The following is a 64,211-nucleotide window of genomic DNA, read 5'->3' on the forward strand; positions in this document are numbered from 1 at the left end:
CACTTAAGGACTTTTCAAAATCACCAGCCCCAAGTGCATTTAGCTAAATGTAGCATTTATGCATTGATGCAATGAACGTGACACAGCACAACCGGATCTGATCGCTTCACACACAAGCTCAAGTACTTTCTAACAGCAAAGGACCCTTCAAACGCACCATTCAGAAGTGTACTATAAAGCACACTGTGGCCAGTTCAGAAGCACACTGTTTAACTCTACAGATACACTTACTGCAAGTTTGTTACTCATTTGAACAGCAAGCACAACTGATCATAAACAGGAAGGAAAAAAAACCTCAGTGATTCATGCAAGATGCCAGATGAACCTTGTCAACCATAAAGGCAATATAGACATTTCAATTAAAAACAGAAATCATGTGTCTTTGTAAAACTTGTTTGAGAATTGCAGAGACACATTTTAAAAAGCTTCAAACAAAAAAGGTCAGGCAGACACAACATAACAGACTCATTTGAATAATTGCTTATGACAAACTAGTTTTGTGCCGCTTAAAATGCCAATTACTTTTAGCTGAAAGAAGAGTACTGCTTCAATTTATGTTAGGGTCTAACTTTCCATTCAATTACATTGACAGACAAAATAATAGGGCCTGGAGTAGAAAAAACTAAATTGACGGAATCAAGTTTGATAAATGTATGGCGCAAGTAATTATAATGATCCAAACACAAGTAGACACGCACACAAAAACAGAGACAGATAGAGAGACAGAGAGACAGACAGAGAGACAGACAGAGAGACAGAAAGACAGACAGACAGACAGACAGACAGCTAGAGTGGCAGACAGACAGACAGACAGACAGACAGACAGACAGACAGACAGACAGACAGACAGACAGACAGACAGACAGCTAGAGAGACAGACAGACAGACACAGTGAGGGCATGCAGTATGTGATGGAGAGAACCTGACATGCGGGAGATTACTGAGGGAGAGGGGAGTACCTTAAAGAAGGCCGTTTCTGGGCCGTACTTGTCATATATTTTCCTGGTTATGCCAACGGCCATAATAACACCCTGCATACCCGGGGTCATCAACGCCTGTCCAGGAATGGAAGCACATCGCTGCAGTCACTGCATCACTGGCTAGCCAACACACACTGCTGTCTATGTGGTCATATGTTCATCTTTTGGTGAGAATTGTCCATTTCTTAGCAGGCATCAACACACCCACACAGGACACACAGCTGCCGCTCATTCCTCTGACAACAAACTTGCACGCAGACATACACATCCAATCCAGTGCATCAGTTCACAAGTCATTCACAAAGCTGGTGCTTCATAGAACACTGAACCCAACCCAGGATTCTGTTTAGGAATCCTTCACAAACCTGGTGTGTAGAACACTGAACCCAACCCCAGGATTCTGTTAAGAAATCATTCACATGCTGGCACTTCATAGCAGTGAAGTGAACTAGGGGTAAGTGGTTGCACACACGTGCATCATGTTACTGATCGAGTGCTTGTACCCTGAAAAACCTCAAGTGCCCGGAAGGATGGGGGTGGACTTCATGCGGGAGGTGTCTTGCTTCAATTAAGAGACTATGCCACTATGGTGGGGTTAGGGTTTGTGTTTAGGGCAAAGCATAAAATGAATGCTGTGTTATGACACTTGGTCTTACCTTACGCAATGGTGAAATATAGATGATACTGACAATATGTAAATGCTATATTTTACCAACATTCTGCAGTAACTTTTACATGTGACAGGCTGTTTGTTTTTTGTAAATTCTGTGAAACCTGGTCATCACTAGTAAGCACAGCCGAGATTAGTCATATCTGTTTGCATCCTATTTTTAACAACATTAATTTGTTTAGCCGAATCAGTGTAGTTAGCCTAGTCTATTATAAGACGGACTCCATGTTAAAGCCATTCTTGGGAAATCGGTCAACAAACTCACAATGGTTGCACATTTATTTGATCACAATGACATTTGTGAAATAATATTTACATTTTCTGATTTTATCAAATTACTTTCAACCAATTGATGGACCCTTTTCTGCTGTGGGCATCCTTCCTCCTGTTAACCAAGGGCTCTAACTTGACGTGGGTTTGCGTGAGATCCAGCGCCATGTGATTAACAAGTACTCAATGTTAATGTAGAACCTCGAGAGTTGATGTTACTGCTTGAGCACTCTGTGCAACCCCTGGACTGAACAGGATTCTGGGTAATGACCCCAAGATGGAGCAGGGTCAGGCTGGGTCCTTCCTGTTACTTTGTGATGTGTGGTAGGTTGAGGCGAAAGAACATGTTTACACACTCAGACGATGCAGAGCTATGCAGCCACACTACAGACTCTACACACCAACTTCCTGCCTACGCAGACATTCAGGCTTATACTCCCACTTCTGCTGACCAACAAGACAAAAAGCTCAAAGCAATCTTAAGGACAGTCAAAAACAAATCATTTCACTTGGCAAAAACCTGCACACCAACAGCAACATCAATAACAACAACAACAACAACAACAACAACAAGCTAAACAAGATCAAGAACAAAGTACTCCTTCAGTCCGATCTGCCCATGCTCTGCCCCAGTCACTTGACCACACCTTCCTCATACAGTTTAGCTTTGATGCACATCCCATTCACGTCTAGTACAGAAGCACAAGAAGCTCACGTCTGTGGATCAGCTGAAAGATCCCAGACTCCCCGGGTGCAAGCAAAAGGGCAAAGGTCACAGGCCACCTTAGAGGCATCATCCGACAGGCAAAGGTAGGGAAAACCATAGATATATATACAGCCCAGTATATATGTATGTCTATGGGGGAAAACAAGAGAGCGGTGGGGGTGGTGGGGGTGCTACCTCGTCATCGTACCCCCCCTCCTCTGTCTCAATGTCGAAGGATCCTACTTGAGGGATAGCTATCTCTGCTACCTGGGTGGTGGAGGGGGGATCTGCACCTTCCTGTTCAGAAAGAGGGGAGGCCTGAGGGCAAGAGGCAGGTGGGGGCACCTGAACAGGACCTTGGGAGGGGGGGGTCGGGGAAGCAGGGATGGAACTGGACTGTGGAAAGAGAGAAAGAGAGGGAGAGAAATGTCTGGAGTGAAGGAGACAGGGTTATGTATGAAGAACAATAGGGAACAGATGTGTAAACTCGGATCGAGAGAGATGGAGAGAGAGAGAGGGAGAGAGAAAGAGATAGAAGAGAGAGAGAGAGAGAGAGAGAGAGAGAGAGAGAGAGAGAGAGAGCGAGCGAGCAAGCAAGGGAGAGCGAGAGAGAGCACGCGAGCGAGGGAGAGCGAGAGAGAGAGAGAGCGAGAGAGAGAGAAGAGGGAGCAGATGAGAGGGTGAGTGTGGAGTCATTGGAGGGCCATGCTGACAAACACAAATCCAGGTCAGTGGCCTAATATTCAGCAGCTAATCATCAAGACTGGAAAATGGGATTGGGATCGGAGCACAACCCAAAAGGCTGCTTTTCCAAAACGTGTCAGAGGAACACTAAATCCTCAGAGTATGAAAAGCAATTTCTACAGGATCTACCAATTAAAGAGAGACTTGTACCCTAAGAATAACTATATGATCATTTCTTTATATGTCTCAGATCATAATTTAATTTCAATAAATAGGAAATTGTAGACAGTAGTACAGTGAATTTAATTATTTGGGCTTTTCGGTTCAGCTACTTAAGTTATTCATGTAATAGTTAAGCTCTTTTTGATTTAAAGAACAGCACAATTGATGCAATGCAACTCTCAAAACAACCAATGATCGCTAAACATCATTTCTATGTTGCGTGCACGATTTAACCACCCTTTACTACAGTGTGCAACAGAAGCTGACTGTGAAATCACTAAAGTAGGGACAAAAAGAGACCAAATAGTTGGCAACAATCAAGTCTCCTCAAGCCCAATGAAGCTGTGTAGGACGGAATAAGGAGGAGATTACGTGAAATGACATGACAGCTCAGTGTGACCACAGACAGATGCTTGACAGCCTTTCAATCCACGGGGCGAGGCATGTGCGCAGTAACCATGGGCCCTGAGTGGTTTCCCCCTTAGAGGTGTGTGTCTGTGTGTGTGTGTGTGTGTGTGTGTGTGTGTGTGTGTGTGTGTCCTAGTAAGGCCAAGAGAGTGGCGTCATGGAGTCATGCTTGGCGGCAGCTTTGAAGATGGCCCTCTGTGTGTGTGTGTGTGTGTGTGTGTGTGTGTGTGTGTGTGTGTGTGTTTGTGCGTGTGCGTGTGTGTGACAGAGAGAGAGAGAGAGATGGAGAGTGTATGTGTTTGGCATGGTCCTACTTCACAGAGCAGGACTTCAGGGCCCTTGGCGTTATGCTCACTGTCTGCTTTGCAGATGGACCTCTTGGTCCCTCCCTCAGAGGTGTGTGTGTGTGTGTGTGTGTGTGTGTGTGTGTGTGTGTGTGTGTGTGTGTGTGTGTGTGTGTGTGTGTTCCTACCGCGTTGAGCAGGACTTCAGGGCCCTTGGGGTCGTGCTCTGCGGCTGCTTGAGCGATGGCCCTCTCGGTCTCCTCCCTCAAGTGCCGAGAGTCGTCTATGGGAGACTGCTGCTCCATATACTCAGGGTCCAGCTGCTGGGCTGCAGGACAGAAAGAGGAACATGATGAGCGGAGGAAGAGAGGAAGAGGAGGATGAGGAAGATAAGGGGGAGGGAAAGGAGGATGAGGAAGATGATGAGGCGGAGGAAAAGAGGAAGAGGAGGGTGAGGAAGATGATGAATGGGAGGGAAATGAGGAAGATGATGATGAGGGAGAGGAGGAAGAAAGGGAAGAAAATATCCCCCGAACTATCAACGGCCTATAAGCACAACACTGGACCCTCTCATAATAGCCCTGAAGTAAAGGTCCTGGTAAAGTCCGGTGTCATGCGGTCACTGTGTGACTGACCAGTGCAGTTGGAGAGTGCATCACAGGTCATTTAACACACGGTCACTGTGGTGACAGAAGATGTGATTGAGTATGTGACTGACGGCCCCACCATGTCGACATCTCTGAGCAACACATCCATGTTATTATCAGAGGGGATTCATCTCAGGGACTCATCACTAAAACCCAATGAACAACTAATGAACAGGGAACAGGAAACAGGAGTGTTTTTATTGGGACTGGGGGTCACTGTTAACCTGCATTGGAGCAGAGTTCTTGTTTGCTCTTCCTCAGTGGAATGTGTGTGATTACAAACAAGTATTTGCCTTCCTTTGAGCACTGCTATTGCCCCATTCCTCTCCTCCTTTCCATCACCCACTCCTCTCCTCTCCTCTGTCTCCCACTTCTCTCCTCCTCTGCATGTCCTCTGCCCCACTCCATCTCGTCTAGTCTGCTTCTGTCCTCTCCTCTTTCCCACTCCTTTTATCCTGTCCTCCTCTTCAGCCTGTGTGTAAAGTGCTAACTTACTCACCTGTATTGTCTGTTTGTGTTGCTGCTCCCGCTCCTGATTCTGTGCCCGTGCCAGCTGGCTGTGCGGCGGTGGTGGCGATGGTGGTGGTGGAGGCGGAGGCGGAGGCCAGAGCCTGCTTCTCCTGATGGGCCTTACGGGCCTGCAGCATGTCCCAGACCTTTAGCTCGCGCTCAAACTGCAGGTTGTCCTCCTTCACGTAGTTCTGCAGGTCTCCCGGGAGCTTGGCCAGCCCAGTCACCATCAGGCCCGTCTCCACGTCAAACTCCTCTGTGGGGGTGGGGGTGGGGAGACAGAAGGACAGTGAGCAGATAGAAGCCATATAGGAACGGAGTTATGCGTTACGCAACTGTGTTATATAAGTCCGGAATGCGCCTGTGCAGCGTGACATAACACAACAAAGCATGTTTTTCTTCTACACTGCCATTCAGCAGATGCTTTTATCCTACATGACTTGCGGCACAGATACGCATGTAATCATGTCGTATGCTCCAGTTACTACAAGGAGGCTACGAGTCTCATCATATCATTACTGGGGATTATTCACAGCCATGTGCCTCAATAAGAACATCTTCATCATCATCCTCCTCCTCCTGATAATCGTCCTACTTCCTCCCCCCGGCTTACCCTCTATTAGGAAGCGCTTCTTGTCGTTGATGTACATGAGGCAGTACGCGCTGGCGTTGCGGTAGCCTCCGAAGGAGTCCCTCATGAGCTCCTCCCAGGAGGACTTGGTGACGGAGATGTCGTTGTACTTCATCCAGCCGTTCTGGCGCGGGTCGAAGATGTAGGCCCAGTAGTGGCCCGCAATGGCCTGGCCCTCATGAACCAGCACCGCATGGAGCCGGTACGGCACCTGGGTCAAACACCAAACAAGTTCTTACAATCCTGACTTTAAGCATTTTTAAGTGTAAAAAACAAATGTGTTTATTGAAAGCAATGTCAATTCAATATTTCTTAATATCTCTGTGCATTCTCTATGTGTTTTTTGTTTCAGTTTCAAGCCCTTTATTGCATCTTTTTGCATTTTTCTGTCCGTGTGCAGTTCAAAATAATAACAAAATGTAGAAGATTGCATCATAAATGGGAGGTCTAGAAACACACAAATTTACAAAGAAAACCTTTTATAATAACCCTATTGGGCTCCAAAGACCTTGCAAGTTAGAAAATAAGTAGATTATCTGAATCATAGCTAGACACAACAAAGATGGCAGCAGAAGTGGGACAAAGTCCATATTTTGGCATGTACAAGTAAGTCTGAATAAGTCCTACTGACGAAGTCCGGACTGAAGTACCAAGTCAACACAGAGAGGTTCCAAGCAAGTCTCAAATGAAAGATTACCAGGTCCAAGTGTTTAACCTTATGTTTCAAGTCCAAATGTTTCAGCTTATGTTTCAAGTCGAAGTGGTTAACCTTATGTTTCGAATCCAAGTGTTTAACCTTATGTTTCGAATCCAAGTGTTTAACCTTATGTTTCGAGTCCAAGTGTTTAAGCTTATGTTTTGAGTCATAATCAAGTAACTGTGCATTCTTCGACTGATTTCATGCTCTTGCCATAGTGAATTTGAATGCCTTTTACAATGTTCAAATGAACTTAGAAAGTTAACTTTAACCGCATATTTTCAATTTTACACATCAGATGTTCAAACTTTCCACACTGAATGGGTCAACAATAAGGAACCCGAAGCTAACAAAGTTCTCTAATACTAATAAGGGAGTGAATACTGAACAGGTTTTGGCTTCTAAGCAGAGTGCTACTGAATACTGCATCATACAAATAAAGCAACTTGACGTGAGTTGGTAAGTAAGGTGCGTGAGGAAGTGGGGTGTGTGTGTGTGTGTGTGTGTGTGTGAAAGAATGATTGAGTGAGGTGAGTGAGTTGCCTTTACAGTATAGAATTCAAGGGTAACCATACGGCTTGCATCACATCTACAGCGATCAAATTGGACAAAAGCCTGTTAGTCATTTGTGCACAATGAAGATGTAGAATGGTGCTGCCGTGACTGAAAACACACTCCACAGGAGCACTGCTAAAACCCTGATGGCCAATGGCCATTTAGACATGGCACCTTGAGGCAGGCATGCTGCTTAGGCATGACAGTGTTAATAGTTTTGTGTTGAGGAGGAGTTGTTTTGTAAAACTGCACTTCTTGTATATCAGAAAAATAGAAAATTGAAAGTTGTCGTAGATCTCAAAATAATAAACAATTGCACCTTAAAGAAAAAGTAGAACATTGTTACGGTAACTTCTAAGCCGGTACCGAAGAAATCAGTTTTGAAGTATGCTGACCAGAGGATGCTTTTGTGTTCTTTTTTCTATGAGGCTGACGTTATCCATCACTTTTTTCATTACATAAATAAATAATTGATTTTTACCTATGAAATATGTCAAGTCATCCTGAGTAAAGTTATTTATTTAAGTCAGAACTGAGCTGCAAGTCATTTTTATGGCTGATGCCATCAAAATCATGACTTGATCCTAACTCCGGTACAAGTCATGTGACTAGAGTCCACACCTCTGGTTTGCAGTGTGTGAAATACACATTCTTCAGCCAAGTTAAGTTCTTGTTTTAAAAGCTCATTGGAAAGGCTAGGGAGGTAAATATGATGTCATACCTGCATCATGCTTTTGTCTGAGTACATGAGCTCAATGGTCCTGTGGATCCGGGATATACTGCTCTGAAGATCTGTAAAGAAATAACAAACACGCCACTCTTCAGTACCCAAACCATATCAAACACGTGTGTGGTTGTGTGTGTGTGTGTGTGTGTGTGTGCGTGCGTGTGTGTGTGTGTGCATGTGTATACGTGTGGGTGCATGTGTCTGTAACTGTACCCCAAACTGCGTGTGTGTGTGTGTGTGTGTGTGTGTGTGTGTCCTGTAACCTCACCTCGTGTGTCATTCTCCACCTCACTCCTCCAGCGGTGCAGGCACCCCTCCAGGACCCTGAGCTCGTCTTCTGAGATGTGGCGGGGGGCGGGGTGCATGGGCAGGTTGGGGGGCAGGCAGGACTGGGTAAAGGGCTTGAAGGGGGGGGTCTTCTGCTGGGAAGGGGGGGCGGCACCCTCCACAGACCCTGACGCACCCTGCTCCGCTGGGCTGCAACACAAGAAAGGACTCGCTGAAAGAAGGAACAGCTCAGCGGTTCCGCTATGGTTCTCTCTTCCCGGCCCAAACACGTTTGAAACTTACCAACGCATGTTTAAGTAACAATCTACGTGACAAAAGTTTATTCCAATCTGATGCAATCAAAAGCTGTCAAACTGTCCTTAATAACACCCATAGACGTGAAACTAAAGAAGTAGAAAACTGTTAAACGTTAAACTGAAGAAAGGAACTTAAGTTCAGCTTTTGAACGCACACTTATCCTAGCATTCCAAGACGAAAATGACCACAGATGTGCATGTCGTATCAGGTCATGATGCTATTAGAATCAGTTTGAGAACCAGTTGAAAGGTTCAGTTGATTTTCTGCGATTGTTAAGAAAGACAATAGACTAAAGAAATAAAAACAGTTATTGTGCTGTGTATACGTAACATGAAATACAGACACGCTGGTTACACTTGGAGGAAAAGACAGCAGAGGGCTAATGCCTCTTTAGCTTAACAAAACATCTTCAAATCAGCCGTTACAGTGATATGTGCTGAGGTACAGTGAGTAAGTGAAGCAAGTGAATACCTTGTGTGTGGGGGAGGCTGTTTTGCCGTTGCTCCACTAGGGGACGTTGCCGAGTCGATGTCCTCTACCGGGGATGTGCAGACGGGCTTACTGGAGGAAAACTCCAGGGCGTACTGCAGGACATCTGCCAACGGGAACCTCTTGGGGCCTGACCCGTAACTCAGATACCTACGGAGCAAACAGATAAAACACACTGACCCTGAAAACCAGCCTGACGCCACACACAGGCGCAAGCGCAGAGACCGTAGCCAGCACGGCCAGCTATGACTGAAAAGCTTTTATTGTATTTGCAAACAACGAAATTTGGAGCGCTGCTTCTGTTGGTGCCACGAGGGACAACATATTAGGACAGAAAATTAAGACTACAGTAGTACCTGCGGTACAATGCAAATAAATAACAGAAACAATCACCCATGGGGGCCTCTTAGTCTTAAGTCTTAAGCTATTACAGAGGCTTGACCCCATTATGATCTGAACTTTCGGCCTCCTCGCTTGAGAAAATAATGAGAGCAGAGCCAGAGTGCTGCCCCCCTGCTGCGGCCTGGTACTGGCCCGGATCTGGGCCAGGTCCGGCTGACATGCAGGCAGAGACCCGTACCTCTCCAGGCGCTGCTGCAGAACAGTCAGGTGCTCCTTCAGCCTCCGGATCTCCTCACGCTTGATCCGCGTGATGTCCCGGTTCTTGTCCATGTACCTGCAGTATGGAACACGGTATGGTCAGGTGATCAGCGCAGATGGTAAACAACCTATGGTGAACTCTACTTTAGTTGCACCATACTATTGTACTATAATGTTTACTAATTATCAACCCATTTCAATAATTTCACCTTCTGATGAGAGTGAAATGGTACATGAGACTAAAGTAATACTTATTTGTGTTTCTTAAAAATACATAATCCACCAAAACAAACTAAGTCAACAAACAAACAAACATATCAATCAAAAAACAAAACAAACTAAGTCAACACACGAACAACAAACATATTGTTAATGCAGTGTGTTTGCTCTGCGGACCTGTCCATGTAAAGCATGGGTGGGAAGTCCAGTTTGTTGTGGATCTTCTCTGGTCGCCCCAGGGCCTGGTTGAACTCAAACCTGGACAGCTCAAACGTCAGCACGGGTGGCAGCTCAGTGAACCAGTGCTGATGGGAAACACACAGAAGAGATTATATACACTTTCCCCCACAGTCATTCATCCACATTTTACATGCGACACAAATCATCTGAAACACCCATCTCATACACTTAGACCATTTTTACCCTTAAATCTCCTAAATTGAATCTCTTGAAAACCATCTGCCTTTGGAACAATACTGGTGGCACAAAAATAAAAGCGGCAAAAAATGTTTTGATTATTTTCCCCATAAAGTAATAAAAGGGAAAGTTCTGCATCTTAAGTATTATGTTCTCATACACTCTGTACTCTTCAATCTCCTGCATCACATTCTCCTAACTCAAATGTCATAACTGCATGTTCTGAGCCAAGAAAAGCAGAGCAGCTGCAAAGCTGCCTTAAGCCAAAGGTCTCATTATAATATTCATCGTTTCATCGGGTTTGTGTGCGCTTGGACAAACGCTCGGTGTCCATCAGCGGGACCACTCTCCTCTCCTCCGAATTGGGTGTGATCCATTGGCTGTGCCCTACATCCATATGTGCCTGGCAGTGCAAACACAAGCTTTGGCGTCGCCCGCAGCGGGTCAGCCGCAGTCCGCAGAGCCAGAGCAGAGGCTCTAGGAATGGGTACAGATCGTACCGGACTCTGGAACAGAACCAGCCTCGTTGTGGTGTGGCTACACACCAGATCAGAACAGGGGGTCAGGGAGCAGACCCAGGCAGCTGTGGACACTAGAACACGGTGTCTACCTCTCTACTGCGCTAAAACCATGGTTCCGCTTTAGCCAGAACACAGTCTACCACTCTACTGCGCTAGAACTATGGTTCCGCTATAGCTAGAACAGAGTCTACCTCTCTACTGCCCTAGAACCATGGTTCCGCTTTAGCCAAAACACAGAGTCTACCACTCTACTGCGCTAGAGCCATGGTCAGCTTTAGCTGCTGGGAGCCACGGGAGAACGGTCCCAGGCTGCAGTTGATTCTAGACCCATCCTGCCTGATTCTGGCGATGGTCTGTACAGGGTCAGGACTGGTTCTGTTTGGGAGTTGGCTGCCTCAGGCGAGAGCTAGCGGGAGGGGCCAGACAGATGGCATCATACTGCAGTCATGCCCCTAAGAATACCACTCCCGAGGAGAGGGCTGGCATCCTGCATGGCTGCCTTCACTAGCTGTGGGTGGGTGAGGGGCGGAGGGAGGGAGGCTGTGTGTGTGCGTATGTGTGTGAGAGAGGGAGGAAGTGTGTGTGTGTGTCTGTGTGTGTGTGTGAGAGACAGGGAGGGAGAGATTGTATGTGTGTATATTTGTGTGTGTGAGTGAGGGAAAGTATGTGTGTGTGTTTGTGAGTGAGAGAGCGAGGGAGGGTGCGTGTGAATGTATGGAATCTGTTGTACTCAGAGGAGTACCCTTGCACTGTGTACATTTATTTTATTCATCTGACCTTCATTTACCCAGGGAAGATTTACAGCTCTCTGGTCTATCTGGAACACCCTGCCATACACAAGCTTACGCACACACGCAGGCAGGCGGGCGGGCAGGCACGCGCACACGCATGCACGCACACGCATGCACGCACACTGCTCCACACTCACAAACCTGCTATTTAAACAGGCCTTTGCCGTTCAGGCTTCAGTTTTCATACAAACCAAAACATCGCAGCTAAGTTCACTTAATCTGTCTAAGGTCTCAGATCTCAAAATGAAACACATAAAATCAAATGAAACTTTTGGGGGGCCCCAGCTAGGCTAGATACGCCCCTGGTAACTATGCAGTTTAACCACCATCATTACAATGAAATTACCTAGTCCTTAAGAAGTGAACGTGAAAGTGAAAGTCCTCTCTATGGCAGAGGTGGTGTATACACACACTCTGAAATTCACCTCTGCATTTAACCCATCCAGGGCAGTGACACACACACACACACAGTGAAGTGAGGTTACACACTAACCCGGAGCAGTGAGCTGCCATTGGCGGCGCCCGGGGAGCAGTGATCGGGGTTAGGTGCCTTGCTCAAGGGCACTTCAGCCGTGGATGTGGGCATGGGAGACCAGTGCTCTACCACTTCCCCCGCCCACATTTTGCCTACTGGTCGGGGATCGAACCGGCCACCCTACGGTTTCCGGACTGAAACCCTAACCAGTAGGCCACGGCTGCCCTATGTTAACAGCTTATGGCCAACGCCATATGACTTAAGTCATAAGATCTATATCCAATAACTCTTTTATCATGTGGCCATTAGTCAATAGACTGGATGCGAGACTATGTGATATACTTACAAGCAGTTATCAATAAGTCACATGACACTGGTAAATCAGGACAGGCTCTGCGTCCTGACAGGGCTATATCAGTTTTATGACTGAGGGTTCCAATAAAGGATCACCATAATTCGCTCTAATTTCACACTTGGTGATGTTGGGTTGATGTCTTCTAGTAAAACTCTGCCCGCCCGCCGCCCGCCTGCCCGCCCACACCCACACACACACACACTCATACCCACACTCTCCCTCTCACCTCCTGCCCAGAGCGGGCCGAGTTTTCGGCCGAGTGAAGGGATTCAATCTCGCCCTCCACCATAGCGGCCTCCAGACACTCGTGCAGGTCCCTGAAGCCGTTTACCTGCAGAGGGTACTGGCCAAACATCTCTGTGTTCTCAAACTTCTTACCTGGGGGGCAGAGGAGGAGGGGGCATATAGATTAATGCATCATTTCAGGGTCAGAAACTAAAATGTCTTAAAGGAAAATGCCTCAGTAAGTTAATAATAATAATAACTTTTATTTGTAATGCGCTTTTCAATGACCCAAAGTCGCAAGTTAGTCAACTCTGCCCCAGTTCACCATCACTCACCCTCCAGAACACCCACTGCCACAAACCGGCCGTAGAACAGCTCCACCATCGGGTTCTTAGGCTCTTGGGGTTCTCTGTGCATGGGAGGGAGGGAGGGAGGGAGATGTAAATGCTGACATGATAACAGAACGTTGTGACAGATGTGAAGATTTCCTTCTTCATACTTCAGGCATTACAACTGGGAAGGCCACAGCCCAAAACAGCTTAGAAGTGGTGGAAAGAATTAGACTAAAACTTAAACTAGAATTAGATAAAACTGATTGATATTTATAATTTGGGCATCACATATGCAAGCCAAGTAACTGCACTTTTTGTTACATGAAGGGTAGAACACACCATATACACCTGTCAACCAAGACCAGTGCTGCATATACAGACTTGGATTGCATATTTCATATACATAGGAAGATTCTCAAATGATTTCTATAACAAACACTAGGGCGGTGGTGATGACACTCCAAACGTCTCACAACATTGAGCTTAGTCTGCCCTCACCGTCAGGTCTGCAGAGTCACAACATTGAGCTTAGTCTGCCCTCACCATCAGGTTTGCACAGGCTTCAGATGGTCCACAGTATGTCATTGACTTTGACTCCCTCCCACATTTTCATTTTCTTAAAAAAAAAAGTCTGCTCAATGAATGAATGTGTTCCATGGAAAATGCCAGGTAGACACAAGAACATAATGCGCTCTCCTTCACAAACAAACCGTTCTTAGAGACAGAGTGCATAGCAAAGCATCCTCTCTTCCTCTCTGAGGAAAATACTATTTGCTCTACGAAAAAGATGGCAATCACCCAAATGCATTAATCAAGCTTGTGCGGTACGTCAAGATGGCCTAAGGTCCTACATTTGTTCAGACATTTTATGAGTACATGATGACTCATGCATATTTGCATTTACGAGGCTTTTATTTATATGGAAAGCGCTTGAGAGCGGCATATTTACATGTTATCAGTCTGAGAGTCTCCTGGGAACAAATCCATGACCTTGGTGCTGCTGGAACCCTGCTCTAGTGCCTGGACAGCAGTGTGTCTGTATTGAGCAAAGAATGACTAATTTATATGTTTAAGGCAGCAGTACAAGGTTTTGTCTCAAACTAGAGAGCCAGTATAAAAACATGTCAAAAGAGGCAACTTTTTTTGCGTACTGTTGCTTTAACATGAGGGAACATTTGCAATGAGGAAAATGGGAAAAGGAGTGCCCTATTCAAACAGGTAGATGTTTATGAGATTTACCTGGCTTCTTCTGCCGTCACCTGAAAGGCATCTTCCAACCAGTCCAGCAGCTTGTGGGTAAACTCACACACATCCTGCTGTTGAAACACACACACACACAAATATATCAACCAGTCCAGGCTATATTTCTTTGAGGAAAACGACTTTTAGACACATCTTCCTATATTGTTATAATGGTGGCATTTCAAGTTTTACAGTGCTTAAGGGTGGTTTCCTTTTTTGGAAATGAAAATCTCTGAATGGAGAGTAAACAACGTTGCTTTGTTTCCCTGTCTAGTTAAAGGGTCTCAGGACTGAGGGTCTGTGTGTCTTACCTGCTGGGAGTCTGAGGTTCGGAGGTCTGTGTGTTTTATAACTGCTGGGAGTCTGAGGACTGGGGGTCTGTGTGTTTTTACTTCCTGGGAGTCTGAGGTTCAGGGGTCTGTGTGTTTTAACCTCCTGGAAGTCTGAGGGCTGTGAGTTTGTGTGTTTTATACCTGCTGGGAGTCTGAGGACTGAGGGTCTGTGTGTTTTTACCTGCTGGGAGTCTGAGGGCTGTGAGTTTGTGTGTTTTTACCTGCTGGGAGTCTGAGGACTGGAAGGCCTCCTGCAGGATCTCCACAGCCCTGGATGGGTCCACATACTTCCTGTTGGAGCCCACCATCAGAGAGAAGAGATTCCTCAGCTCCTGCATGAAGGGCAGGTTCCTGCGCTCCTGCGGGGCAGACAGAGAGGCTGGTCATGTGACTACAGTTCCCCTGGGTTCGCAGTGAGTGACTGATCATGTGACATTCCGTATGACTTCACTCATTTAAGGGCACAGAGAATGATCATGTGACATCCCATGTGACTACTTCCCAAAACCAACAAACCTCCAGACCACCGACTGGTATTGGTGTGTGTCTGGTCAAACATTTGTTTAACATCAGTTCATTAACATGGACCTCTAGTGTGGCTGTCAACATCACTGGCTTTTTTTCCATGTTAAAGGAATTGGTAAGAATGCGGCAAAACATTTGGGACATGGATAAACAAAAAGAATGTTATCAAATAAGACCTCAGTCTTATACATATGAGCAGTGCTGAAGTTCAATGACAGCACAGGAATGAAGAGGAAGAGAGAGAGAGAGAGTGAGAAAGAAAGAGAGAGAAAGAGAGAGAGAGAAGGAGAGAAAGGGGGAGGGAGAGAGAGAGAGAGAGAGAGAGAGAGAGAAGGAGAGAAAGAGGGAGGGAGAGAGAGAGAGAGAGAGAGAAGGAGAGAAAGAGGGAGGGAGAGAGAGAGGGAGGGAGGGAGGGAGAGAGAGAGAGAGAGAGAAAGAGGGCAGTAGAGAGAGTGAGAGAGAGAAAGAGAGAAAGAGAGAAAGAGAGCAAGAGGGAGGGAGAGAGAGAGAGAGAGAAAGAAAGAAAGAGAGAGAAAGAAAGAAAGAGGGAGGGAGAGAGGGAGGGGGAAAAAAGATCCTCATCAGCTCTTAGAACCAAGATTGGGTTCACATCAGAGAAGTGCTTATATTGATAATGGATTATGGGCTAAGTCCTCGGAGAGCTTCAGTGGCGGTGGAGAAAGCTGAGGAATTGGACAGTGTTTTCAATCTTGGCCTGGCAGCCTCTATAGTGACTGCGGCAGCTTAGCAGAGCTGAGATTAGAGGCACAGGGGTAGGGGGCTCCTGGGGTGGGAGTGGGCGCACAGGGGTGGGGGATTGTTCGGCAGGGGCGACACGCGAAGGATTCACATCGTAGCTACAAGGAGGATAAATCAACATGGGATAACAGAGCCTGGCAAAGAGCAGATCATTATCACTGCAGGATATTGACACACACAAAAAACCCAAAAACATCCGTATATAAAGCTTTTCTTCATTTCTTGGGTCTTAGTGGCTCAGAAAAAAAGAAAAAGGGGTTTCTTCACCAGTCGGTGAGGCCTCCAATCGGCTTGAGTTATAGCTGTTAGCGGTGAAAACAGGTAACAATGTATCTGGGCGAGATTTTCTTTAAAGATAGGGACTATATGTGAGATCAAGAAATAAAGTACACACAGAAATGTTGTTAGGATCTTTAAAAGCCATTTTTTCCAGGCAAAAGAGCAGTGCTCGTCATTTGTTAACACCTTTATAAGGTGTCAGATAATCTAAACAGGTGATTGGCGCTGGTCATTTCTTATGAAATATTACCCATGGCTGCTCTAAAATTCATGCTTCCTACTGTAGCTTTACCTATGTAGCTTGTTGGCTATCGATTTTACCTTCTGATTGCGCGGCGGGTCCTGAGCACGTGCAGGCGGGGAGTAGTGTAGAACAAGCCTCTGGAACTCTAGCAGGTTGAACAGGGACTGCAAACAAACAAGGTCAACAGAAGATAATGTTCAGTCGTGACACACTAGACGACCACACTTATTGGCATTTCAGCGACCATTCTGTGGGACTATGGCTCTTTTCTGGAGAACCAAGTTTGCAGCAAGTCAACTCTAAATACACAGTGTGGCTAAAATAAAAATACCAGACATGAGTTTGATGTTGCAATCCCCTGGGAAACAGTGTGCACCCATGAGGTCAAATTTGCTTCAGTGGTAGCATGTTAGCTACTTCCTCTCTTAGAAACCACATCTCCCACAGCATCTCCACACTCATGAGAGTCCATCGCCTATAGAGCCATTTAATTCACACCCTTAATGACGCTATTCAATGCAATTCAATTTAGTTGTATCTATATAGCACCAAAACAATTAAATTGAACTTAACCCCCTTAGAGCAAGCACAATGACGACAGGGGCAAGGGAAAACTCCCTGTTAATCAGGAAGAAACCTTAAGCAGAAACGGGCACATAAGGGGGCCCCCTTCTGCATGACTAGCCTGCTATGCTCTATGTTCTTTTGCTGTCCAGCCCACAGCCTCTCTGCTCAGGCCCACCGCAGACAACAGATCAGCCATCAACTCCACATCAGAATCATGGTTCCGTTTCTGTTCCCGTCTAATCGCTATTAGGGTCAGTTTTCTAAATATCCTATCAATTTGAGATGGGTCCTCCTCTGACTAAAAGTGTATCGATTAAGCTAAAACACTTAGCTTCACTATCTTATGTCAGTTCCTCTCTAACTCTCCCCCTCTCTCCCTTTCCCTCTCTCCCTTTCCCTCTCACACACACAAACACACATAAACACTCTCACACACACACACACACACACACACAGTCATCAGACACCATCTGGTCTTGACTCCATAGTCAAGGCTCACTCATTATCTTTGCCAGAGAAATAAACATTCAGGCATTTTCACAAAAGCCGCTTTGCTGTTTGCATGCCCCAACCATTACACAATCTAATATATATTCTAAACATTCAGACAGTGTTATCTGGCAAAGGCTTCATCTATAATAAAAGTTACAGATAAAAAATCTACTCTTCGTCTACTGCAGCCAGTATGTTTACTCAGCACTGAAGCTGCCCCACTGACTTAGTTTAGTATTTCCCAAAACTGATTCTCCAATCTGTAGAGCCTCCTTCAGGGTCAGATTACACACAGAAGGCAAACAACATGTGACCATGTCTCAAGTGATCCCAAGGTACATTACATTCATATTAAGTTCAACAGCCAGCAGGGCGTGACCCGCAGTAAATCGATTCAAACTGAGAGATTTACAACTCCTGGCTTCATTAAATGGGATAAAATTAGTAATGTTTTTTTATTACAATACGTCTAAATCAAAGAAAATAATGCAACTACTTTTCTTCTTCCATTTTGTTTTAGTTTTTTTGGACCCACACAAACAAGACGAGGCTGTGACGTGAGCTGGACACAGTGATCTGATCCTCAATCAAATCTCAATTTGGACACTGGAGACGTATTAAAACCAGGTGTAAATGTAATCAGGTCAAAATCATCTAGATATGAGTCGCATTTTAATGCCAGCTGTAAAAAAAAAAACTGTTGACTTGGCCAATGATGCACATATGACGGATGGGGGTACAAGTGAGAGACACACCTGTATTACTGCACTGAACCAGCAGGTATTGCCCACGTTCTTCAGTCCAACAGGACAGGTGTCCTGCCTCTTTCTGTCGTAGGGGTTGGGAGAGTCCCTCCATACTTCGGTGTGTGACCTCTTCAAGGTGGCCTTATTCTCCGCTATACTGGCCTCCAATATCCTACAACAGGGCAACATAAAAATTACCACTTAGAATTACAACACAATCAAAATACCTATCTCCATAACTTCATTTGTGATACTCCAATCGTATAATAATGATGCCATGGATTCATTTGAAGCAGTTCTCCATGTTTGCGGAATCACAGTGGCATTGTCAAGCTGTAGAAATGACTGCCATACATCACCAACGCCACACCCCAAATTCAGACACACACTCACAGCAGACAAATACATGCAGACACACACACGGCAGAGAGGAAACACACACACACACGCATGGCAGAGAGGACACACACACAAATGGCAGACAGGATACACACAGGGCAGAGAGAACACATGCCCGCACACACACACGGCAGAGTGGACACACACACACACACACACACGGTAGTCAGGAGACACACACACGGCAGAGAGGACACACACACACACACAAACGGCAGAGAGGACACACACACAGGGTAGAGAGAACACACGCGCACACACACACACACACACACACGGCAGAGAGGACACACACACACACACACACACACACACACATCTCTAACCTGCTGATGGCCTGTTCCTCCTCTGTGATTCCGGTCTCCCTGAAGGCCCTATTCGACTCCTCCAGACTAAGAGCGATGGCTCTCTGAAGGTCATCCTTGTCTTCTCCAGTCAGATCGATCACGTCTGAAATAACAGCCAGAAAAGTGTTCAGCTAAAAAGATCACCAGTAGGCATGGATTGAGGGCTTGTAATACCCTTCAAACTAGCAGCCCTTTTTCAAAAGACCATGGGAAATGATGTCAACATGTCAGCTACTCAATATTTCTCTACTGATAATATGCATTCGTATGCTAAGCCACTAACACAGCAGAGTGCCTTAACAATAATTTCTGATTTACTAACTCAAAAATAGCATCTGATTTTTTATAGAAAATTCAACTTCATGGTCTATATGTAAGTGGAATGCTCTCTACATCGGTGTTAAAACTATGGACATGTTAACTGTTGTCTTTACATCGGTGTTGAACTATGGACATGTTAACTGTTGTCTTTACATCAGTGTTAAAACTATGGACATGTTCACTGTTATCTTTACATCGGTGTTAAAACTATGTTCACTGTTGTCCAGTCAAATGTATGACTAACCAATTAGTCAGTGCTACGTGCACCACAGAGAAGAACCCATGTGATGCCCTGCAAGGCCTGAAAAGGGGATTTAAGTGCCTACTTGTGTCCGCCTGGCTGCCCACGCTGATGTATCGGTCATTGCCGATCTGTGCCGTCTGGTAGTACGTCGTCTCACACACATTAGGGACCTTGGTGTTCTTCTCAGTCAGAAAGGCCACAGCCTCAGCCAGGTCACCATTGCTGACCTGTCAATTGGATAAGGGACAGCACTTACAACCACAACAATAATAATAATAATTGCACTACTAGTTACAGTAGTAGTAGTAGTCGGAATCATTCAGTTCAGAGTAGAACCGGAGCAGAAATGTAACACAGGATAGCTTCTTTAATGTCATTGAGAGTGATATCTAATGGGTGCTGAGCAGCACCTCAAAGAACCAAGGACATTATACAATATGAAAACAATTTACCTGCAGGGCCTGCTGCAAGAGCTGGGAGTCTGTAGTTCCGGTCACTTCCTTCAGCTGGTTCAGTAGTGTCTAACAGTTCAAACAAATTGAACAACATTAAAGAGGTGTACAGGTCTTCATAAAAAAAAGGAAAATGTTTCCCTGGAGTAAATTGTCTAGGCAACACTACCAAGCGTAACGGGACATAAGAGTATGAAAATGTGTGTTTATGTGTGCATATGTTATTACACTAACGTTATGTTTTGTCACCGCAAGTGAAATCTTTTTGAGTTTGCCCGGAACCAGAGCGCATACTATTTTATGATTAAGGAAATATTAACTGTTTAGCCTACAGGGAGGTGGACAACACTGGCGTTACATGTGTGTATTCATTTTATGACATTTCCATTAGGGACTGTCCACATCCTCAGAGGAAAAAGAAATATTTCCAAGAGACTGGATGAAAACTCTCATTTTCTGGTTTATGAAATGGCATCATTTGACACTAGTTAGCGGTCCATGCCCCAAAGCTAATAAAGACATTAACAGCGCAAATAAAATCCAGCCGTCACTGCTATTACGTAACATGCTAACTGCTAAACTGGCTAACAACAATGAGAACCACATTCGTTCTTGACCAGTGTGATCTAAATAAGATTTTTTTTTAAATGTATTTACTCTTCACCGTTAGTAAATAGTCAATCACGGTATGTGCCCCCTTATTAGTCAACTATCAAACAACCATCTCGTTGCGAACTATATTGAGAAGAAGCCAGGAGAAGGGTGAGATGTAAACAAACGTTTCACAACTGTAACTTGAGTTGGAACCTAGCTAACACAGGCACTTTGCCAAATAAGCTTTGCCGAGCCAGAGATCTAACAGGCTAGCACAAATATCGTTGGCCAACCAAGTTTCACTCGTTTCAGTAGTTTTGCCGAGTGTCGCTGTCAGTGTAATTCAACGTTATAACCGAGATCGGTCTAAGTTTACGAAGCCTTTCAGTACCGTTAGGGTGTAATTAATGGGCAGGACAGGAGCACAAACAAAGACTAATGCCACCTTGAAATCATGTTGCATTTAAAGTTTGTATTAAAGACAGCACAACAGTAACGTTAGTTGGCCAAATCAGATTTTACTACCTTAGATCAGCCATCAAATCTTGTATAACAAAGCTGCGATAGCTAGCTAAGGTCAATCGCCCATCGCAAATAATTCCAGAATTGACATTACGTTGGCGTTACTGACGCTGGCATAAAAAAAAGTAGCGACTACTTTAAAACAGAATTATGACAAGGATTTATCTGAATATATTTACTTTTTAAATACGTTAATGCTGTCTTGCTTAGTTACCTAATATTTAATTAACCATTTAGTCAGTGCCCACCCAACCCATGTAGCTAGTGGTAGAGATGTATATCTATTTCCATGCAGAACGTCAACGTAAACCAGGATCACATGTCAAAAACCATGAACGGACCAGCCCTGTGGTTGACGCCTCTATGACAAATGTTTATATACAGAATGTTTATCGCTACAACCATTGACAACTTTCAATAACAATAGCAAAAGACTAGCGTAACCTAATGTGAGCTAGCTAGTCAGCAGTTTATTCAACTTGGCTAGCAAGCTAGTAAACCTTACCATTACCTAACGTAGCGTTTGTTCTTATAACATTACAAATTACCTAACTGAGACGTTTACGGACCATGAGGCCTTGATATTGTTATTTGACTTAAACTATTGAGTGGGCTTCTGTCCATTTCAAAACAAACTTAGGCGTGTCATTTGTTTATTTGGCCAACGTTGACGTAGGCTATCGGCTTGCTAGCTAATTACGTAGCGAGTAGCTGGCAGGGGTGTTCTGGTGAAGTTGCCATCTAGCTTGCTACATTGAGTGCACCGTGCAATAATTGTAATTGACAGAAGCAACACGACAGTGCAGCTCACTACTGGTAAGAAACACAAGAGACACATCGGCAACAGTTTTGTTTGGGGGAAAAAATCACATTCAGTTATAGCATTATGGATTGCTAGCTGGCTAGCTAACTTTCCTTTGCAGATCCTGGCGCAGGGTAAATAGCTATCGCTATCTAGCTTCTGTGAGTTATTCATAAGCGGCTGGACTTCACATACCTTCTGCGAATGCTGCTGGAGGACATTCTGCTCCACGGTCATGGCCGGTTAGGATTTAAAAAAATAAAATAAATTAAAATCAGTTGTAAAACATGTAGTTTAACCAACTAAGATACGTTAGCTAATATGTCCCCCTACTTATCAGCAGTAGCGGGCGCCATGGGAAATGCAGTCATGGGGGGGAAATAGCTACAACTGCAGTTGGCAGGCTTTCCGTGTATTTCTTCTTCTTGCTTTTAGGCGGAACTGGGCGCTTTTGCAGCCCATTGCTGCCTCTCACCGTCAGTTGATGGAACTCATTACTGAGATAAGTAATGAAGTCTCATAGTTGGGGGAAAAAAAGTAGAACTCTTTGTACTGCAGGTTGTCCTCCTAAAATAGTTTCCAGTGAATATGTGGCCATACCAAACTACAGTTGAAGAACGTGCAATCTAGATTTACATGTTTTGGCCCCGATCACAATCAGAAGACTAAACTAACCAATCCTGCCTTGTCAACCCAATTTAATGACCATAATAATGGCACTAATTCTGCTGTAAATACTGAAACTGAATAATTTACTCAATCGCAAGTGAGGGGGGCAGGCCTACTGTATTCCAAATCCAACCTTAGCTCTTTTGGAATCCCTGGAACCATCAATATAATTTGCAAGTGGGGCCCCAGTGTTGCTGTAGGTGCCTTTCAACCTCTCTTTTAGTACTCACATAGTCTGTTAATTTCCCCATGACCCTCAAATTTAAAAGCCAGGAGGCACCACTGTCCAACACATGGGGGTCCCACCACCAACACACTACTAATCTAGCTCCCTCTCATCTTTTTGCATGGCATTATATCATTAACCCCACTAAATTCCCAATGCTCCATTAGTATGTCTTTGGTAGGAATGATTGGGTCATGTCCTCTCAGTTTCAATCTAAAATTCGTTGTAAGATTAATTTGGCGTAAACTCAGCAATGTTTCCCCCATTTCAGCTCACAGAGCTAGGGAGAGCTAACCATGAGATCCTTTGTCTGTGCCACATCTAATTTATTCAGCATGGTTGAAGCTGCTGAGCCAAACACCGAACACCCATATTCAGAAACAGATCTAACAGCTATTTAAAGCATATACAAGGTGTCCCTATCAGTGGTTCAAGAGCATCCTGAGATACATCGCATCAAATTAATCATTTTTTCACATTTCACTTTAGCCTTCTCAATGGTGGACTTTCCATCTTTGTATTTGAACAAATCACACTCTCAAATTTAAAAAAAGAGGACTCTCTATTGCAACACCTGAACTAATATCCTCTTTCACCCAAACACCTATATTTAGTTTTCTCAACTGAAATCTTGAAACCCCATTCATTAGCCCACACCACCACTTTATCCAAGGCCAACTGGATCTGCTTTATTATACTAAACATTCTACCTTTTACCCCAGCATTAATTTAATCAAAAGCCCTTCTCTCCTCATAGGCCTTTTTAATATCTATAAATTGCTGTAACCTCTGCCCCTTTAGTAACTAAAGCCTTCTTCACTTATAAATCCAACATTAATGCAGAGTCCATCTTTGATCACCCAAATCTAAAGCCACTCTGATAAGGACCAAAAGACCCTTTCCTTTCAAGAAAATGCACCAACCGGTCTGTGACCCTTCTCTCCATAATCTTGCATAAAACAGCTGTTAATGCTGTAGGCCCATATGACCCCAGTCTTCATGCTTCCATTCCTGGCTTTTACATTGACATCACCACAGCACGATTGCCTTCAGGGGGAATTTCCCCTTTCTCCCATACAGAATTCATTAAAGACAATAGCTCTTCCAAGGCTAAATCTCCCACATTTAAAAAAAAACCCACTAGATCCCACCCCATCTTTACCTAACCCTCCTCCATGACTTGCTCCGGTTCCTACATTGCGAAAGAAACATAATTTGACTCTGCATCATCTTTATTATACATTTATTATACAATATTTATGATGAGTGTTTAAATTAAACTCTGTGGTTATTTGAATTATGGACAGCCTGAAAGACCTTAACAAACACGTGAGCCTTATCCACCTCACTTATGGCTTTTGGCTTCAACTCCATTATTTAGCCATTGCAATAACTCTTAACCTCTTGTACTCAAATGCATAAAGCTCTACTGTATATTTTCTAAGCTTTCTAAATGCGTGATTCCTAGCTGCAACTGCCTTTGTGCAAGCCTTTCTCCCCCAAAGGACCAGCCTTTTCTTCTTAAGTGTTTTTTTTCTTTCCTTTTTTTTCATAGCAGCGCAATGATTTGCCCAACAAAATGTGGAGCTCCACTCTCTTAAGTTAACATTGCCATTCATATCACACATTATTTCTGAACAATTCTCTTCTAATTGTTCCCAGTCATCTCTGGCAAAAATAGAAATTCTGAGGACCTCTTCTTACCTTGACTAAAGTTCTACTGAAACTACTCAATATAGTAAATAAATCACTTACCACTGAGCTCTGACCTAAAACGTCCCCTGCCCCACTGCTGGCTAGTTCATCTGAAGCTATAGTTAATCTAACATGTTTCTGAACCACTATATGAACTATATGTAAGTCTACTGTCATTAATCATAGTTATCCTGCCTCTGACACGTCATACCTTATTCATCATACATTCAACATATGCCTCAACTAACCATGATGACCCCAATTTTTTTTTAAATATATATATACATATATATATAATGCCAAATACAAATATTTTTAAAAAAATGGGGTCAAATCAGGCAGATGAGTGGGTATATGTGAGGTCACTCTAGTTCAATTTAGATTCATTATCATCATCATATAATATATATATATAAAACATAGCACAAAAATTAAGTACATTTGTGTTTGGTAGATTATTTCTTTGTTGTAACAATAAATCTTATACCGTTGGAAAGCCTGTTTATTTACCTTTTAAATGGTGCCACATTTGTAAGAAACATGCATTTGGGGGATGAGCAGCAGAGCTGAGAATGTGGGTTGCGCCCATAAAAAATGTGCCAAATCTTCTCTGCCACTACTAAACAGCTTATTTTGCTGTTGCTATTGTTTGGTGTTTGGTGATTGGTGGATTGGATGATTGAAGTTTGAAGAAACAAGACATATTGAACATTTAACAATGTATTAATTTAACAAACAGGAGCCTCAGTAGCGTGTGGAAGAACCATACACATCCACAACAGCCTGGCACCTCCTCCTCATGCTGGTCACCAGCCTGGTCACACACTACTGTGGGATGGCATCCCATTCTTCAACCATCATTTGTCAACCAACGTGGTTGTGTATGCCACTCTGGCACGAACAGCACGCCCAAGCTGATCCCATAGGTGTCAGGACAGGACTGCTGGCAGGCCATTCCAACCTCGGAGAGAGAGAGGGGTGATGTTAACGGTAGAGGACAGAGAAAGAGATTGAGAGAAAGAAAGATGGAGAGAAAGAATGAGGCTGCAGTCCTAACCAGCAGATGGCGCTGTGATACTTCACTGCAGTGTGACTTTTAACTGAGCTGTGGAGGGAACGTGAAACGGTATGAGAGGGCATGGAAAGATCTTCAGGTCATTAAGTACTGTGCATAGACTCTCGCTCTATCAGTACAAAATCAATAGAGAGTAGAATAGAGACTTTCATTTCTCTGAATATTCTATTAGGGTTAACATTATCACCTCCGTAAAAGATCATGGTACAACGTGACCTGGGAAATAAAGATCATGGTGCGACCTCACATGCAACATAAAAGCACACTGAAATTATAGTTCATATAGTTAAAGGCGCAGTACGTCATTCTAATCCCAGAAACTTTTGGTCAAATTAAGCTAATTGCTCTTCACAGTCCTTTAGCTGTCTGTTCAACGTTTGATCAAAAAAGCTCAGTCCTGGCTCTGTAATCAGGAAAAACCATAAACAATCCCAGCCATTCAACATAGTGTTCAGGAGCATGGAAGGGAGGGTTGTAATTTGGTTGGCTGTTGAGCACAAATATAAACAACACACATACACACACACAAATGAAAAATGGATTGTAAAACAAAAATGATGGAGACCCATGAGTTGCCATGTCTGACCATACTGCATTGTTCTAACACTAATACATTTGGTATTACCACATATTCCCCAGGAATACATTTATGACCTGAGGATTGACAAAAAGTTAAAGCCTAATTACTTACCTGTGTACACAGTAGAAAACAAAATAGTGATTACTCTTTAGTGTAATAACAAGCATACAGAAATGAAAGAATGCACTTAAACTCTGAATTTGAGTATTTTTCTTAACGTTAACCTAACAGTTCCTACAATAGCAAACCCCAGCTGTTAATATGTCTTAATAACAAATTCATCAGATCCACAGCTACACAGAACAATGGGCTTTCTGCTACAGAGAAGAATTAACTGCTTCAAGTACAGTTTGAGTTTTGTTAAGAATGATAAATGTCTAGAATTAGTCTTGGTATGGTAACATATATCAGATATGATTGCATATGGATAACATGTTTTAAAAAACAATATTAATACAATAATATTACACAAAACACAAGAGGCTCAAGTGATAGAGCAAGGTGATAATAACATGAAGGTCATAATAACATCAAGGTGATATTAACCTCAAGGTCATGGGTTTGATAACCAGGGATAACCACATCATGATAATAATGTATGTCTCTTACAGTCACAGTGTGTTAAAGCACCTTTAAATGATTCAATGTAAATATGAATGTAAACTACTACAGAATAGAGGTTATCAGAGAAAATATAATTAATCAATAGGTGAATGATTTATTTTTTTTAAACTTCAACACACGCCTTAATATCAGTAACATGGTGAATTAATTTTCCTTTAATTATTAGACATCTAATTGTGACATTTAACTTTGTTGAAGGTAAAGTCCTTCGAACGTCCTTTCATGCTTTCAAATTCTAGATCCCTGGAGACCCAATTTGGCTCCTACAGAAAATGAAACACCAACTTAAGCCTACCAGGAAAGAAGGCACTCTATTCATTAGAAGCAGGTCTGGCACAAATTTCACAGCTAGCTTTGTTAAATGTTTGTTCAAACCGTAAAATGGAACAAGTGCAGAGAAATCTTCATTTACGTTATAAAATGCAAACATTGTGTGGCCTGAAGCGGAGGGATTGATTGATTGAGCTTAACCACAAACCCTTCTGTTGTTATTGGTAGGAAGAGTGGGATAATGTCTGTCTGTTGTCGTTTTTACGGGGATATTCGAAGAGTCGGTGAGGAGAGGCTGGGGGACTCACAGCTGCAGGTCAACAGTTGATCCCCTGGAGCTGTGTCTGCGAGGGGGAGCAAAGGTCATGACCCCTGAGGGAGAGGAATAGAGTTCACAGAGATGCCCTCCAGAGCAGTACACAGCGAAGAAGCAAGGAAAGAGTCACAAGCCAGAGGCTTTTTTTTTGTTTCTTTTTAAAAAAAAGCTTATAACATCAAGCCCTTGTTGTGCACTTAAGTCTACTAATAAGAGGACACAGAGGCTGGCACTCTATCATCTCCTCACTTAATTTTGTTTTTTTTTGTTGGCATAAATTACTATTCAATTGATTCTCCTTAAATCAAGTGGACCTCTGTATGACATCCAGCTTTCTGGCTGCCAGAGGAGGTCGGGATATCAAAGACTGAATCGGAGACAATCGCTTTATTGTCCAGATTTGAGCCGTGACCTCAGTTTAAACTTGTGACTTGTTCGTTTATTTTTTCCCACTGTCTAGCAGGCAGAGGAAGCGGGGGTACTTGCAGGTCATGCGTGATAAGAATCTCTGGCTGGAGAAGTTCAGGGAGAGGAAAGGTTATGCGAAATTGCAGAGAAGAGGAGTCATCAGAGGATAAAAGGGAAGGAGAAGTCAGCGACCGGGTAACAGTCAGAGTTCAAATACTGTGTAGGGGATTCACACACACTCACTGTTCAAAATCATTACCGATTTCCTCACACCCTGGACACACATTTTTCTACTCCTTCCCTCCGGCAGGCGCTACAGAACCCTGCATACCAAAACTACCAGACACAGGAGCAGTTTCTTTCCTCATGCCATCACCCTCATATATATCTGACAAGAATCAGTTCTGATATATCAAAATGTCATTCCCATATGTAATTCACATTACTGTTGTTTCCACACACACACACACACTCACACACACACGCACACACACATTTGCACTTGATGTACATTGATTGTCTTTTATATAATCTGTGGATTGCTTGTTTATTTAATAATATGGACATTGTCTGTATATTGTACCACAGGTGGAAGAACTTATCAACTAACAAAGCATCATCAAACCACGTGATCTCCCATGATCAAATTTACAGTAAGGGGCTTTGGGTAAAACCACCTGCCTTGACACAAAATGTGCTTGAGAGATCTGGAGTCTTCTATGGATCTGATCCGAACCCGTTTCGGATTTAGCCATCGGTTTGAGGGTTTTGTCACGGCATGGAGCAGATTAAACGTGAGTGCTCTCCGGCATGTTTGCCTCACGCCAACTCTGCTGTTGCGTACTCGAGGTGTCGTCCTCACGGTCGCTGTTGCCAGCGAGCTATTTGATCTCAGTATGTAGCTGAGTATGTATATATTCATTTAAGTCTCCCTTTCAACAGGATACCTGCTGTGCATCATCGTGGCAGCTCGTGATAGCGCTGTGCCATAGGCCTCCAGCTGAGTATCTCAGGGTAACAGCAGGCCCAAAGGTAAGCAGCTCAGAACCTTCACTCCAGCCATAATTCCTCTACATACTGATTAATGCCTTTGGACAAAAGGTGGAGACAGGCAGCTTCTTATAGAAGTCAGTAAGTTTAGAAGCCATGCTCGACGGTTAACCAGATTTGAGTGCGACAGTTCCCTGGGGGCATATATACGGCTGTCTTCATGTATTTCCTACACTTTGCAAGCTCACTGGAGGAGGTGGACAGACTGCAGCTTTCAGCACTCAGCCCAGAGACTCACACTGAGGCTTGAGAAGTGCAGGCAGGATGGGAAACGCGGGTCAAGCAGGTTGCTAAGGAACTTGTAAGCTACATCAGGAACAGTCTGACCCTGAACTGGGATGCGTTTCCTTGAAGGAGTCCTTGTACAGCTAGCATAGTTGGAAAATAAAGAGACTATTGTTTTTGAACACTCTCTCTCCACGGTTACCACCGAGGTTGCTCAACGATGGTTTCGGAAACGCAGTCCTGGTAAATATTTGCCAGTGTCGAGCGAAACCAGGCCTAGATATAGCTGTTCTTGGGCCGACTTCTTTATGAGAAAGAAATTGAATAAATCTGAAATCTGGATTTTCCCATCAGAAGTAGTGAGTGAGTGAGCAGTAGTGGTTCCAACTACAGTAGTATGTGAAATGTCCAATAAGACACAGCATACACAAATCATTTGTATACATCTTATTTATTTATTTAGGTTGTCAGTGCAAATAAACACCCAAAATGACATTAAAAAAGAAACAGTATTTCTGGTTGTCTCGTTGAAATTAAAAATGTTATTCACAAACTAAATTAAGTCTTTAATGCACAGTGCAGGCCACCATAATTCAGACTGAAGGGTGGCTCGAATGAAAACAAATGCAAAACCGTAACAGAGCCCTCCACTTTCACGCACTCAGAGACACACACACACACACACACACACACAAACAATGATAAAGTCACATTTGTCATCACAAGTAATTTGAAAATCAATGATTGTATCAAACAGACTGTTGCTGTTATAAGAGAACAACCTGCCAAGGATAAAACATTTATTTTACTTTGAGACCCAGCAGTACCCCAATCCCAGTATTGATACACAGGTCCTTTCCATGCAGCAGCATGCAACAGGCAGCAGTGTAGAGCAATCGGACGTAACACGACAGGTTGCAGAATAAAGATTATCATCAGCTCACAACATAGACACATGCAAAAAACAGAGCCATTCTCCGCCATGATATGTACATATTGAACAGAGTATGCTTGCTGTACATCATAGGGCGTTTAAAAACTAGGGCAATATTTTTTTTTTTTTTACTTTTGAACAATACAAAATAATTGTCTTCCTTAATGAAAGCACTATTTACAGAATATTTAATTGTTGTCAAACGTGTTCAATGGTTTAAAGACATATGGAGTTTTATGTACCTTCTCTGTACATAAAAAAAAAATCAATTTAAGACTGCATGACCATACCTGGATGGGTTTATGTGCGCAAACTCACATACAGTATACATACATGCACACGGGGAGTCACACACGTACAAACGCATGCTTACACACACACATGCTCACACGCTCACAGAGACGCACGGCCAACCAACCAATCAACCAAAAAAAGATTTACTTAATACTTTAAGTAAGCTTACTGCAGGTATGCCATTATAGTAGCAGACCCAAATGTCACCATCATTGAAGGTCAAATGACATTTATTTTTAAACGTCTGATTGCCAGATGACTGGTCTCCGGTCTCCTGATACAGAGCATTATCAGTAATGCCAAATCTGCCATTCTAAAGTTATTTCAGTCAATATAAAAGCCCATACAAGCTGTTTCATATTTTAAACAAGGTACAAAACATTCAGTGTTTCTTTTTCAAAACTGCTACAAGAGGTTCATGCCTTTCAACTCCATACATGTTTTACATATTCATGAAAAAGAAAATGGTTATGCGGACACAGACATTTACCGCACGGCTACTCTGTGATTGCAAGTAAAATCGCCATCACATGCTCCTTTGTGTGTCCACGCCTCCAATCATGAATCTCTCGACTGATTAGAGTTCGTTGTGATATTAGAGAGTCATGTGGGGTTCTTCGTGTGTTGGAAATAAATAAATACCTGAATTAATTACACTGAGATCACTGTCCTGATTCTGTATAAAAATGTTTTACATTTCTCATCTTTTTCTGCCCTTGGGATATAATCACACTAATGCCACTAATGGTTGTTGTTGTTGTTGTTGTTGTTGTTGTTGTTGTTGTTGTTGTTGTTGTTATGTTGTGCTTCACATTGCAATGTTCTTTACATTTCCCTTACTTGTACAAAGGTGGAATGCCCTGATTGTGATATAAATCAATATGAAAGTAGATGTCATAGAAATAGTTAAGAAAATGATCAAATATTTTTGCCCTTTTCCATAGTTCACAGAATATAAGGATGTGGGGTATTCAGAATGCAGTGCAATGTAACAGGGATGTAGAGCAGGATACACAATACATTTTGACTGATATGAAAAAGTAAAATGCATTTGGGTAACTGAAACTGGCTTAAAATAACTGTAATGTTAAAGTGCAATGATAGTGATGCTTTAATTTGGTACCTACTTAATCAAGCTATCATAAACTTGCACGTCAAAATCTACAACAATGAAATACAAAATGCTTGTAGTTTTGAATTCAAAAGGTTTGGATTTGGCTGTATTGGTCATATTATGCAACTTTGGATAGTCTTTAGTCTTTAAAAAGAAAGAAAAAGAGAGAGAGAAAAAAAAAAAGAAAACTGAAAAGACAGAAAGAAATTAGGAATGAACTGGGTGCCTCAGTAAAAACGTGTTCACAGTCAATCTCAGTCCATGTATACCGTGTCCTTGTCGAGCTCTTCAGCATTTTTTTTTCAGCGTGTGGAGGAGACTGCTACTGTGAGGAGCTCAGTCTGTGGCTGTACTTGCCACCATGGTCGTCTTCCTGCTCATCTGCCGCGGGCTCCTCTTTGACTTTAATCTCACACTGCCCTGTATGGCTCTGATCAGTTGCCTCTCTCCCCAGCTCCCCTTTGCCCCGCTGAAGCATGTAGTATAAGATGGGGTTGGCCCTGGTCAGCCTTGGGGAGTCGGGAGTGGACGCACGCTGCTCTTCCCAGCCGTTTCCCCCTTCCTCTTGCTTTGGGCTCTCCAACTCCCTCTTCACAGAGCCGGGACTCGGTGTTGGGGCAGTCTCGTTCTGCCGTGACTCGTCCTGGAAACCATTGCCGCTCAACTGCCAGGGGGCAGCCCCAGCGCTCCCAGGGCTCGGAGACACAGGCTGCCATGGTAACTGGGAGAGTTTGTGGTTGTAGTGAGGCTGGTGAAGGAGGCTCCCGTTGACCTTGGTGTGCGGGAGGCAGGGGCTTGAGACACCCCGGCCCTGAGACAGCTCTTTCAGACAGTTGTCTGACAACAGGAGCTGCTTGAGCACATTGAAGCCTTGGTGGTCTCGCTGAAGCACTTTGCCAACGGGACTCCTGGCTGGAGATTCCTCCTCCTTTGGGCTCAGCAGCAGACTGCCATTGAGACCCTCATAGGACTGAGGCCTTGAGCAGAGCTCACTGGTTAGCTGCTCAGCAAGTTCCACGCAGAGTCTCCTTCTCTTTGGACTGGGCCCCTGACAATCCTGCTGTTCCTCCTTCACAGCTTTTGAATCGTTGTCTGTGGGTGTGCCAGGGTTGTAGGTACTGGTCTGTTGTTTCAAGAGCTGACTGAGGAGACCATACTTAGAAACAATATCTGCAGGACACGGTTCACATTTAACATCACCCTGCTTCTCAAAGAGGGGTCCCTGTCTCTCATTATGTCCATGGTTCCAGTGATGCACCCCGTTGTCATTTTCAGAGGGACCTAAAAGATGGCTTTCTTCTCCTGGCTCCGTTTTGATTTTGATGTCCAGCAAGGGCCTGTTTGAGCTGTCAAGGATATCGGGGGCATTGGACGGCATCTCAAAATGAGCGCTAGGCACCTCTGTGCTCCTCGTCCCGCCGGATTTCTCAGTGTGAGAGGTAGAGCCCAACAGCAGCTGCAGCATGGTTCGTCTCTCCAGCAAACTCTCGATCTGTGACGTCGCCGGTGATGAGGGCAACTCTCTCCTGTGTGACTTGAAACTGCTGTAAGGTGGGTCTAAAGCTGGAGCTCTGTTTCTTTGGGTTGGAGGGTTTGAACGCTCCAGTGGAGCTGAGAGCTTATCTGGGGGCAGCCCAGGACTTGGTCGCTTGCTGGGCCTCCAGTTCTGTAGGGCTGGTGGAGGAGAAGGGGAGATGTTTGTTGGACTGCACTGTGCCAAGTTCTGCAGTAGTTTACTGGCACTAAAACCCGGCTCTGCAGCCTTTTCACCGGAGTGGGCCTTAGATTTGCACAAATCTAGAGGACCGGACTGGACATGAGGAGAAGAGACAGAGTACGGAGACGGACTGCCACTTATGGATCCATTCAAGGAGAAGGTTGTCATGGTACGACTAAACCCGCAGTCTACAGGACTTTGTCTGTGGCTCTCTTCATTTGACGCGCTACACGTCATTTTATGTGGGTCTGTGGGCATGCTGCTCAGGGTTGAGTCACGCAGCAAATCTGGATCATCTCTGAGTTTGTTTACCGTTTCAGTGTTTCTGCGATCCAACAGTAACTGCATGAGTGTGACCTTATGATGGGATTTGGCGTCTGGGCTAATATCCAGCTCCTCTGCCTCGGACACCTTTGGTCCTGAAGTGTCTGGTTTCCACTTGTTTAACAGCGTCTCTGTGAGCTTCTCCAGAGAGCAGGAGGAGGAAGATGAAGAGGAGGGTGGTGCTGAATAATGGCTGGACACTTTGGTGCGCATGGAGAGGTCGATGGGGGAGCAGCTGGAAAAGTAGCTCTCTGCATCGCTGTTGGATTTGGTTGGGCTGTTGAACCGGTTGGAGACCTGGTTGTCCAGCAAGAGAGATGACTCCCGGCTTGGCGGGCTGTGGTACCAGTTGGAGGCCTGGTTGTCCAGCAGGAGAGAGGGCTCCCGGCTTGGCGGGCTGTGGTACCGGTTGGAGACCTGGTTGTCTCGCAGGAGAGATGGCGTCCGGCTTGGCGGGCCGTGGTACTGGTTGGAGACCTGGTTGTCCAGCAAGAGAGATGACTCCCGGCTTGGCGGGCTGTGGTACCGGTTGGAGACCTGGTTGTCCAGCAGGAGAGAGGGCTCCCGGCTTGGCGGGCTGTGGTACCGGTTGGAGACCTGGTTGTCTCGCAGGAGAGATGGCGCCCGGCTTGGCGGGCTGTGGTACGGGTTGGAGACCTGGTTGTCCATCAGGAGAGACGCCGCCCGGCTTGGCGGGATGCACTCTTTCCTCTCCAGGTGTCCGCTCTTGGTGAGCTGGGACTTCTGGGAGTTGTGGTTGTTGAGCAGCAGCAGGAGCAGGCTGCTGCAGTTCTGTGGGGGCCTGGAGGCATGCCTGTCAAAGGGGCGTCTTTCCTTCTGGGGCTGAGGGCTGGTGCGTGGAGAGATGCCCCCGCCACTGTGTGTGGAGTTCAGAGAGGGGCTTGAGTTTGCTGATGCGAGGGGAGGCGTTCGGTTTTGGCCATTCAAAGAGTTCAACGTGTCTGGGACCATCAAAGTCTCTCCCGCGCTTGGCGGTCTTGAGTCCTGTGATTTCTGCGACGCCATGGCCACAAGCCTCTCGCTGGCTGACTGTCCGGCTATTTGTGCTTTGAGTGCCTGTTCTCTAGAGTACTGCTGCAGGTGGGCCTCACTGGAAAGCAGCAAGGCTAGCTGGCTGCAGGCCATGCTCGGCCGGGGCGAGGGGGCAGGGCTTGACCTCGTCTTCACCAGATTTGCCACAGCCTTCAGCCGCTCTGCGCAAGACACAGAGGAGTCGGATGGGCTGGGCTGTGCAGCGGCACTTGCGTTCGAATGGGGCGACTCAGAGACTTGGTCCTGGATGCCTTTCCGGCTTGCGTCATGATTCTGGATCTTGCTCTTCCGCACAAGGCCCTTGAGGCGGCTGGAGGCCGTGCCGTACCCTTGAAAGGCATTGTGGCGTTCGTCTGGGGAGCTCTTGCCGCCGTTTTGTGCTTCCGGCTGCTTCGGGTTCTGCGAGAGCTGCTGAGACATGGCCACTCCTTGGAGCCTTGAGCTGAAGGTCGTGAGCAGGGAGGCTAGCAGCGTGCTCTCCCCCAACGGAGACCCATCCTGGCCTGCCCTCTGCTGCTGCTGCTGCTGCTGCTGCTGCTGCTGCTGCTGTTGCTCCCCTCCTTGCCCATTCAAGCTTGAGGCGGGAGGTGTCTTCCTCTTGCCATTCTCTGTCTCCCCCCAATCCCCTGACCGCAGGAGCCTGGCCTTCTTTAGGTGCTGGCTGGCTCCACCCGGGGGACTGACCTTCTCCCGTGCGGCAGGGCCATGATTGGACAGCGGCGGCCCTTGAACCACAACGTGGTTCCGTTGTTGATTCTCATCGCTGCGGTCAGCCTCTGATCTCCTCGTTGCCGTGGCACCGGGCCCAGTCGCCACAGGATGCATTAGTAAACCTTCCAGATAGGTCAGAACAGCTGAATCCTGGTGTGTCTCAGGGCCAGCGTCTTCCCCATGAGTCATGTTCAACAGAAGGAGCGCCCCCTTGTGGTGTGCTGTGGAGACTCGTGACTATGAGAAAAAGCTGTGACCTCAGGATACACGATGACATTAACCTCTGCACATGAAGCCAGCTGAGCTCACTGTTTATTTCCAGTCAGTTGTTTTTCAAATCAGTAGTGCACAGCGTGGCAAAGGCCATCATATAGGTCAGGCAGGCAGGCAGTCAGTCTTTTGTGATTGTGGTGATGACCTGATGCAGTGCAGGGCTTTGGACCAGGTTTACAGACGGAGCCAGTGAGGAGTCAGGCGGACTTCTCCTGAGCCCTGCTGAAGCGTTCCATGCCAGTGGGGATGATTGGGATGTCTGCCGGTTGGCCCGTGGTTGGCTCTGTGTTGTCTTTCTGTCTTCCTGATCTCAGAGGGAGGCACGAAGAGATCTGTGGGGGGTAGAGAGGGGTGAGGGAAGAGAGGAAAATATGACATGAGTGTCAGTGTTTGGCACGTAAGGCTCATAACATTCATTTCAACACATTGCCTGCGCTTTGACAAGCAAGGGGTTCATTGAGATTGAGACAGGCCTGTCATGAAACTATGTTGTCTTTCAAACCGTGTCACTCATCTTTATGCATTCCCAGAACCACTTGCGGGCTATTTAATGAGAAACACCTTCACCCCAGGGTACACCTTGTCTGGTGTTTGACTTGGGGAAACTAAAAACAGATCAATGAATATGTTAGAGGAAAAATAAAATGACTGACATTTTTCTTATAACTCCAACCATAATCCATAGACAGTCGCATAGCAGCAGGCAAATACAATCTACAGCCCCTTGTGACATGTGTCTCTGTTCGCTTCTGCATGTGAAGAGCTTTCAAATACAAAGAATCGCAATATGTGATAATATATAAATCACGTATTGTTCACATTTTGTTTCCTTCAATTTCATTATTATTATTATTATTACGGCAGTTTTAGGCACCTTCAGTCCAACTACAGTAGTCTAGATGTCGACACAATTCTAGAATTCACGGGCATCCTATGTTCTCAGTCAGTAAAACAAAAATTTAAAACAATATTTTTTTTTTTTACATGCAAACGTTTTCATCTCTCTGTCCCTTAATTGTCATTACATTATATCCCATTGTGGTTATAAAAATGGTCATAAAAATGTATGCGCTGCCGATTATCTTAGAGAGACATTCAGAATTATTTCAGGCTTCATCAACATTTCTGTCAGTGCAGTAGTCCATAAATAGGCTACAAGGTTTGATAGCTTATCCGCTCTGCAACTCAGATGGCCTACCTAGGATAAAGTTAGACAAACTTTTATTTTCTCTCTCTCTAAAGTGATTAGTGCCATTCAGAGTAGTCTGCTTTTAGTTCTTCTCTGTTGGCACAGCTCTCATTAAACTGTATAATCAAGCGGCAGCCCTGACAGACAGGTCACCCAGGGCCAGATCTAAACCTGACCCTGAGGCACTACTGACAGGCTCTGGCTGGCTGAGCTGACATGAAGGACTTAAAGCCAGTCCACACCGTCAACGATTACGAAAACAATAACAACAACAGTAAATACTAGGGCTTTAAATACTCCAGCAGCTCATAACTATGGCAACGTCCACACCACACACTATAACAATAACAACATGAGGAACAAATTATAATGTTATGTCATAGGACTTACGTATACACAGATATTACTAATATACAGAGACTCTTATAAATAGTCGTACATAGAGACAAAGAATACAAAGAGGCTCATATACACAAAGATGTATACACGGAGCGGCTCATATTGAGAGACAGTTACTACTTTCAAGATGTGTCTTTGGATTTCTGTAAACTCCTAGCAACAGTGTGTTGTTTTTGTTTTTGCGAGTGAGTGAGTGTGTGTGTGTGTGTGTGTGTGTGTGTACAGTGTGCCTCTCTGGGGCCTGGCCTCACATCTATCAGAGTGTGTGGCAGGTCTGGAGCGTGAGTCTGATAAAAAGCCGTGGGGTCGCCGCCCCCTGCCTCGCGTCTGCCACCCGCAGACAAGCACCAGCGGCCCAGGTATCAACAGCCACAGGCCAGTAAACACTAGCGTCCTCAACACCCTGCCACTCACAGCGGAGCAGAGCAACACAACACAAGGCAGCAGGAGAGGAGGACACAGGAGCAACGGAGAGGAGAGGAGAAGAGAGACGGGGACAAGGGAAGAGAGAAGAGAGAAGAGAGGGGAAGAGAGAAGGGGCGAGAAGAAGAGAGGAGAAGAGAGAAGGGGAGAGAAGAAGAAAGGAATAGAGAGAAGAGAAAAGGATGCAAATGCAGATTTGAGGAGAACACTGGCCTCAGCACTGTGTGGGATTAGTATGAAGATAGTAATCAGTCATCATTCTGTTCTTGTCCTGCTAGCATCTAAGGGTATATTACTGTGTAACACTCATATAAATACTGGGCAACACTCATATAAATACTGGGCAACAGACATTTTCTTGGATGAACTTTGTATCTCTTCCCCTGTGGCTATTAGATGGCCTTAAATCCTGTACCATGTCATTAAGCAACAGATTACTAAATGAATGACTGAAACATTAATATCTGACGGAGGAATATAAAGCCATGTTTAAGTTTATAAAAAATTCATTTGATGTTACTATGTCCAATTTTGGTGCAGATTAATGACTAAGATTAAGCCCTACAATGAAGCACTAAGTCATTGCCTCCTCCTGGCATCTCTGAGTGATGAAGAACACATGACTAGATGTGCTACACAAAGATGGACATCAGAATAAGAGTCAGAGTCAGAGTCAAGAATGAGAATGAGAATGAAGACATAAAGATTTGAGTGTTCCTCTGTGTGTTCCTGGTGAAGTGAGCTACCACAGTGCTGTTTTGAGTGTGAGGCCGAGTGAGGGCCCACACAGACCTAAGGCAGGCTATTATCGCCTGGCTTTGCTCTGGATGCCAGCCACTCTGCGTGTGTGTGTGTGTGTGTGTGTGTGTGTGTGTGTGTGTGTGTGTGTGTGCGTGTGTGTGTGTGTGTGTGTGGCTGGCAGGTGTAGAGGAGGCAGCTTGGTGCTCCTGTCAAGCTGAGGCGGGGGTTTTGCAGGGCAGGGGCTGCAGCGCGGGGCTCGTCAGATAACGTGACACCGCCACGGGCCCGCACACACATATGCACTGACACACAGTCATACACATACAGAGGCACACACACAGGCACACACACACAGTTATACACACACACACGCATACACACAGTAATACACACCCACAGGCACACACACAGTAATACAAACTCACAGGCACACACACAGTAATACACACACACACACACAGACACACTCGAAGGCAAGCACATGCACGCACACACGCAAACACACACACACAAATATATGCACTCTCACACCCCCCAACCCACACACAAAGTCCCCCAGTCTGAACTGTGTCAGCCCTGTCTCGGCAAACACCAGCGCCCGGCCACAGTCACAGTCACAGCCACAGTGAGTGGCACATCCACAAAGGTTAATTAATACAGAGGCCTTCTCTTCACCTCCCTCCAGCCCTACTCACTTGCCAGGGACCGTCTTCTCCCCCTCCGCCGTTCCCCTTTGGCACCCGTTTAATGTGTTAAGTGTAGGCCGAGAGCGCGGAGCCTGATTGCCACCGCGGGTCAAAAGAGGAACGTGGACGTATAATTCACAGAGTATGCGTGTTGCTTTAGAGTGAGTAAGAGAAAATAACAAACTCAAATCCAATTACTGGAGTGTAGGAGGTGTTTCATTGATAATCTGTCTGCACGTCGGGGTTGTTTATCTAGCGGCGTGACATGATTAGCGAGTTGTTTTGTCACCTTCTGTCACACTGCAAGACTTCCGGGGATACAAACGACCTGGCTTAAAACAAACACCCGTGTCAGCTCAACTTATTTCAAATGTCATCAGAGAAGAGAGTGCCGACACCCAAACGTGCCCAGCAAGAGTAATTAATTAATAAATGAACTAACCCAGACTAAGCTATCGGACTCATTCAGCCTAAGCCAGTGACCCAAATTTGACTCCAACAAAAGGCAACCTGGTAAAACTGGGCCATCTGACGTCTCTTGTTAATCTTAATGGACAGGATTAAAACTACTTCCCTGCCACTGGCTTAGCTCCATTTTAAAAGAAAACAGAAAATGATGTGCTATATTTTGGCCTTGCTGACCTACAAACATATTGAGGTATTATGTGAATCCTAAAGAAAAGCCAAAGGGAGGAGCCTCATTCACCCCTATCCCACCACCATCACACAGCAGGTTAAAGTAACACCACACGTTTCATTGGGAACGAGGGATCATCTCTGGGGGGGGGGGGGGGGGAAGGAGGAGGCAGGCAGAGGGCAGGTACCAGGGGCTGCGTGAGGGGCTGACTACGTGCAGGAAAGCACATGTGTGTACTCCCAGCCTGCTTGAGGACGTGTGCCGTGGTGCAGGAGTCAGGCTCAATGAGACCTGGCGTGTAAGGACAGGCATACGTGTGTAATACAACCGCCCCCGTTGGAAATGACCTCACACATCTGTAAATGTGTCCTTGCACATGGCTCCCCAAGCACGACTCACTCTGCCGGACATGAAAGGGGGGGGTGGGTGGGGGAGACAGACAGACAGAGAGAGAGAGAGAGAGAGTGACAGAGACAGAGGGAGAGGAAGAAAGACAGACAGAGAGGGGGGTAGGGAGGGGAGGATAAAGAGAGAGAAGGAAAGTGGGGTGAGAGAGAAAAGGGGGGAGAGAGAGTGTGAGAGAGAGAGAGCATACCTCCTGAGCTACTGGGCCCCGAGTAATTATCCATTATCTTTGACAATGTCAAGCAATAACACCCAACAGCATTTTAAGTGATTTCGCTGGCCAGTGGCGAAAAAGCACGGCAAGGACGCAGGGAGCTTCATCATCTGCGGGTGTCTTTTCTCACACGCACACACACACCAACAACAGGAAGGTCACAACATTATCAGTGCCTCAGAGCCAATTTCCAGGCATAAGTCACAAGAAAATGGACTCTGCAACCAGGGCTGGACCCCATGCAAATGTCAGGGATTTTATATCCAAAGCCAATCTACTATCATTCACATGCCGAGTACAAGATTAATTGCAACCCCCCCACCCACCCATTCCCCCCATCTCCCCCATCTCCCCCATCTCCCCAAGAAGGGCTAATAAATGACTTCTATTGTCAGGGATTGTAATCCATTTAAGGCATTTAAAATGCATGATTAGAGAGAAGAAGAGAGCCGCGGGATGCATGTTTAAAGTCAAGGTCACTCCTTTCGTCTGGGCGGGCGGGCAGGCAGGCAACTTGATGCAACAGCTGGTGTCTGTTTGAAGCCCTCCATGTTAATTTAAAGTGACAATCTAGCCCTCGCTGTGTATATCACTAATATTTGACATGAGTCTGGCAGATGCCTAGCCTGAGCTTTAAAGGTAAGTCAAGGTTAAAGAAATGCAGGGGGGGAGGGGGGAGGGGGGAAGGGTGCGGCTACAAGCCATTATAATATGTTACCAGGAGTTTTATAGCAGTGCTTCATATGCAGCTTGCCATTTTCAAAAATGTTTTGAAATGATAAAATGCGAGAAAAAAGAAATCGCCTTGAGCAAATGCAGTTCTGAGACCTGTGTTGCTCAAGTCTCCCCATATGGGTATGGTGTTGTCGTATGGTGTTGGTGGTGCAGTGGTAAGTGTATAAATACCAGACCATTATCTATATAGGAGATTTATAGTATAGTATAGATTTATACTACTATGAAATGCCACAAGGTTAATGTTGTGGTAACCGTGGTGAACATACAGAGGGATTCAGATGAATCAAGCCGGCTAAAATATGCACATGTAGTCTACCTGGCGCGCACACACACACACACACACACACAAACACACACGCACACACAAACCACACTCACACACACACAGCCAGTAGCGTGCTCATTATTTCTAATTACAGTATCAAGCAGAATCAGAACACAGAGTGACCTACATTGCCACAGTCAATTCCCATGAAGCTTGCAGAGTCCCACTTCACTCCTTACATAAAGCACAGCGGTGTTAAAATAACACTACATTTGATTACACTACAGCGTCATGCCATTCCTCTACACCGATGATGCCCAAAATAACAGTCCTGAGTAGAAGCACACACAGACTTACAGCAGGGCCACTCAGACATGTGGTTAACAATAGACTCTCAGCCGCTAGATATTTTCTCTTCACATTTGTCGCAAAACAAACAGCGTATAATAAAAATGAAAATGAAATTGCATTAAAAAAACTCCTCTGTCTTTCCCAGTTATTTTCTGTGTGCTCAGTCAGAGCGTGAATGGCAGCATAACATTTGTTCCGTCTGTCGCAGTCTCTCACAGCTGATATTGTTATGATCTTTGTCAACAGTAACTCGGCGGCTATGACGAACGGGCAAATGGCACTACTGCACCCACTTTCACGTCAGTAACACCAGGATCTTGCGAGGCTTTTGTTGTGAGTGACTGAATTTCCTTTAGGAAGTCTAATATTTTTTCCGATCCAATGCAGGAGTTCCTAAACATTGTAATGCCACCAGGATATTGAACTAGTGGACAGCCAGTTACAACAAACCCTCTAATCATATACAGCATAAATCATGCTTCGTCACTGAAATAAAGGTGGACTTCATTGTGTGACATGTGGTTTACTTTCAGTGTAGTCCTTGAAATTTGGTGCATTTGTATTCGGGCCACACTCAACATAATAGCAGAGGCAGACTCGCAATAGCCCTGTGACAGGTAGGATCAGGTAGAATCGTTTCTATGTCCCTGGCACTTTTCAAACCATACCGCACCGCAGTGCTAATTAGGACAGCTGTGGTTTATAAATGGCCTACTTCAGTGCACAAACATATTTTTCTTAGAAGACTATCAGGGACAGGAAGGATTAGTGCGTAAATAGAACAACCACTGATCTACTGGTCCTGATAACTTCTTTTCACTTTGTATTTACTGTAGAGATTTTTATTTCAAGTTGTCAAAAGTGGTGGGAACAACATTGGTGATGGCAAAAAGTGGTGTGGACATGTTGGACGTGGACATTTTGAAAATAACACTTAAATAATAAAAGCAATTGAGAATCGTGCAGAAGTCCCATGACTTTGTGGGGTTTTTGTGGAAATATTACGGCAAGAGAAAATTGTGCAAAAATTTGCAAAATTACAAGATCGTGAAATCCTCATCATCATCATCAGTCTTCTGCTACTTCTTTCTTTCTTTTTCTTTGTTTCTTTGTTTCTTTGTTGCCTAAACTGTAGGCCTACTGATGGTTGTTTGTGATGGTTGTTTGTGACAACTGATTTTGGTCTTCGGCATGATTATTTACTAAATGTGAGAACTCTGGATCACCTGTGCAGCTGCTAGCAGCTAGCCCATTTGAACACCACTCAATCAATGACACATGCTAAACTAAGCTAGCCCATGTGAACACCACTGGCACCACTCAACCAATGACACATGCTAAACTAAGCAAGGGGGCCTCTTTTCCCCTCCTGCTAAATTCAGACTGCAGCAGTCCCTCTCCCATGGCATACCATAATAACCCTCGTGGGTGTTGTGATTACATTTTATATGGCCTACTGAGACATAGCGTTTGAAGCAGAGCTGTCACGGGTGTAAATGGCAATTAACCACGATTCCACGGTGAGCTCCATGGCACAGCCTCAGTAGTGGTTACAGTTGGAGAGGCAAGACGGCTCCAAAAACAAGCCCAAAATATCCTTCTAAATACAGTGAAATAATTAAATGAGAATCAAATCAATTAAGTGCACCCATTTGGAGCAATCCTCAGGTGCCACCCTTCCAGCTGACATTCCAGGCACTGGTCTGAGGCCAACGTCATGTCACATCACACTAGGGGAACTCAGAGTTCTAACTCTCAGTGCTTCTCTCTTCCTCTGTGTTTCAAACCTTTCCTTGTCTTAATAACTCTGCAATAACTGCAGAACCACACTCAAGCCCACATCATATAAGCTATTCTATAAGCAGTTAAAGTGGTAAGTGTACGAAAGACTACCTTAGTCATCGCATAGATTATCACTGTAACCTTAAATGTGCAGAGTGCAAAATAACTGGCAATCAAGTATGTCTTTAACTGTACAGTTGAGCCATGTTGAAATTTTACTAGCTGATTAAAGAGGCCAGTAAAGCCCAATTTTCACCCAGTTTTCACCACTAGAACTTCTAATACCAATACTTTACAACACCTATACCACTTTACACTAATAAATACCATTACTTTACAACACCTATACCACTTAACACTAACAAATACCAATACTTTACAACACCTATACCACTTAACACTAATAAATACCATTACTTTACAACACCTATACCACTTAACACTAATAAAAACCAATACTTTACAACACCTATACCACTGAACACTAATAAATACTAATACTTTACAACAGCTATACCTCGTAATACTAATAAATACTAATATGGCAGTTATTTATTCCCCATGATTATGTCTAATATGGCCCACTGCTTCTTCTGTTAACACTTTTCTTCCAATACTACTAATACATTTCCAGCTAATACTTTTGAACTGGTACACTCCTTATTTAGTATCCTTCTAACACATACTTATACAGTACGGTACATATTTAGCACGTGCCTCCTTACCCAGTGTGCACACTGCACGATGACTACTTAGGCTCCTGTCCTTTGGCCTTCTATCCAGCTAATCTATATCGACAGCTAATACTTTCTCCCTGGCACACCCACTTATTCAGCATCCCTGTCCTTTCCTACGTGTCCAGTCCCTCCTCCTGCCGGTGCCTCCTTGGCCTTGGTCTCGTCTGACCTGACCTGCCGCCTGGCCTTGGATCTGCCTGCCTGCATGAAAATGGGGCAGACAGGCTTGAGCACAGATAGCTGCTGCCGCTAATCAAGCCGACGTGTACTGGGGCACCGGATTAGCCCGCTCCACGCATGGCTCCGCTCACACGCTGAACAGCAGCGAAGCGCACAGCAAGGTCAATGTTAAACCTGCGCTTACTGAGCAGTGCTGTCTCCTCTCCAGACACACACTCACGCACACACGTACACAAACACAGACACACATTCACTTACACACACACACACACACAGAAAGTGTTTCAAAAAGCAATGAGTAAAGTAGTAACTAGAAAGGGATAAGTAGTAGGCGAAAGAAGCGATAAGTACAGAAAAAAGCTTTACATTCTGACAGAGCCCATTCAAGTATTGCTTTTGTGGTAGCTGAGGTATCAACAAGTGAGTATCAACCATGACCCTGTTGTATAAGCTCATATGGCCATTTCTTGAGGAAGATTACCCGTAGTTATAAAAATATGCATGCATCTCAGCAAGCTTCTAAAGCCTTATTCTAAGTACTACAGAATGTCATCAATAGCTAGGCTACTGCTATGAGGAAAATAATATCATAATATACAGATATCTGTTATCTGAATTGGACCTGGCCCAGATCTGTCAGTGGTCCACCAGAACAGACCCAGAGCACAGAGCATGGACTGCATCGGCACCAAAGCTGAACTGGATCTGGTCCAGCAGTCCAAGAGCTTAATTCTGCATAGAATTCTGCATAGCAATGCTGGAATTTGTCCTCACCAGCTACTTGTAGGAGAACCCATGTATTGCAAAGACACAGAATCAGCATCAGCCCTGGCCCTGCGACTCCAGTGGACTCAGTATGAGTAGTCCGGACTGGTGCCTGTCTAAGACGAGTTCTCTGATTGGCTTAAATAGGAGACAACAGCAGCCAGACACAAACACTGACCCCTCCCCTTCTGCATCAGCAGGAATATTTCATTATGGGCGTAACGAGTGCCATTAATCGCTCTTAACTAGAGGACACAACCTCACCTTGGCAGTCTAACACACAGCTGGGGGGGAAACAGAAGGGGGGGGGGGGGGCAGGTAGAAATTAAAAATCACAACACCCAGAAGTGTGCCATCTTCTGGTGTTTTTGACCTTAAAGTGTGAATACAGCCGGTGGCACTGAAACCGTAACAAAACCCAAACCATTTGGAGAAAGGGGGAGGGTAGGGAAAGAAGGGGGGGATGAATGGAGAGAGAGAGAGAGAGAGAGAGAGAGAAAGAAAAAATAGGAAGAAAGAGGAAGGTTGCCGTTGATCCGACAGTGGATCGCGGCGCCCTTGACACACTGACATGGGCCTCGCGTCATGTGACACTTTGTCATCAGCCACCTGGCAGACTCCCCACCTTCTCACGACCTCATCCTCCAGTGACCCAGCACAGCTGCAACACACACACACACACACACACACACACACACACACACACACACACACACACACACACACACACACACACACACACACACACACACACACACACACACACACACACAGAGCGACATGACTGCCCCAGTGAGGGCCCCTCCCTCGCGGCTGTGCGGGAAGGTCGAGTGGGTCACCATGTCCTCATCTGTAATCCTTTGCCATTCGTCAGCAGAGAGAGGGAGAGAGAGAGAGAGAGAGAGAGAGAGAGAGAGAAGGGGGCCTGGGGACAGGAAGAGAGGGAGGGGGGAAGAGAGAGAGAGAGAGAGAGAGAGAGAGAGAGGGAGGGAGGCGGCCTCGCTACAAGGGGAGAATGCCCAATTAGGCAGCTGTCACACAAAGCAGAGGCAGCAAAATCATCCCCCTATCAGACGCTGGAGTGAGTGAGCGAGAACGAGAGTGAGAGAACGAGGGAGTGAACGAGAGCGAGCGAACGAGGGAGAGAACGAGAGCGAGCGAGCAAACGAACAGCTGCGGGTGCCAATTCCACATATGCCTTAACCCCTTCAGCTCCGGACGGAGGGAGGGAGGCACGGCCATACCCCACCCTCGTCCACTTATACTCTTTTAACCCAAGCGCATCCCCCTGGCTGGCACAGAAACACCAGTAACATCTCAACACCATGATGAGTCTGGCAAAAATGCTGAGGGGAAATCTTTAGATCGGAATAAACTTCTGTGTCTGTCTGTCTGTCTGTCTGTCTGTCTGTCTGTCTGTCTGTCTGTCTGTCTGTCTGTCTGTCTGTCTGTCTGTCTGTCTGTCTGTCTGTCTGTCTGTCTGTCTGTCTGTCTGTCTGTCTGTCTGTCTGTCTGTCTGTCTGTCTGTCTGTCTGTCTGTCTGTCTGTCTGTCTGTCTGTCTGTCTGTCTGTCTGTCTGTCTGTCTGTCTGTCTGTCTGTCTGTCTGTCTGTCTGTCTGTCTGTCTGTCTGTCTGTCTGTCTGTCTGTCTGTCTGTCTGTCTGTCTGTCTGTCTGTCTGTCTGTCTGTCTGTCTGTCTGTCTGTCTGTCTGTCTGTCTGTCTGTCTGTCTGTCTGTCTGTCTGTCTGTCTGTCTGTCTGTCTGTCTGTCTGTCTGTCTGTCTGTCTGTCTGTCTGTCTGTCTGTCTGTCTGTCTGTCTGTCTGTCTGTCTGTCTGTCTGTCTGTCTGTCTGTCTGTCTGTCTGTCTGTCTGTCTGTCTGTCTGTCTGTCTGTCTGTCTGTCTGTCTGTCTGTCTGTCTGTCTGTCTGTCTGTCTGTCTGCCTGCCTGCCTGCCTGCCTGCCTGCCTGCCTGCCTGCCTGCCTGCCTGCCTGCCTGCCTCTCTCTATTATAGTCGTTTCTCCTGTAAAGTGATTAAAGTGCTCTATCCTCCGAGCCCCAAAAGGAGTAGGCGGTCGAGCCACACAAGTTTAATCAGCTCGACGTGAGCATGCAGCCCCATAATCTCTCCCTTTTGCAATAAAGCACTGAAGCAAGGCTGGGGAACCAAGCAGAGAGGGGCTAGGCTATGGAAACCTGTGGCACTGTGCACAAAGTGCCCATGTGTGCGCATGAGACTGGGATTATGCATGCACATGCATGAGTGTGTGTGTGTGTGTGTGTGTGTGTGTGTGTGTGTGTGTGTGTGTGTGTGTGTGTGTATGTGATTGAATGTGTGTATATGAGAGTGAAGGTATCGGTGTGTATGTCTACATGATGGGTGTGTTTATGTGTTTGTTTTTGTGTGTGTGTGTGTTTGTTTGTGTGTTACTTAGATGAAACTCTCAAAAGAAAAGGATTGCCAGAGCATCGCAGAGTGGAAGATATCAATTGGTGACAATTTCAGCGTAATAGCATAATTCATCTTTTCTCCGCGCATCTGTTTTGAGTAATGGCAAAACTGATCTGCAGGAATGAAACTGAATGAGCTGGATTCCAGCCCAACCTGATTTATGCTCTGCCAGATGACTGCAGTTATTGATCATTTTAGTTGCCATGTTTTTTTTTTTTATTTAATCAAAAAGTGGAAGGGAAAAGCAATAAAAGGTGTTTGATGAACAAATGAGTTTCTGAACGCGTGACCCAACGAATTGCTGGCTTTGTCTGCAATTCTCTCTTTCTCTTTCTCTCTCTCTCTCTCGCTCTCTCTCTCTCTCTCTCTCTCTGAGTGCCTTATGAGGTATGGGCGTACGTGCTAAAGGTTAAAGATGTTCAACTCCACTTTAAATCCAGCCTTAAGCAGCTAGTCCTCAAACCTATTACGTCACAAAAGTAGGGGACACTTATCCCACAAATCCTGTCTGAGAAGAAAGTGCAGTTGAGTGAAGTTAGCCACAGACGCGACATCATTCAACAGCCTTGTGATATAAGAGAAAGATGTCACTCCCTGTTCTCCATATCTGAACATTATAGTGACTTTCATTAATTACGGAGGAGTAAACCGGACCAACATGTCATAATACAGGTTGACATCAGACAAGCACAGGTTCTGTGGCCTGCCAACTTCAGCCTCAGTGTGTCACCAGTGTGACACCAGAGGATGATTCATAAGGACGTCTCAAGGTCAATGGCGTGACGGTAAACAGACTGCTGTCTGTGACAATGTGAGGGCACTCCTAGTGCAGAGGGAAAGCAGCACACAGCAGCCCTCCACACACAATAGCCTTCACACACAACAGCCTTCACACACAACAGCCTTCACACACAACAGCCTTCACACCCAACAGCCTTCACACCCAGCAGCCTTCACACACAGCAACCTTCACACACAGAGCAGCCTTCACACATAGCAACCTTCACACAGAGCAGCCTACACACAGAGCAGCCTTCACACACAGCAACATCAACACACAGCAGCCTACACACAGAGCAGCCTTCACACACAGCAACATCAACACACAGCAACAGCAACATCAACACACAGCAGCCTACACACACAGCAACCTTCACACAGAGCAGCCTTCACACACAGCAGCCTTCACACACAGCAGCCTTCACACACAGCAGCCTTCACACACAGCAGCCTTCACACACAGCAGCCTTCACACAGAGCAGCCTTCACACACAGCAGTCTTCACACACAGCAGCCTTCACACAGAGCAGCCTTCACACACACAACAGCCTTCACACAGAGCAGCCTTCACACACAGCAACATCAACACAGACCAACAGTGTGAGATCTGGCACAGCACCCACTGATCAATTCATACTGAGCCGTGCGTTTGAATTCATCTGTTGCTAGGGATACTAAAGAGACGACTAATGACTACTGTTTCTACCGTTTCAACTCATTTCTACTTATCTCTATCTAGCTTTCAACCTCACCTCCGTCTTTCTCTGTATCACCTCAGCCACACACCACACCAGACATTTTAGTGTTCTCTTGTGTGACATTGCTGAGTCCATCATTTGAAAAAAAAAAAAGATTCTTCTACTGCAGGCAGGGAGACACAAGACACGAACTGGCAAAATGACTCGCGGGAGCTAAATATGAGGTGGTGTGTGTGTGTGTGTGTGTGTGTGTGAGTGTGTGTGTGTGTGTGGGTGGGGGTATGATGGATTTAACAGTGCCCCCACTTCTCCCCCCTCTTCCTGTTGTTGCTGAATGTCACTGGGTTTAGCGTGAGTGACCTTGAGCCTCAACGCTGGCACTGCGCGAGTGGGCTGCTCTGCCTGCAGGCGTCCTTGAACTGGATCTGCAAGACAAAACCTTCACACTGCCTGATAGACATCTCAAATCTCCTCAAATGTCTCTCTCTCTCTCTCTCTCTCTATCCCTCCCTCTCCCCCTGTTCTTTTTCTCTCTCTTTCAATCTGCACTGCTGCCCTTATCACTCCCCCCGGCGGGAAAGAGATTTATCAGGACGCTGTATCTTTAACCTTACCACTGAGCTGCGACAGAGACAGAATTTCAAAATGTCTCACCAATTTATTTTTAACCTACACACACACTACACACACACTCTCTCTCTCTCTCTCTATCCCTCTCTCTCTGTCTCTCTCTCTACATATACTTATATATTTTCTAAAATCTCTCATTGTACGGATAGGGATTCGAATAAAGGGGTCATTAAAAAGTGAGCAAATCCCAGTTTCACATTACATACAGTATGTTTTTCCCTACTCAATACATCCATGTAATATTCACTCACTTTACCCATAGGCAAACACATGGCCAGGCGTGAATGAGAATGAATGAGAGATCATATCTTTACATAACCAATCCATTTCTCCTGCAGAAACGACTAAGGAGTCTTTACCCTGGGCACCTGTGCCCTTCACGACTTTTACTTCTAATAAAAACTTAAAAACGCGGCTAGCGAAGGACACAGTAGCGTTGCGTAGCGGGACGGATATGAGTAGGGCATCAGTGTTTATAGTGCTCAGCAGGAGACACTGGATACCCTGTCTTCTCAAGTCCTAAAGACTGCTGTTAGACAAAATCTCTCCGTATTCTCATAAAAGCATGTTAGCGTAGGAGGAGTGAGTCACATGAAGCACCATCGCCCTGTTCTGACCTGAGCCGTGTGTCTGTGGATCTCCCTCAGTGACTCGCTGCCTTCCGTGACGGTTCAAACCCCGGCACAGAACTCTCTGCCTCTGACACGCGTGTGTGCATGCATGCTCTCTGCTCCTGTGCTCGCTCCACTGACATTCTAGTCCACGGTGACCTATAAACTTATGGCGTGAGGCAAATACTGTCTGCATCCTCGTGCTCCTTCTCTGAATCAAAGCACCAAAGTGTCGGGAGAGGGAATGGCATACGTGTGTGTGTGTGTGTGTGTGTGTGTATGTGTGTGTGTGTGTGTGTGTGTGTGTGTGTATGTGTGTATGTAGAGCCAGCAGCATCTCCCGACGGAGAGTTTACATGCCTGTGTTTACTAGTGGCTCTCTGTAGATTGTCTCCGTTCCAGCCTCCTGCTCTGTGGCTGACCTTTCCTCCCGACAGTAATGTTATCACATATCCTGCTGGAGGCCATCTGCTCCTGGCCACCTCTGCTGGCCTCTCCACAGGGCCAGACAGCCAGCCGGCCGGGCAGCCAGGCTTGGGAGCGGAGCACAGAGCAGTGAGGCTCACGCTTCCCGCATACTTCATTGGATTACAAGACCATGGCAACGACTCGGAGGTGCCAGTGGTCACCCTCGTTAAGATCGCGGTCAACACTTCAACTTGGTCCCTAGAGGCGAATTCTCACGCAGGCGAGAGGATTCCTGAACTGACAGTAATGATGGCGCACACAGGCCAAATTAAGGAGGGCTGTGACCAGGAGCTACGTGCCGAAATACAACAATGTTTATAACACTTTTTATTGCATTGTACAAAGTACAATGCAACACACTGATTGTCAGTGTGCATATCCCCAATCTCAAATTATGTTTTGTGTAAGTGTGTCTTTGTGACTGTCTGCATTGCTTCAATTTGTTATACAGAACTTAAAGAGTACAGTTAAGCTATTGCAAGAACTGTAGTATATAACTGTAGTATATGACTGTAGTATATGAAGTGAGGCCAAAACACCTATGTAATTCATATGTTCATTGACAGTTACAGTTACTTGGTTCATGTGTTCACCAATGTTGTGATTGCTTGGTTCTTGTGGGGTTTTGAGAAAAATATTGTGCATTGTCACTCAGAATACAATCAATAAAACAATCATCGATCACAGAAAATATTCTGTGATGCACTTTATCCTCCAAATTCTGCTGTCACATTAAAAGTAAATTTCAACAGGCATTTGCACATTCACTAAACAACGCTTATTAGAGAATCAGTTTTTCTATTGTAACACAATAATCAAAACAACCCCATGATCCTTTGGAAGATCCCAACTTTAGTATATAAGTGTATGCCATGAGTTCTAGTGAACTAATTGTAGCTTGTTTACCAGTAGGCTATTGACAACAGTCACATCTCCTGGGGAACATGAAGAACTTTTGGCTAATGACATTATGCTCCAGGTTACGAGGACAGGGTGACACAGAAGTCGTCACCAATCCCAAGAGAGAGCTGGGCTTGGCTGGGTCATCTGATATCCGTAGCTTCACGCTGAACCCAACCACAATCTGACTGGAACAAATGGAACCACAACAAGAGAGCCATTCCTGCTGGGAACGGCATTCATCTGGGGCTGATTGGAGTAGGTCAGGTTCTGAAGGAAGAAGACCTCTCCACACTCCCACACACACACCCACTCACACTCCCCCTTACACTCCCACTCCCACACACACACCTTGGGGCATATAATCTACGGTTCATTTGCAGCTTTCTCCACAATATGCCAGAGCGGTTTGTAGAGACGTGGGCCTTCCTTCACTGCTGACCCAGTTCTCTCTCTTTCTGTGTGTGTGTGTGTGTGTGTGTGTGTGTGTGTGTGTGTGTGTGTGTGTGTGTGCGCGTCTCGTGACAAGGCCCTGCCTCCCTATCAGACCCTGCTCCCCATCTCCGTGACAACAGCTCTGCCACCCTCTGTCTCCCTGAACTGTGAGGAAAATAGGTCGCCATGACCCACTTTTTTTTCTCAGAGCGAGTACTTCTACAGAGAGAGAGAGAGGAATGGAGAGAGAGATGGAGAAAGGGAGGAATTCAGCAGAGAGAGAGAGAGAGAGGAATGGAGAGAGGGATGGAGAAAGGGAGGAGTTCTGCAGAGAGAGATGTGAGAGAGAGTGAGGGATGGAGAAAGGGGGAGAGACAGAGCGAGAGGTAGGGTGAGTGAGGGAAATGGACAGGGGAGAACGAGAGAGAGGGAGCAGAAAGAACAGAGAGGGGTAGAAAGAGATGAGAGAGAGGGAGAGAGAAAGAGAGCGCGATGGAGAGAGAGTGTGATGAGGAAGACTGACGGCAGGAACCGGGGAAGAGTGCTCTTTCATTAACACTGGCGCTCAAAGAGCACGCTCAACGGCCATCGCAGATGCATGAGACCCTTATCAGAGAGAGTGCGTGGGAGTAAGGCTCCTCTCGCGCCTTAATTAAATACAGCTCACAGACCAAATCTGACAGCCCGGCTTTACACCCACACACCCACCCACACACACACACACACACACACACACACACTCCTCACTTGTGCGCTTTCACAGTGACTTCATCTCCATAAGGTGCCATTTTTCAATGCGCACCGACTGTATTCGCACTAATTAAAAAATGCATAACTCAGGGGGACAGAGAGAAATGTATTCATTTCTTTTTACCCCCTCCCCCCACACACACACACACACACACACACACACACACACACACACACACACACACACACACACACACAGCACATGATTTAAAACCTCCTTGGGGTTTGCTGTACGTCAGTAGTAGTTGTTCACTGCCTCTCTTCCTACTGCAGTGGCAACAATGGTGACAGACAACGTGCCCGCACGCTCATCTCACAGCGAGCGGATCCTGAAGGCAATCCTCTCGCAATGTGACCTTTTGTATCCATGAAAGACAACAAAGATACAAAGATAATCACACAAAGATCAGATGTATTGATAAAGGTCAGACATATTGATCCTGAGTTTTGCCTCATTATAAAGGCTTGCAACATTGTGCACAGTCAATACAGTAGTCTTAGGAGGATCATGTGCCAGTGGTTGTCAACAAAAGAATAATGGCACAGTTCTTGGACAAAAAGTGAAAAGACTTCCGTTTATAGAATAGAGTTTAGTTTTTTTTAATAGTCTATGCGTCCTGATTGTTTGCCCTTAGGTGATTTAATGCATGTATTCTCATTTAAAGACTGCAAACAACATAAACGAGAACGCAGCAACGCACCAACAACAGAAACAAGAACTCGCAGGAATACTGGGAAGCCGTCTTTTTTCCATGGTGCCCAGAATCATACACAGTATGATTATTTTGTTTTGATTCAGCACTTTAATCTCAATCATCTCCTACATGTTCTGCTAATGTGATGACTTCTACTCTACTTCCTGTTGTTGGTATCACAGGAAGTACATGAGCGTGAGAGACACAACCTGATGCCTCATTACTGACACCACCACTGAGCAATAAGCCAGAACACTTTTTTCAGTCTTTTAATTTAGTTTTATGTGGCGTTTGGCACTACTGGGCCACCGTAATGCAGAAGATAACCGGAGCAAAAAGAAGAGAGAGCACAACACAACCAGAGAGGATTTCCCCCGCCTTCCCTCAGAGAGAAGCTGTGCTCTGGTATCTTTCCAGCACAGACTTATATGACATAAAAATCTATTTGCCCAAAATTAGACCAATCAGTGGCCTGGCCCTCCCGCGTCTAAACCCTCTTTGGGTGTATTAAGGCCAGGGCCAACCTGCACTTAAGCATCAAGGTCAACAGCCCTGTAAACACAGGTGGCAGCGGAACAACAAGCCCATCTGAGTCTCTCAGCTTCAGATACACACACAAACACACACAGTGACACAAACACACACACACACACACACACACATACACAGTGACACAAACACACACACACACACAGTTACACAAACACACACACACACACACACACACACACACTCACAGTGACACAAACACACACACACACACACACACACTCACAGTTACACAAACACTCACAGTCACAGACAGACAAACATAGACACACACACCTACAGACAAACACACAGTTACACAAGTTACAGAGCAGCACCCAGAAAAACACTGTTATGCTGTGGAGTTATTAATCCTTTTGGCCACAATGAGAAAACAGTTAGATTATAGATTAATGATTCAATGTTTGAACAGCATTACAAACAGTAACTATGGGGTGAGGTTTGTTTCCTCTTAATACAGATTAACAAATAAGATTTGACGGGAAGTGCTAACTGACCCTGCTCTACATCTCCACAGATGTAATCTATCAAAGCGTACATTTGCTGATTACTCACTTTCCTTGGCTTTTCAGTGATTTGTAGACAGTTCTTGACTGTGAAAGCGAAACGGAGCCAACAAGTGTCTCATCAAATAAAAAAAAGAAACTGCTCTTAGTCATTCAGCGAGGGAGCTTTTTTAGCCCGCAGGTGGGGGGGGCTGGGGGATGTCATGTGACTTCATCTCATTTTGGAGCGTTGCTTAAAAGCTTCTTCAGCAATCAGGTCAAGGTCAGGTTATGGCCTTAATGCTGCTCTTTGAGGGCTGGCTCCGGTTCTTCCCGGCCTGAAGTAGCTCACTAGGACACAGGCGGGTGCAGCATTTATCTTCCCTTCTCTCAGCTGCCAAGGACATCTTCGGGTTGAAAACACCTCTCCCTGCCTGGTCCACGACTCCAAATCATCGTGCACCGCACAGCTCTTAGCCTGGCCCCGGACTCTGAGAGCTCATTGAGATGCAGGGAAGTGAACACGCTGTTCCGCCGGTGAATATAAAACACAAGCGGCAGGAGAAGGAAGAGGAGGACGAGGAGGAGAGGGCTGGATAGATCCACCCCCAAACAACGCGCAGAAACACACAAAACAACTTTCAGCAGCCCTACCGTTCCTCTCTCATTTCCACTTCAAAATCTTTCTCGTTTGATGACACACATGACTGTCTGGGTCTGTCTAAACACACTGTTGAAAGGAACAGCTGAGCAGACTCAGACTCAAAGCAGAGAGCGTGAGAGACCATACAGGACAGCTTTGTGTGCTGTGGAAGTGTCGCTTGTTGCCCAGCAACGGCAAAACTCCGTTTAACCCCTGAGTCATGTGTGAGTCAGCAGTCTGGGAGCTGTGTTTACTTATGAAGAATAACAATTACTCACTTTCTTTAAATATCTGGATTATCTCGTTATAAGGTCCAGCGCAAACACAATACTGACTGACCAAACTCTGATCATGCTCCCAAACAGATAGTAATAATTCGTTCTTGCTTTTCTTATTGTTTTGGCTTTACTTCTCACACACTAAGATCTAACTGATCAGGGTGAATCCTACTGAAGACTAAAAGTTAGCATGATCAAGCTAAAGCACTGATTCTCTAATGGAGGGACAACATGAAAGGCCCATACAAGATTGTACTAAGTTTTACATGAACTTCCCCATATGCGTTGATCCTGGACTTTACCTGCATGACAACATGTTCTGAGTACAACTGCAGCTTAAAGTCACAATGCCACCTTTCAAAGAAGAAATCAAATGGTCTTTGTCAACACGATTTCCAACATCACTGCCACATCAAAACAATCAACAAAATGGCCTGACTCACACTCCTGCCACTCAGCTACTTGCTTCCAGACTTCAGTGAAAACTGACCAGAGGACTCATAGTCGGGTCAAAGGCCCCCAGGGACCACAGCCCACCCATGAAACATGAATGTGCACAACCTGTTGTTCATGATTCTCTCAGCCATGTCAGGAGAACCCCCTCACATGGCATGTACACTCCCAGCAGAACACCCTTTAGTGAACTTGACCAGATCACAGCACACATTCAGCATAAGAGCACATGGCACATCCAGGCGTCCGATGCAGCACATGTTAACAAAGTCAAGTAATCCTTAAGCAGTTAGATGTATGAGATATTCCCGGTCAAAACTTAAAACCTTTATAAGACAGGGTGATAAATTCAGAGGGTAGGAGGCTGACATATATGCAGTGTCAGACGGTTGTGCTGAAGTGAGATCATTGCGTAAATCTCTCCCCTGTACAGCTTACCCGCTCCAGCCCCGCTGCCCTTGCCACAGCTTTGAAGGTTCCCAAAAGGACAGCCTGCTAAAGAAGTTTTTGCTAAAGAAGGACGAAAGCCACACGGCCGCCGCCACTACCCACCACTGCTGCTGTTTCTGTGCGAAGGGCTTTGCAGTGGCCTTGCACTTTCAATTCCCCGCCAGACAGGCTCACGCATCAATCCCTCAGCTTACCCAGACAAGCCACTAACCTACCAGGAATGGCTATCATCTCACCCAGCCACCCCCTCGCTGCCGCATCACAGACAACCCACTAGGAACGGCTAGCATCTCACCCAGCCACCCAGCCACTAACCTCCATATAACCACCAGGAACGACTATCATCTCACCCAGCAACCCACTCACTGCCTTAGCCCCAGACAAGCTCTGTGTCCAACCAGGGCAGAATCAGACACAGCTGAATAGCTAGTGCCAGAGCAAGCCAACTCCCTGGGCAGCAGATGGTGCATTTGAATTGGACCTTGATGACCTCTTGTTCTCTGACTGCGCTCCTCTAACCTTCCGGATGATAGGAGTTATGAATATGAACATTTCTCAAGGTTATCTGCATTTCTAATTATAACTCTCATTAAATGCGACATAGAAGTGGAAGCCAAAATACTGATAACACCTGACTCACATATACATTATGCATCAGCTTATATCCAACTCTAGCTAAGAGATAATTACTTTATTATTATAATTTCATATAACCGTCTACTTAATGTCTACTTGAGCATATTTTTCCTTTTGTAAATCTGGCAGACAGAGAAATTATCATTGTTTATTTGTTTAAACGGTTCAACCGACACAGAATCTTCCTTCAATTGCCTACAATGGCGGGTGGCACGCCTGAGGCACATGATTTGAATTGCCAAGTACACAAGATGTGACCTCCTTGCAATCAGGGACAATCAGTTCAGCAGAGTAATTGAGAGGCTTGTCACCAGTCCAAGGCCAGGCTGCGACGTCATCCAGCAGATGAGGAACGAGTGCCTGCCCATAACTCACAACTGACGATACCTTCCGTCCATTCCCTCGCCTGATTCATCACTTCCTGCTGGATTCCAGGGCTGAGGTAATAAACATTAGCTCCGTTCTGTCTGTTTGCTTCTCAGGTTCATTACCTTTGGTACACCAAAGGATTGGCCGTTGCAGTACCTTCACAATTTAGTAAAGGTAAACAAAGGTTTAATCTCAAAGTAGCTTTCCTTTCCTCATAAACTGTGAGCTACTATGAACCTTTAAAACACGGTATAAACTAGAAGGGCACTCAGAGAGCGCAGATCTCCGCCAAGGCTGATATGCCAATATATCTCACAATGTTACAGAAAGTAACAAATCTGGCTCATGGTTCCAGATCAGCTCGAAAATGCAATCGGTTCTCCCTCTGTCTTTGCTCCACCTCGTGAAAAATTGGTATTTTTTTTGCCTAATCCTGCCTACAGACAGACAAACAAGTCAACAAGCGGTTATGAAAACATAACCTCCTTGGCAGATGTAGCAAATAGCACAGTCTATTTGATTCTGATCTCTTGGAATAAATATTATTGTACTTCTTCCAGACTCTGTAGAGGAGATTGTTATATTGTGATGTTAATCACTTTAAATGTCTTCCTTGACTGTGAGGATAGACACAAAGGTCTCCCGACACGAACTGCCAGAGGTCGCTAACTAACCACACCACAATGAAACACATGACTTTGAAGATGATTCTCCTCATACACCATCAACACCTCCTACTGTCTACCCTCCTCTACAGTCTCTAAGTGCAGTTGATTAACATGAACAAAACAGGCCAATAGTCACACTTTCCAAAGACAAAGGTTTCATTCGGTTAATGGTTTAGGCTTGACAGCTCTTCCTGTTTTGACTTTAATGGCAGTTTACATCTTTACACATGGATTCATATTTTGTTTCAAAAACATTTAGCTTTGTTTGCAGTATTTAAAGATGCAGTCCAAGATTTGGGTTTGGTTTGGCAAAAGGTTGTTTGACCTCTAATGACACCCCTCCCCTGTGTGCTCCTGGGGCTCCGTGTTGATTGGCTGGGATTGTTTATGGCTTGGTCCAAGCCCCTATGTTTGTTTCCGATTTACAGAGCCAGGGCTGTGTTCAAAAATTGAGTTTTTCCAGACAGCTTAAGGACGAGGACCCATCCTCTACATTAATGTCTTTACAGTTTATTTAAAATCAAAAACTTTGGGTACACATGAGCTTAAATAAATCAACAGTATATTATCATTCTATGTAGCTAACAACTTTGCCGTTTACTGTAAATTTGCAACATGTGACAACAGAAAAAACACTTAACACTTAATACTTTTTAATGATAAACACTTTACTAATACGTTTATGATGATATAATGATTTATCATTTACTACACACTTCTTTACCCATTTATCAGTCTAGTGGTACCAAGGGGGGGGAAACTATTAAGCACTTGTGACGTTATCTGCCATAGAGGCAGTAAGCTACAGGTACCCATACAGGTACAAGCAGGTCAGAGGACAGACTGTATTAGGAACACAAAGTAAAATCAGGTGTTGAAATGAGGTATTCCATGCCCCTAGCCTATAAAGGAATCTTCCCTTGGCAGTATCCTTGCAACTGGACTCAAGGAAGCAGAACTCCCAAGGCTGAAATTAGCAGAAGGGTAGGAAAAAAGCAGTCTGCTTGGCCAGGTCTTCACAGCTGTAACACATGTTTTAGATGCTACACATACTGAGATAGCTAACTTAGGCATTTCTATCAGTAAGAGGCTACATGACTGAAATATATGCAGATAACAACTAACCAGTGTTGGGGGGGGGGGGGGGGGGGCAGAGAGTGTGTGTAAGTGATTTGAAGAGTACAGCATCTAGTCCCATTGAAATAGGACTGTCACACAAAATGTAGCCAAGTGTCTCTAACATGTGTAAACTGTGGGTTCACCTCAAGTGCAAGCACAAAAGCACTGTGTTGGTGTTTGTGCTTGACCATTCACCAGGCGAACATCTGCCAGCACAAAAGACAAAAGGCACTAACTGCTGCCATTTACACATCACACAGCGCCACTCACACACCCCCTTTCTCATCCCACAGGCAACTCGCGGTAAGGCTACAGCACTTAAGGATCTTATCGAGCAGCTGAGAAACAAACTTAATTAAACCCCAACAAACACATTAACATGGCTGTCTGGCGATTTCAACTGTCAAACATTGAATTACGTAGGCTAGAGAGATGGGCTTAGGCCACTACTATGATAATAGGCCTTTCTTTTTATCAATTATTGATACCAACTTGTCAGTTCATTTATACAAACATGATTTACATAGAAGAAGGGCTAATTGGCAGTTGTGGAGGGGGTGGCTGAAAGCACCTGAGGGGAAACCTTGCAGTGACCCTTCATTACAGCCTCCAATGACCTCTTGGCTTGACCCTTTGACCTCCAGTACCTCTCCTATTGACGAAAGCCACAGGAAACCTCATGATAACTCTAAACACAACACAATCTTTAATCCATAGCTGTCATATGCACTGCTTCTGCGGTTAAACCAGTAAAACACACGTTCGGAATGTTTACCAAAGTAAACAATATAATAACCATTCAAAGACAGCTCTCCTTGCCAAACACACAAAGTTGCAAACCACAATATAAACACGTAGGATACTACCAAAATAAGGACAAAACCGGCGCTCTAAACACTGTCCTCGTTATCAACACAAGCGGTATGCTAGCACCAGTAGCCTAATGTACAGTAAAAAGAATTTCTCAACTCACTCTGATGCCCCGGGGTCAGGGCTTTGCAAGTATAATTTCAGTACAGGTTACCTTGTGAAAAAGCTAAGTAAAAAGTGCGACTGCCCCGACCTACAGAGACATGACGCCTCACCTATGCTCTGGCACTGATGAAAAACGTTATTGCTTTTCTAAAAAAGATAGCGAAAGAAAAAAATGGCAATCCCTACCCACATCAACATCACCCACTCCTTGTGTAAGACGATGCACTACACGTAACACTGGGATGCAAGGGTAGGAATGATTATGTCCTTGGAAATCATTATCACTTCAGGGATAGAACTATGCAAGATGTCACATAGGTTTCTCTAGAGCTATATTGACATATTCTTCAGGCTATTTCTACGCATTATTTCTCTGTCGACGGTGTGCATATTCGCAAAGAAAATGACTGCCCAAATTCACCATTCATTCAGCACTTCAGACATGTTGTACTACTCTATGAATTGACACCACTCTACATTTGGGCTTCCGAGTTGTAAAGTATTCGTATATATTTTTCACAAAGATTTTCCAGCTGGTTTGAAATATTTATATTCTGCTCCACACATACCTGGTTCCGCTAATAGGACATGGACAGTAGGCTACAGTCGAAAAGGCGCGAGGTCTGTGGACACAGGGAAATCCTTCGGCAAGTCTTCGAAAAACAATTTCAGTCCACATACGTACGTTCACTAAACATTCATCTAAAAAGAATATGTTACGACTCCAAATAGCGGATTTGTTCGGGTGAACTCAACTCCGCCTCGACCTGTAGTCAAGACTGACGGAATTGTTTATTCTCGGAAACCCCTCGCTGTCGAGAACTCTGCAATGAACACTCCCCCTCTCCGTTCAGACAACACCCTTAAAGGCACAGTGACAGTTTTGCATGGCTCCTGCGCATGTATCAGCCGAGGGTTCTTTGCCTTAGCAAACTATTCTATTTCAAATACGTGTAGGCTACTTTCTTTATAACGAGTACGATTTCCTTTCATACAGTCAGAACAAAAGGAACCATTCACTTTGTAACATCTGAATGTAAATGTAAAGGTATGTTCGAAAGTCTGTTGGACAAGAAATAAGGAGGAATCACATGTTTTTTCACACTGAAATGAAAGATTAAATGTGCTGTAGGCCTACAAGTGTAAGTAATTTAAAAGCCTGACGGAAAATAAGAGAAAATATGTAGGCCAACTTGAATTCCAACATTATAGCATATCACAAAGCTTAGTCTGTCATTGTTGCTGAGTTATTTTTTTAGTTTGTACATTAGAGTAACATGTTGGTCGCAAACAACTCAAGTGAGGTGCCCAGCAAACAGAAAGCCACCTTGCTGCCCTTCCTAATCTGTAATTATTCTGACAAACCAGTAACTTGTCTGTTAATATCCAAGTTTTACAAAATGTTCATATCTTTGATCTGGTTTTGCATTCTTGCAACACAGTCTACGTTTGAGGTCACAGAAAGTGGTCGGATCAGCAATTTAAGCAGGATCTTGCCTAGATGACCTCTGAACTGACATGACCTTTCATCTTTGAACTTTGACTCCAAATGCCACATGAATGGAGATACAATATCCTGCCTTTCATTCCTCCCCCACCAGAGCTCTGTGACCCTTGACCCCTTGACCCAGAGCTTTTCGCAGAAATGTGCCTCGTGGACCTTCCACCTTTGACCTGAGTGAAGGCAAGCATGTGTGTGTGCTTTTCTTAGCAAAGATCTTTGGCTGTTTCTTAGTAATTGTGCAGAGAGGGCTCAAAGTCTGTACGATAATCACCCCACGGGTACAGTACTTCATTTTTAAGCGACAGCACAGGCAAGGTTAGTGAGGTTGATTATGAGTATTGATTCCATGGATTTGATTCGATCAGTGAAATGAAGATACAAGTGAACATGACATGTGCATAAATAAATATGACCCCACTGATTATCTGTATTAGTGGGTTTTTGATTTCAAGAAGACCCTGAGATCACGGCACCCGAGCTGTGTGAGGTTTGGACGATTAGTGAGCTTTAAGACACCCCTTACACCACACAGATGAGTCGGGATCGGATGTGGATGAGGGAGTGGATTCAGCCTCAGCAGACCAGGGTTCAGCCAGCGGCTACTGGGGCAGATTATAGTCTGCATGAAACTCACAGAGAATTTATCTATCATCCAGAGATTAAATAATCCACCACAACCAGACCGCACATTTTTAAGCAGTATTATTGTCCCCAAACATGTCAAATGTACACAGTCATACTACTATTAATATAAGATGGGACCTAGAGGAAAGGCATCAGGCTGTATGGATGGGCATTGGGCTGTAAATCCTGCTCAGACACAGACCCCAAACTGTCTTTGGGGGATGTGGTCAGAGTGTCAGTGACCGTTAACCTTAGACCTCCGGGATCCAGCGGCCATCTCTATCTCTCATCTGTGCCATGCGGCGGAGGAGGGGTTTCACAACGTCATCAGGTTCCTGATCCACGGACCATGACGCAGCGAGCGGCGAGAAAGAGGCAAAGACTTCAAGAACGACTTGTTTTTGTCTGGGCCAGTGGTTTGGGTGACCATGCACCAGTGACCACTGGCAAAGAAGCCAGATGTCGTAAAACTGAGGTTAACACTTTAAAAAAGAAGACTTTTCTTACCCTCTGGCCAATTTTAATCTGAGAAGAACTTTGGCTGAGAAATACCACATTTTGAAAACACAAAATGATATAATGGCTTTGAGATCAATAATAATATACAAGCACATTTCCCCACATTTCCTGTTGACCTAGTGGGAAATGCAATAGGGGACGCTATACCCTTTTCAGACAGAGGTCACGTCTGTTTTAGAGGTGAGTATGTCCTGGTCATTGTCCTGAGCATTGGGATATGAAAAACAAACATTATAGAAATTAAGCCTGTGTACAGTACATCAGGACAAACATTATACAAAATGAGTCCTGTTGACAGTACATCAGGACAAACATTATAGAAATGAGTCCTGTTGACAGTACATCAGAACAAACATTATAGAAATGAGGCCTGTTGACAGTACATCAGGACAAACAAGTCTAAGGACCACTAGAAATAGCAAGAAAGAATACTGCACAGCTAGCATATATGTCACTGTCATCACTTTCATGATCAATATGCCCAAACAGCTCTGATCAGCGAAGCGGGGAGAGAATCATGACCCATTTATTAATAGCTCCACGCAGAGGACTTTGATGTGAAAACATCAGCGACTGCTAAAGCATACTAATGATGTGTACTGCTTCTGTGTGTCATGCATCTATGCTCTCAATACATTTCCAAGCATGCTAATTATTGTGTACCACTTAAGTGTCCTGCACATCTTTAGGTTTAGTGTCTTTCTCTATAAGGTATACTGATGATGTGTGCTACTTTTGCATTAGCGTCATCTTAATTTCCACAAATATTATTCATGGAATGCAGAGCGTGTCAATTGAGCCCTGTTAACATCCACTCACGTTATATATTCAAGAGATGTAAGTGTGTCATTTCTTATTATCTTTGCCTTCTTTACTCTCGCATGGAGACATATGGGTGAAGTCTGAAGTCCCTGGAAGAGATTCTGTGCTGATTGATGCATGGGTCTGTTTTTCACAGAGATCAGTGAAGAGGAGAGGAAATGTTATCTCGTCTTCGTTTCTCCCCAGTGCGTTTGTGACACGGGGTGTGTTTTTAAAAAAAAAAACTGATGTCAGTTTGGTTAATCAAAGATGATGAGTGGTTAGAGTTGTACCATCATGAATAAATTAAAAGTGTGGAAACGGCTCCCTGGTGACTGACAGCAAGGGGAATATTTACGCTCCCTTCAGCTTCTCACACTGATTCAACATTTAACCTACATCTATAGGGCCTTGAATGCTTCAAATGTCAGTACACAAAATGTATGTGTGGGTTCATGAGTGTGTGCATGTGTGTTTGTATGTGCAAGACAGTATTTACATGTGTGTTTTTCGTGTGTGTGTGTGTGTGTGTGTGTGTGTGTGTGTGTGTGTGTGTGTGTGTGTGTGTGTGTGTGTGTGTGTGTGTGTGTGTGTGTGTGTGTGTGTGTGTGTGTGTGTGTGTCTGTGTATTTGTGATCTGAAAGCACAGGCACATGTGAAGACCTGCTGCTCTGAGACTAGCTGTAGTTGTCTCCTCTGTGTGTTGCCAGCGTATCTTGTTAACCTACTTTGTGCTCTTTGGATAATCTGTGGCGGCTCTCTGGCTAGTCCACACACACACACAC

At 45.0% G+C, this 64,211-nt stretch overlaps 2 protein-coding genes across 9 annotated transcripts in view; both read right to left on the reverse strand.

Moving 5' to 3' along the window:
• Positions 1 to 22,226, reverse strand: part of usp25 (ubiquitin specific peptidase 25) — a 31,608-nt gene extending 9,382 nt beyond the window's left edge. The window contains exons 1-21 of one of the 6 annotated variants that reach the window (XM_080850231.1): positions 22,063 to 22,226; positions 19,950 to 20,018; positions 19,580 to 19,724; positions 18,912 to 19,035; positions 18,196 to 18,358; positions 16,459 to 16,545; positions 14,796 to 14,933; positions 14,240 to 14,316; positions 13,950 to 14,036; positions 13,004 to 13,077; positions 12,670 to 12,821; positions 10,062 to 10,189; positions 9,646 to 9,741; positions 9,048 to 9,215; positions 8,260 to 8,468; positions 7,986 to 8,056; positions 5,995 to 6,223; positions 5,371 to 5,637; positions 4,413 to 4,552; positions 2,822 to 3,022; positions 960 to 1,055 (exon numbers count right to left, since the gene is read on the reverse strand). In XM_080850231.1, coding sequence (XP_080706357.1) covers positions 960 to 1,055; positions 2,822 to 3,022; positions 4,413 to 4,552; positions 5,371 to 5,637; positions 5,995 to 6,223; positions 7,986 to 8,056; positions 8,260 to 8,468; positions 9,048 to 9,215; positions 9,646 to 9,741; positions 10,062 to 10,189; positions 12,670 to 12,821; positions 13,004 to 13,077; positions 13,950 to 14,036; positions 14,240 to 14,316; positions 14,796 to 14,933; positions 16,459 to 16,545; positions 18,196 to 18,358; positions 18,912 to 19,035; positions 19,580 to 19,724; positions 19,950 to 20,018; positions 22,063 to 22,104 — 2,763 coding nt within the window. In that variant the 5' untranslated portion in view covers positions 22,105 to 22,226. The remainder of the gene's footprint in view (positions 1 to 959; positions 1,056 to 2,821; positions 3,023 to 4,412; positions 4,553 to 5,370; positions 5,638 to 5,994; positions 6,224 to 7,985; positions 8,057 to 8,259; positions 8,469 to 9,047; positions 9,216 to 9,645; positions 9,742 to 10,061; positions 10,190 to 12,669; positions 12,822 to 13,003; positions 13,078 to 13,949; positions 14,037 to 14,239; positions 14,317 to 14,795; positions 14,934 to 16,458; positions 16,546 to 18,195; positions 18,359 to 18,911; positions 19,036 to 19,579; positions 19,725 to 19,949; positions 20,019 to 22,062) is intronic. The other 5 variants (XM_080850232.1, XM_080850234.1, XM_080850233.1 and 2 more) reach the window with 5 other exon arrangements.
• Positions 22,227 to 29,522: 7,296 nt separating this feature from the next.
• nrip1b (nuclear receptor interacting protein 1b) lies at positions 29,523 to 60,734 on the reverse strand. 3 transcript variants are annotated; one of them, XM_080833607.1, is made up of 2 exons: positions 60,548 to 60,734; positions 29,523 to 35,757 (listed from the first exon to the last, which is right to left on the reverse strand). In XM_080833607.1, exon 2 carries the CDS (start codon positions 35,339 to 35,341, stop codon positions 31,670 to 31,672), a length of 3,672 nt encoding a protein of 1,223 aa, XP_080689733.1. In that variant the 5' UTR covers positions 35,342 to 35,757; positions 60,548 to 60,734; the 3' UTR covers positions 29,523 to 31,669. The 3 variants fall into 3 exon arrangements, with proteins under 3 accessions (XP_080689733.1, XP_080689735.1, XP_080689734.1); XM_080833609.1 differs by lacking the exon at positions 60,548 to 60,734 and adding an exon at positions 49,225 to 49,277; XM_080833608.1 differs by lacking the exon at positions 60,548 to 60,734 and adding an exon at positions 48,919 to 49,016.
• Positions 60,735 to 64,211: the final 3,477 nt, after the last annotated feature.

Source organism: Sprattus sprattus (assembly GCF_963457725.1).
Source record: "Sprattus sprattus genome assembly, chromosome: 1".
NCBI lineage: Eukaryota > Metazoa > Chordata > Actinopteri > Clupeiformes > Clupeidae > Sprattus > Sprattus sprattus.

Coding starts and splice junctions, on each gene's coding strand:
- nrip1b (XM_080833607.1), bottom strand. CDS start 35,341: ATGACTCATGGGGAAGACGCTGGCCCTGAGACACACCAGGATTCAGCT.